Consider the following 61419-nt stretch of genomic DNA (forward strand, 5'->3'; position numbering starts at 1 on the left):
GATGAGGGCTCTGGTCACACACACTACACATGCATACACACACACACACACACATACGGTATTGGTTCTGCGTGTGAGGAGATAAACTCTCATGCTGTCCTTGTTCCTGATAGAAACTGACAGGAGCATCAGGAGAACAGCAGTTTATCTATAGAATAACTTCATAAAATGTCCTTTTATTGCCTTATAATAGAAACAGTACTGTAATATGATCCTGGACTGGGGATTGTGTTAAGGGAGCACAACATGGAGACTTTAGGAGAGTGTTTCTCTCTCAGATCAATCCCAATGGATCGTAATCACGTTAGTTTCCTGCTTCTCTGTCCCCAATGTTGTAAACAGGGCGACCATTTTGGAAATGACTGGCTCCACTCAGCCTGTGAGTGTGGTAATAATAATGTAATATGTCATCAGTGAAGAGTTGGGGAAGCTGGATTTAGAGCATGAAGTGTTTGAAGTTACAGATATGGCAAGAGGTTGTTGGGGTTAGGCACCTTCTTTCAACAGTATATTGCCCCAATGGCCCCTAAACTAAAGGGTTAATTGTGTCTATATACTGTACAATGTACAGTATATATAACTATACACTACGAAACAAAGGGTTCTGAAGGGTTCTACCTGAAACCAAAAAGGGTTCTCCTATGGGGACAGCTGAAGAACCCTTTTGGAACCCTTTTCTCTAAGAGTGTATAACACTAATCTGATATTTTATTTGTGTCCCTTCTTCTCTTTCTCTGTCCCTCTCTCTTGTTCTCCAGAAGGATCTGCCTATGCCCCGAAAAAGTAGCAGGTGAGTTTACGTTTTGGGTTCATTGGGTAGTGCCTTGGTGTGTACAGTACCTTGCGAAAGTATTCGGCCCCCTTGAACTTTGCGACCTTTTGCCACATTTCAGGCTTCAAACATAAAGATATAAAACTGTATTTTTTTGTGAAGAATCAACAACAAGTGGGACACAATCATGAAGTGGAACGACATTTATTGGATATTTCAAACTTTTTTAACAAATCAAAAACTGAAAAATTGGGCGTGCAAAATTATTCAGCCCCCTTAAATTCTTTTCCCATTCCTCCTTGCAAAACAGCTCGAGCTCAGTGACGTTGATTGGAGAGCATTTGTGAACAGCAGTTTTCAGTTCTTTCCACAGATTCTCGATTGGATTCAGGTCTGGACTTTGACTTGGCCATTCTAACACCTGGATATGTTTATTTTTGAACCATTCCATTGTAGATTTTGCTTTATGTTTTGGATCATTGTCTTGTTGGAAGACAAATCTCCGTCCCAGTCTCAGGTCTTTTGCAGACTCCATCAGGTTTTCTTCCAGAATGGTCCTGTATTTGGCTCCATCCATCTTCCCATCAATTTTAACCATCTTCCCTGTCCCTGCTGAAGAAAAGCAGGCCCAAACCATGATGCTGCCACCACCATGTTTGACAGTGGGGATGGTGTGTTCAGGGTGATGAGCTGTGTTGCTTTTACGCCAAACATAACGTTTTGCATTGTTGCCAAAAAGTTCAATTTTGGTTTCATCTGACCAGAGCACCTTCTTCCACATGTTTGGTGTGTCTCCCAGGTGGCTTGTGGCAAACTTTAAACAACACTTTTTATGGATATCTTTAAGAAATGGCTTTCTTCTTGCCACTCTTCCATAAAGGCCAGATTTGTGCAATATACGACTGATTGTTGTCCTATGGACAGAGTCTCCCACCTCAGCTGTAGACCTCTGCAGTTCATCCAGAGTGATCATGGGCCTCTTGGCTGCATCTCTGATCAGTCTTCTCCTTGTATGAGCTGAAAGTTTAGAGGGACGGCCAGGTCTTGGTAGATTTGCAGTGGTCTGATACTCCTTCCATTTCAATATTATCGCTTGCACAGTGCTCCTTGGGATGTTTAAAGCTTGGGAAATCTTTTTGTATCCAAATCCGGCTTTAAACTTCTTCACAACAGTATCTCGGACCTGCCTGGCGTGTTCCTTGTTCTTCATGATGCTCTCTGCGCTTTTAACGGACCTCTGAGACTATCACAGTGCAGGTGCATTTATACGGAGACTTGATTAAACACAGGTGGATTGTATTTATCATCATTAGTCATTTAGGTCAACATTGGATCATTCAGAGATCCTCACTGAACTTCTGGAGATAGTTTTCTGCACTGAAAGTAAAGGGGCTGAATAATTTTGCACGCCCAATTTTTCAGTTTTTGATTTGTTAAAAAAGTTTGAAATATCCAATAAATGTCGTTCCACTTCATGATTGTGTCCCACTTGTTCTTGAATCTTCACAAAAAAATACATTTTTATATCTTTATGTTTGAAGCCTGAAGTGTGGCAAAAGGTCGCAAAGTTCAAGGGGGCCGAATACTTTCGCAAGGCACTGTATGTGTACATGTGTTATGTTTGGGAGAAACATAGAAAAGCAGTACTCTGTAAATGGGAACATATTTTAGCCCCTGTGAACCTCTCTACCCGTGGATTATTTAAATTGTAAATCTAAACTGACGCTCAGGTGACTCCAAGCTTGGGGTTTATTTGATTTGCCTCCACATGAATGTGCCTGTATGCACAGTCTTCTAACCTCAGTTCACTGGACATAAATCAGTTTTGCCCCATGAAGATATATACCCCACACAACTTTTTGGGAGGGTTTTCTTGTAAACCCGACACACTGACAATCTCATGCACAGTTGAGCTCTGAAATAGCAGCACTATAGGAAGTCTCTTCACACTTCACATGTTTCTGGAGAGAGGGGTTAGGAGTTGTCAGCATGTGAGAAATGGGGGTTTGAAAGGATGCAGACTCACTTTCATACACATACACACACACTCGTGATCGTAGTGACGTGTAGCTTGAAATTCTGAGAGCTTGTGTGTGTTGCTGTCCATGGGGCTGAAGTGTTCCCTCACTCCGGGCTTTCCTCCTTTCTCTCAATCGCTCTCTCTCTATGGTGCTGAAGCGTTCCCTCACTTACATCGTTCTTCTGACTCATCTCTCTCACTCTCCCTGTCTGTGGCTTTCCCTTTCCTCAGTGTGTCTCTTTCACTAATTGAAGTGAGGAGAAAAAGGCTTGTATATCAGTAGTAGTACACCTGCACACAGTTACTAAACAGTCATTAAGTACTGTATTCAATAGAAAGTCCTCTATCTATTAGCTGAGTCAGAATGACTAAACTGTTTATTTTGCACCATACTACTGTATCTAAACTAGGCTAAGGTAGGTTTTAGAGAGGGCTGGGCGGTATACCGTATTTTACGATATACTGGTATTGATACATGGACCGGTTTGGGTTTTTACTTTACCTTCTAGAACGGTATTTGAATGTTTGGTTTGTCAAATGTGATATGCCGTGTTTAACGTCCATTTTTATAGTTTACTTCCCTACTTGAGTCATCTCTCTTCGCTCTCTCTCTCTCTCTCCATGCCGTTTTCCACACAGACCTAGCCCCGCCCCCTGTCACTCAAGGAGCGCATTTGCTTTTCCTCGACCATGAGACACTTGCGTTCAGTCTGCATGGTCAATGCAGCACATGCAACAATGTTGATGACAACAATGCTGTTTTCACTTTGCTTCTTCATATAAATCCAATAGCGTTCTATAATTACAACATTAGTTTGTGTTGCTTACATCTGCAAACAGCTAGTTTGTCTTTTCTTAGCAAGTTGGGCCGCAAGGCACTACAGACGGTAGTGCGAACGGCCCAGTACATCACTGGGGCCAAGCTTCCTGCCATCCAGGACCTCTATACCAGGCGGTGTCAGTGGAAGGCCCTAAAAATTGTCAAAGACTCCAGCCACCCTAGTCATAGACTGATCTCTCTGCTACCGCACGGCAAGCGGTACCGGAGCACCAAGTCTAGGTCCTAGAGGCTTCTAAACAGCTTCTACACCAAGCCATAAGACTCCTGAACATCTAGTCAAATGGCTACAATTTAAAGGCAATGCTACCAAATACTAATTGAGTGTATGTAAACTTCTGACCAACTGGGAATGTGATGAAAGAAATAAAAGCTGAAATAAATCATTCTCTCTACTATCATTCTGACATTTCACATTCTTAAAATAAAGTGGTGATCCTAACTGACCTAAGACAGGGAATTTTTTACTAGGATTAAATGTCAGGAATTGTGAAAAACTGAGTTTAAATGTATTTGGCTACGGTGTAAGTAAACTTCCAACTTCAACTGTATTCTATCTATAGAATTAGAATAATCATTCTATGAGTGAAGGAAAAGCAGAAATGTATGAAAATGCAAAAAAAATATTTTGTTGAATGTTGAATTGAACAGTATAAAACAATCAGAATGGAGAAAGACTCTTAGAATGTATATGTTGCCACCCTGAGGTCATGCACTACTTATAAAGAACATTTAGAAATGTAATCATTTAAAATCATAAATACTGTCAAATATTGTCATACCGTCAATTTAAAAAAAATACGGTGATATGATATTTTGGCCATATCGCCCAGCACAAGTTTTAAATATCCTCACCTTTTGTAGGAGTAGATAGTGAGTTCCCTCCTCTATACCTGTAGAGATGGATTTAAAGGATTTAAAATTCCTTTTCTCTGGATTTGAATCTGTGGCTACTGGCTATTATGCCACTGTGGCATGTAGGCCTAGCTAGCTGCTGTGCTGTGTGTATGTTAGCCACATAGATGTATCTCAATACATCACATTTACTGTAAAATCCCATTGTAGCACAGAAGGTACCTGTTATTGTATGGGTGAAATGAATATGATATGAATACGGAATGAATATAGAGCATTTGCAGAGGCGTTTTTCAAAAAGCATTTCATTTGCATTTTGTTTGATTTTGCGTGCTCTGCAGTCTGCAGTCTTTCCTGTTCTGCCTCTGGGCACGAATGCTGTCTGTAGGTGTTAGGGTTTCAAAAAGCTGAGGTATTTGTGTGTGACATCTTCCAGACTCATTGACATGTCTGGTATTTATCTGTGTGTGTGTGACATTTTCTAGTAATCACTTTGGACAAGGGTTAGAGTGGCCAGTGAGTGAGTTACTATCAGTGTGGTATTCACGCTATGTTTAAGGGATCTACATCAAATTTTATTGGTCTAATGATCGTTGTTAGCAGATGCTATTGCGGGTGTAGCGAAGTGCTTGTGTTTCTAGCTCCTACAGTGCAGTAATATCTAACAAGTAATATCTAACAAATTACACAACATTTTCCCAATACACACAAATCTAAGTAGGAATGAATTAAGACTATATATATATATATATATATATATATATATATATATACAGTGCCTTGCGAAAGTATTCGGCCCCCTTGAACTTTGCGACCTTTTGCCACATTTCAAGCTTCAAACATAAAGATATAAAACTGTATTTTTTTGTGAAGAATCAACAACAAGTGGGACACAATCATGAAGTGGAACGACTTTTATTGGATATTTCAAACTTTTTTAACAAATCAAAAACTGAAAAATTGGGCGTGCAAAATTATTCAGCCCCCTTAAGTTAATACTTTGTAGCGCCACCTTTTGCTGCGATTACAGCTGTAAGTCGCTTGGGGTATGTCTCTATCAGTTTTGCACATCGAGAGACTGACATTTTTTCCCATTCCTCCTTGCAAAACAGCTCGAGCTCAGTGAGGTTGGATGGAGAGCATTTGTGAACAGCAGTTTTCAGTTCTTTCCACAGATTCTCGATTGGATTCAGGTCTGGACTTTAACTTGGCCATTCTAACACCTGGATATGTTTATTTTTGAACCATTCCATTGTAGATTTTGCTTTATGTTTTGGATCATTGTCTTGTTGGAAGACAAAAATCCGTTTCCCAGTCTCAGGTCTTTTGCAGACTCCATCAGGTTTTCTTCCAGAATGGTCCTGTATTTGGCTCCATCCATCTTCCCATCAATTTTAACCATCTTCCCTGTCCCTGCTGAAGAAAAGCAGGCCCAAACCATGATGCTGCCACCACCATGTTTGACAGTGGGGATGGTGTGCTCAGCTGTGTTGCTTTTACGCCAAACATAACGTTTTGCATTGTTGCCAAAAAGTTCAATTTTGGTTTCATCTGACCAGAGCACCTTCTTCCACATGTTTGGTGTGTCTCCCAGGTGGCTTGTGGCAAACTTTAAACAACACTTTTTATGGATATCTAAGAAATGGCTTTCTTCTTGCCACTCTTCCATAAAGGCCAGATTTGTGCAATATACGACTGATTGTTGTCCTATGGACAGAGTCTCCCACCTCAGCTGTAGATCTCTGCAGTTCATCCAGAGTGATCATGGGCCTCTTGGCTGCATCTCTGATCAGTCTTCTCCTTGTATGAGCTGAAAGTTTAGAGGGACGGCCAGGTCTTGGTAGATTTGCAGTGGTCTGATACTCCTTCCATTTCAATATTATCGCTTGCACAGTGCTCCTTGGGATGTTTAAAGCTTGGGAAATCTTTTTGTATCAAAATCCGGCTTTAAACTTCTTCACAACAGTATCTCGGACCTGCCTGGTGTGTTCCTTGTTCTTCATGATGCTCTCTGCGCTTTTGACGGACCTCTGAGACTATCACAGTGCAGGTGCATTTATACGGAGACTTGATTACACACAGGTGGATTGTATTTATCATCATTAGTCATTTAGGTCAACATTGGATCATTCAGAGATCCTCACTGAACTTCTGGAGAGAGTTTGCTGCACTGAAAGTAAAGGGGCTGAATCATTTTGCACGCCCAATTTTTCAGTTTTTGATTTGTTAAAAAGTTTGAAATATCCAATAAATGTCGTTCCACTTCATGATTGTGTCCCACTTGTTGTTGATTCTTCACAAAAAAATACAGTTTTATATCTTTATGTTTGAAGCCTGAAATGTGGCAAAAGGTCGCAAAGTTCAAGGGGGCCGAATACTTTCGCAAGGCACTGTATATATATATATATATATATATATATATATATATATATATATATATATATATATATATATATATATATATATATATATATATATATATATATGGATGAGCGATGTCAGAGCGGAACAGACTAAGATACAGTAGAATAGTATAGAAGAACAGTATACATATGAGCTGAGTAATGCAATATGTAAACATTATTAAGTGACTAAGTTACCGTAGAATAGCATAGAATACAGTATATACATATGAAATGAGTAATGCAAGATATGTAAACATTATTGAGTGACTAAGATACCGTAGAATAGTATAGAATACAGTATATACAGTGGGGCAAAAAAGTATTTTGTCAGCCACCAATTGTGCAAGTTCTCCCACTTAAAAAGATGAGAGAGTTCTGTAATTTTCATCATAGGTACACTTCAACTATGACAGACAAAATTAGAAAAAAAATCCAGAAAATCACATTGTGGGATTTTTTATGAATTTATTTGCAAATTATGGTGGAAAATAAGTATTTGGTCAATAACAAAATTTTATCTCAATACTTTGTTATATACCCTTTGTTTGCAATGACAGAGGTCAAGCGTATTCTGTAAGTCCTCACAAGGTTTTCACACACTGTTGCTGGTATTTTGGCCCATTCCTCCATGCAGATCTCCTCTAGAGCAGTGATGTTTTGGGGCTGTTGCTGGGCAACACGGACTTTCAAAGATTTTCTATGGGGTTGAGATCTGGAGACTGGCTAGGCCACTCCAGGACCTTGAAATGCTTCTTACGAAGCCACTCCTTCGTTGCCCGGGCGGTGTGTTTGGTATCATTGTCATGCTGAAAGACCCAGCCACCTTTCATCTTCAATGCCCTTGCTGATGGAAGGAGGTTTTCACTCAAAATCTCACGATACATGGCCCCATTCATTCTTTCCTTTACACGGATCAGTCGTCCTGGTCCCTTTGCAGAAAAACAGCCCCAAAGCATGATGTTTCCACCCCCATGCTTCACAGTAGGTATGGTGTTCTTTGGATGCAACTCAGCATTCTTTGTCCTCCAAACACGACGAGTTGAGTTTTTACCAAAAAGTTATATTTTGGTTTCATCTGACCATATGACATTCTCCCAATCCTCTTGTGGATCATCCAAATGCTCTCTAACAAACTTCAGACGGGCCTGGACATGTACTGGCTTAAGCAGGGGGACACGTCTGGCACTGCAGGATTTGAGTCCCTGGCGGCGTAGTGTGTTACTGATGGTAGGCTTTGTTACTTTGGTCCCAGCTCTCTGCAGGTCATTCACTAGGTCCCCCCGTGTGGTTCTGGGATTTTTGCTCACCGTTCTTGTGATCATTTTGACCCCACGGGGTGAGATCTTGCGTGGAGCCCCAGATCGAGGGAGATTATCAGTGGTCTTGTATGTCTTCCATTTCCTAATAATTGCTCCCACAGTTGATTTCTTCAAACCAAGCTGCTTACCTATTGCAGATCAGTCTACAATTTTGTTTCTGGTGTCCTTTGACAGCTCTTTGGTCTTGGCCATAGTGGAGTTTGTAGTGTGACTGTTTGAGGTTGTGGACAGGTGTCTTTTATACTAATAACAAGTTCAAACAGGTGCCATTAATACAGGTAACGAGTGGAGGACAGAGGAGCCTCTTAAAAAATAAGTTACAGGTCTGTGAGAGCCAGAAATCTTGTGGCCAGTGATTCCTAGTCTATGCCTATAGGCAGCAGCCTCTAATGTGCTAGTGATGGCTGTTTAACAGTCTGATGGCCTTGACATAGAAGCTGTTTTTCAGTCTCTCGGTCCCAGCTTTGATGCACCTGTACTGACCTCACCTTCTGGATAGGGCTAGGCGATATGGCCTGAAAGTAAAACTTTTTTCAGAGGTTTGGACGATTCACAATATATATATCTCGATTTCTTGTTTTTCTCTAAACAAATTAAAAAAGGCCAAGACATAATTCTTAACTGAAATATACAAGGCCTCAAGGCCTATTTGTGCTAAACAAATGAACAACAGAAATGAACAACACACACCCACACGTCTATTCTATTGTTTAGGAATGTTTGACCACTAGCTGTTTGAATATGTAATTTATAAAATAATTTTGATTGAAAATGTATTCATTTAGTTAATTTGTTGTTATAATTAAAATAGCCTGTGGTTATTTGCTATTGGATTGGCAGAATGACACAACTACTAACACATTAGCCTACAGCTGGCCTGAACATAACTTTTTTGAATTCACTTATCCAATGTCACACTTACTGATGGCGAGTTGAAACCTGTGCCCAAAGCACAGCAGGCGGGTCCAGTTGTTCAAGCGCAATGCTTTTATCATGTTGCTCCTGCTGTCAGTTGTCATGCACACCTGTCGGTCTTCTCTATTCTTCCACGATGCCAGAGAGTCATTGAGATCCTGGGCTATTACTTCACCCGTATGATAATTGGGGAAGTAAGACATCTGGAGGCAGACATTTAGCAATTTCCAGTCTTCATTTATGTAGTGGACTGTCAAACTTAGGTATGGCTCTGTTGTTCTGCTCGACCATAGATCGGCTTTCGTGAAATACTTGCGGCTTGGCAGCTGATATTTGTGGTCAACTGTACCTAGCAGCTTTTTAAAGCCTGGCTTTTCTACTGTAAAGATTGCATCCGTTATCTCCTTTCACACACTTTTCTTGCATTTGTAAAACGTTACAACGTTATAACAGAACCTCAATTCTTGCGATACAGGCATTTTCCATATCGCGCTAAAACATAAACTCGAATATATCGGAAAAAAAACTTGATTTATCGCCCAGCCCTACTTCTGGATGATAGCTGGGTGAACAGGCAGTGGCTCGGGTGGTTGATGTCCTTGGTGATCTTTTTGGCCTTCCTGTGACATCGGTTGCTGTAGGTTTTCCAGGAGGGCGGGTAGTTTGCCCCCGGTAATGCATTGGGCAGACCACACTACCCTCTGGAGTCCACTGCAGTTGCTGGGGGTGCAGTTGCCGTACCAGGCGGTGATACAGCCCGACAGGATGCTTTTAATTGTGCATCTGTAAACATTTGTGAGGGTTTATGTGACAAGCCAAATTTCTTTAGCCCCCTGAGGTTGAAGAGGCTCTGTTGCGCCTTCTTCACCACATTGTCTGTGTGGGTGGTCCATTTCAGTTAGTCAGTAATGTGTATACCAAGGAACTTGAAGCTTTCCACCTTCTCCACTGCGGTCCTGTCGATGTAGATAGGGGGGGTGCACCCTCTGCTGTTTCCTGAAGTCCATGATCATCTCCTTTGTTTTGTTGACATTGAGTGAGAGGTTATTTTCCAGGCACCACACTCCCAGAGCCCTCACCTCCTCCCTGTAGGCTGTCTCGTCATTGTTGGTAATCAAGCCTACTACTTTTGTGTTGTCTGCAAACTTGATGATTGAGTTGGAGGTGTGCTTGACCACGCAGTCATGGGTGAACAGGGAGTACAGGAGGGTGCTTGGCACGCACCCTTGTGGGGCCCCAGTGTTGAGGATCAACGGAGTGGAGGTGATGTTTCCTACCTTCACCACCTGGGGGCGGCTTGTCAGGAAGTCCAGGACCCAGTTGCACAGGGCGAGGTTCAGACCCAGGGCCTCGAGCTTAATAATGAGCTTGGAGGGTACTATGGTGTTGAATGCTGAGCTATAGTCAATAAACAGCATTCTTACATAGGTATTCCTCTTGTCCAGATGGGATAGGGCAGTGTGCAGAGTGATGGCGATTGTATCGTCTGTGGATCTATTGGGGCGGTAAGCAAATTGAAGTTTGTCTAAGGACCGGTGACTCACAATATGTTTTTTATCATCATGGTGATCGGTGACCCTCCCCACCATGTCAGGTCACTTCCTGGTGGGTGTTGTCCATGACCTCTGACCTTTACCTCAGGGCAGCAGATGTCACAACAGGACACTGAACATGGGTGAAGCTAGGAACTCCTGTGTCGCTTTCCCAGTGTCTCTCTCTCTCTCTCTCTCTCTCTCTCTCTCTCTCTGTGAGATCAGACTCCTCCCTCTGTCTTTCTGTATCTCTGCTTACTGTGTTTCCCCAAACTACCATGTCAGCAAAGCAGTACAGATACACACATACTTGTACATTAATCATCATTAGTGTCCATAAATCCTGGTTTGAGGTTTCGGATTACCCTCTTATTCCTTCCTGATTCTGGGATATCTGGAAAACCTGGGGATTTTTGGAAAGTTACCTGAATTCTGCAACCGTATTAACCTCCCTTCACTGATATGCTTGAGTGCTATCTCCCCCTCTTGTATATTTCAGCCACAGCCTTTACCTCTCGGCTCAGACTCCCTACTAGGCTGCGTCCCAAATGGCACCCTATTCCCTATATAGTGTGCTACTTGACCAGGGCCCATAGTGTGCCGTTTGGGATGCAGCCCTAGTCTACATTAGAGGGACATCTATTATTGAATTAGTCCCATCAGCATTGCTGTGCAACTGTCAGTCCTGGTCAGCATTTAGTATCATCTCATTTGCTATGTGGATAAGATTTGTTGAATCATTTTGTGCTCTCTGTTCCTATCTCAGCGCTCCATGATGACGTTCTCCCTTGACTGTGTGTGTTTGTGTGTGTAGTATTGCAATTGGACTGACAGATTTGTTTAATTATTTTGTCGAGTGTGTGTGTGTGTGTGTGTGTGTGTGTGTGTGTGCATGTGCCTGTGCACTTGTGTGTGTCTCCTCATGATGACGTTCTTCCTTGGCAGTGTGTGTCCTCATAATGGCGTTCTTCCTTGGCAGTGTGTGTCCTCATGATGACGTTTTCCCTTGGCAGTGTGTGTCCTAATGATGATGTTTTCCCTTGGCATTGTGTGTGGTGTTGTTGCCCTCTAAATCTTCCTTTCTGCAATATCTAGTGCAAATGTATGATGTCACAGAACATCATACATTTGTTGGAGAAAAGGAAGGATTTTATGAAATGGCAGGTGGTTGTTTGTTGGAGAGAGGGAGGGAGGAAGGAGAGAGAGCAAGAGATGAGAGGAGAGGGAGGTAGGGGAATAAAAGAGAGGGGTAGGAGAGGAGAGGGGTGGGGTACAATATGACATATCCTATTGCTGTTGTCATCCGATTCCTACTGCAATTGCTGTTTCAAGCTCTCCAATAAGTACCAGTCTCTGTTTTGGTAGCTGCACCACCCGTGCTGCTGTCATCTCTCTCTCTCTCTCTCTCTCTCTCTCACACACACACACACACACACACACACACACACACACACACACACACACACACACACACACACACACACACACACACACACACACACACACACACACACACACCAAGCTGTCACCTGATCCCCCCCTCCCTCTCTCTTGCTCTCTCTCCCCCTCTCTCTCTTCCTCTGTCTTGTCATTTACATTAGTCCACAGTCCACTGCTCTCTGCTCTCCTCCCTCAGATAGCTTTCACACTCACACACATCCCTGCTGTTATTACTCTCTATACCCCCCCTCTCTCTCCATCGCTCTACACTTCCTGCCCTTGAGAGCAGCCCCGGAATCCTCCCTCTGTCCGAGAGGGAAGCGAGGCAGTCTGTTCCCTCCCTCTTTTTCTCTCCTCCTCTCTGCCTCGCTCTCCCTCTCTCGTTCTCTCCATCGCTCTCTCGCTCTCTCGCTCTCTTTCGCTGTCTGTAGCTCTGCTGACATTTCCTCTCCACCCTCTCTCTTTCCCTCTCTCTGACACACACACACTCCCCGTCAGGCTGCCATGCTGGTGCTGTGGAGTGTGTATTCAGCCTCTTGACTGCCTAGCTGCTTGTGTGTCTGTCTGTCTGTCTGTGTGGCTCAGCTAGTCTCCTGTGGGTTTGCCAAAGCAGAGCCTCACAGCGCATCCTGTAGCAACATGTTTCGACGCACGAAAAGGTAATGGCAGAGCTTCTCTGTTTTTTCCCTTCTACTGTAGACCTGGTGTCATCCCTCTTTCTCTCTCCTTTTATCTCATTGCTTATCGGTCTGTCTTCTCTCAGTTGTTTTCTAGTGTCACCCCCTGTCTCTCTGTGTAGTGATAACATTAACCGCAAAGCTCTCTGAATCTCTCTCTCTCTATTTCTCTCTCTCTCACCGTGGACCTGGTTTCATCTCCCCCTCTGTATGTCTTGTCATAGCATTAGGTGGAGGTTTAAGAAAGGTGTTGTTGTTTTGATGGTTGTCAACCTCCGGCCAGCTCTCATGCTGTGTCACAGTTGTCCCTCAGTCTCGTATTGGCACTGGTGTGTGTGTGTGTGTGTGTGTGTGTGTGTGTACACGTTTTACTATACTTGTGAGCACCAGAAGTCCTCACAAGAATAGTAAAGCAACTAAAATTCATAGAAGGGAGGACATTTTGCCAGTGCTCATTTTTAAAAAGGCTATTTTAGGCTTAGGGGTTAGGTTTAGGGTTACGGTTAGAATTATGATTAGGTGTTAGGTTTAAGGTTAGGCTTAGGGTTAGAGGTTAGGGAAGATAGGATTTTGAATGGGAATCAAATGTTGGTCCCCAAAAAGTCCTCACAAGTATAATGAGGCATAAGGCGGCAGGTAGCCTAGCGGTTTAGGGCGTTGGGCTAGTAACTGAAAGGTCGCCGGTTCGAATCCCGAGTCGACTAGGTGAGTAATCTGTTGATGTGCCCTTGAGCACTTAACCCTAAGTGTGCTCGCACATGTGCATGATTTTCTCTGTTCCATTTTATGTAATGAACCTCTGTTTGTGAGCATGTTGGTGATGCACATGTATTTGGGATGTTGTAGGTCAGTGTTTCCCAACCCTGGTCCTCCAGGTTAGTTATAGCCCTGGACAGACACGCCTCATTCAACTCATTGAGGGTTTGATGATTAGTTGACAAGTTAAATCAGGTGTGATTGTCCAGGCTTACAATACAAATGTGTACTGTTGGGGAACTGGAGGACCAGGGTTGGGAATCACTGTTGTAGATGATTGATAGACATGTTACACACACAAACAGGCGGTCATACACAGGACTCTGGAGGTTTGTGTTTGGTCAGCTGTGCTATAAATACCGTGGTGTCTGGGTTAGAGGCTTCTGTAGGGGAGGGTATATATACCGTGGTGTCTGGGTTAGAGGCTTCTGTAGGGGAGGGTATATATACCGTGGTGTCTGGGTTAGAGGCTTCTGTAGGGGAGGGTATATATACTGTGGTGTCTGGGTTAGAGGCTTCTGTAGGGGAGGGCATATATACCGTGGTGTCTGGGTTAGAGGCTTCTGTAGGGGAGGGTGTATATACCGTTGTGTCTGGGTTAGAGGCTTCTGTAGGGGAGGGTATATATACTGTGGTGTCTGGGTTAGAGGCTTCTGTAGGGGAGGGTATATATACCGTGGTGTCTGGGTTAGAGGCTTCTGTAGGGGAGGGTATATATACTGTGGTGTCTGGGTTAGAGGCTTCTGTAGGGGAGGGTCAATGCTGTGCTATATATACTGTGGTGTCTGGGCTAGAGGCTTCTGTAGGGGAGGGTATATATACTGTGGTGTCTGGGTTAGAGGCTTCTGTAGGGGAGGGTATATATACTGTGGTGTCTGGGTAAGATGCTTCTGTAGGGGAGGGTCAATGCTGTGCTATATATACTGTGGTGTCTGGGTTAGAGGCTTCTGTAGGGGAGGGTCAATGCTGTGCTATATATACTGTGGTGTCTGGGCTAGAGGCTTCTGTAGGGGAGGGTATATATACTGTGGTGTCTGGGTAAGATGCTTCTGTAGGGGAGGGTCAATGCTGTGCTATATATACTGTGGTGTCTGGGTTAGAGGCTTCTGTAGGGGAGGGTATATATACCGTGGTGTCTGGGTTAGAGGCTTCTGTAGGGGAGGGTATATATACTGTGGTGTCTGGGTTAGAGGCTTCTGTAGGGGAGGGCATATATACCGTGGTGTCTGGGTTAGAGGCTTCTATAGGGGAGGGTATATATACCGTGGTGTCTGGGTTAGAGGCTTCTGTAGGGGAGGGTATATATACCGTGGTGTCTGGGTTAGAGGCTTCTGTAGGGGAGGGTATATATACCGTGGTGTCTGGGTTAGAGGCTTCTGTAGGGGAGGGTATATATACCGTGGTGTCTGGGTTAGAGGCTTCTGTAGGGGAGGGTATATATACCGTGGTGTCTGGGCTAGAGGCTTCTGTAGGGGAGGGTATATATACCGTGGTGTCTGGGTTAGAGGCTTCTGTAGGGGAGGGTATATATACCGTGGTGTCTGGGTTAGAGGCTTCTGTAGGGGAGGGTATATATACTGTGGTGTCTGGGTTAGAGGCTTCTGTAGGGGAGGGTCAATGCTGTGCTATATATACTGTGGTGTCTGGGTTAGAGGCGTCTGTAGGGGAGGGTATATATACTGTGGTGTCTGGGTTAGAGGCTTCTGTAGGGGAGGGTATATATACTGTGGTGTCTGGGTTAGAGGCTTCTGTAGGGGAGGGTATATATACCGTGGTGTCTGGGTTAGAGGCTTCTGTAGGGGAGGGTATATATACTGTGGTGTCTGGGTTAGAGGCTTCTGTAGGGGAGGGTATATATACCGTGGTGTCTGGGTTAGAGGCTTCTGTAGGGGAGGGTATATATACCGTGGTGTCTGGGTTAGAGGCTTCTGTAGGGGAGGGTATATATACCGTGGTGTCTGGGTTAGAGGCTTCTGTAGGGGAGGGTATATATACTGTGGTGTCTGGGTTAGAGGCTTCTGTAGGGGAGGGTATATATACTGTGGTGTCTGGGTTAGAGGCTTCTGTAGGGGAGGGTATATATACTGTGGTGTCTGGGTTAGAGGCTTCTGTAGGGGAGGGTATATATACCGTGGTGTCTGGGTTAGAGGCTTCTGTAGGGGAGGGTATATATACTGTGGTGTCTGGGTTAGAGGCTTCTGTAGGGGAGGGTATATATACTGTGGTGTCTGGGTTAGAGGCTTCTGTAGGGGAGGGTATATATACTGTGGTGTCTGGGTTAGAGGCTTCTGTAGGGGAGGGTATATATACCGTGGTGTCTGGGTTAGAGGCTTCTGTAGGGGAGGGTATAAATACTGTGGTGTCTGGGTTAGAGGCTTCTGTAGGGGAGGGTATAAATACTGTGGTGTCTGGGTTAGAGGCTTCTGTAGGGGAGGGTATATATACCGTGGTGTCTGGGTTAGAGGCTTCTGTAGGGGAGGGTATATATACTGTGGTGTCTGGGTTAGAGGCTTCTGTAGGGGAGGGTATATATACCGTGGTGTCTGGGTTAGAGGCTTCTGTAGGGGAGGGTATATATACTGTGGTGTCTGGGTTAGAGGCTTCTGTAGGGGAGGGTCAATGCTGTGCTATATATACTGTGGTGTCTGGGTTAGAGGCGTCTGTAGGGGAGGGTATATATACTGTGGTGTCTGGGTTAGAGGCTTCTGTAGGGGAGGGTCAATGCTGTGCTATATATACTGTGGTGTCTGGGTTAGAGGCTTCTGTAGGGGAGGGTATATATACTGTGGTGTCTGGGTTAGATGCTTCTGTAGGGGAGGGTCAATGCTGTGCTATATATACTGTGGTGTCTGGGTTAGAGGCTTCTGTAGGGGAGGGTATATATACTGTGGTGTCTGGGTTAGAGGCTTCTGTAGGGGAGGGTATATATACTGTGGTGTCTGGGTTAGAGGCTTCTTTAGGGGAGGGTATATATACCGTGGTGTCTGGGTTAGAGGCTTCTGTAGGGGAGGGTATATATACTGTGGTGTCTGGGTTAGATGCTTCTGTAGGGGAGGGTATATATACTGTGGTGTCTGGGTTAGAGGCTTCTGTAGGGGAGGGTATATATACCGTGGTGTCTGGGCTAGAGGCTTCTGTAGGGGAGGGTATATATACTGTGGTGTCTGGGCTAGAGGCTTCTGTAGGGGAGGGTATATATACTGTGGTGTCTGGGTTAGAGGCTTCTGTATGGGGAGGGTATATATACTGTGGTGTCTGGGTTAGATGCTTCTGTAGGGGAGGGTCAATGCTGTGCTATATATACTGTGGTGTCTGGGTTAGAGGCTTCTGTAGGGGAGGGTATATATACTGTGGTGTCTGGGTAAGATGCTTCTGTAGGGGAGGGTCAATGCTGTGCTATATATACTGTGGTGTCTGGGTTAGAGCGCCTTCCCCATCTCTACCACTATTTTGTATTCCCTCCCTCCCATCATTCCCTCTCTCTCTATCTGCCACAATCCCAGTTGTCCTGTAGCGTTTTATTTCCGACTTCATCTCATCTGCTCATAGGAGGATTAGTATAAATCCCTTTGTCCGATGGCAGCAGTGTGTGTGTGTGTGTGTCTCCATCTCTGTGTGTGCATCTCTGTGTTTGTGTACATCTCTCTCTCTCTCTCTCTCTCTCTCTCTCTGTGTGTGTACATCTCTCTCTCTTTCTGTGTGTGTGTGTGGGTGTGCATCTCTGTGTGTATGTGCATCTCTTTGTGTGTGCATCTCTCTGTGTGTGTGTGTGTGTGTGTGTGTGTGTGTGTGTGTGTGTGTGTGTGTGTGTGTGTGTGTGTGTGTGTGTGTGTGTGTGTGTGTGTGTGTGTGTGTGTGCGCATCTCTGTGTGTGTGTGTGTGTTTGTATGTGTGTGATAATACCTCCAGCACCCCGCCTCAAGGTTTCTTCTACAGCTCTATCTCTGTAATCTCTTTGTATGAATCTATCTCCAGGAGGAAACATGGTTCTCTGATCTTATGATGATGGCTTGATCTTCATTAAATTACACTCCATGTAGTAGGTCAGAGATTTGTTGTACTTACTTGTCATGCAATGCATGTTTGTGTGTGTAGCTAGTAGCATAACGTGGGTGGTAGTGTGTCTTATGTTCTTATCAGGGTATATCAGTGTTTATGTACAGTATGTGTGTGCGTGCTTGTGTGTGAGTGTGTGTCACTGTCTGCCTGCATGTGTGTGTGTGTGTGTGTTTGCAAGCCGCTCGTTCTTGGCCGACTCTCTCAGGCAGTCTCAATTAGAGAAGGAAGATGCTTTGTGCCCGTAAGGATAGATAGAAGGAAGCGGAGGAGGAGTGTAGAACAGGAGAGGGGAAGACGGAGTGGGGTGTAAAATGAAAGGCAGAGCCTGAGGTACAGTCTGGGCCTACATTTAACAGCAGCCCACTGGGGTTAACTCAGCACTCTAAAGAGACTCTCTCTTTTCTTTCATCTTTACTTTTTCTTCCACTCTTTTTTCTTTTCTTGTTAGCTGTACTCAAAATTAATTCTCTCTCTCGGTCTCTCCTTCTCGCTCTCTCTCTTTTCTGTCTTCCTCATAGAATGTCATCTGAAAGCTAGTATAGAGGAATGAGGGAACAAGAGAAAGAGTGTGTCTGAATGTAACCCCTCATCAGGTGTGTGTTCTATAGATTTACATTGCAACGTGGTTGAAGTCCAGATTTACATTGTAGTCATATCAGTTGTGTGCCACCATGTTGTTAACCCTACGCCCCCAGTCAATCAATGCTATTGATGTTGTGGCTATGCACTGAGCCTTCTCTCCTCTGTGTTAAACTATGCAGACTAGCTAACGTGAAAGCAGATTGGTGTAGTTCTCTCTGTGCGCTATTGGAATCTGACTGCTACAGATGTAGGATCTTAATTTGATCACCCTGTTGCTGGAGAACTTTCCTGCAATGCAGGAAATGTTTAACTTGTTTAACAGACTTGATTCCCCCTCACGAAAAATGTATCAACCATTAATTATAATCCACGTAATAATTCACCTTTCTTGTTGCTGCAGGATTATTTTCCTGCTGTAGCAACCGGCTCAAATTAATATCCTACTTCTGTACTAGCAGGTGGGCAGTAGTCAAAACAGAGCACAGGGAGTACATCACTTTGGATGTTTTTGGATAGCAGGTGCACACACTAGCTCCCCCCAAAACCGTTAGTGACTCAGTGTACTGGTAATTACTTGGTCTCTCATCATGATAGCTGAGTAATAATCTTCTTATCCATCTGTATTTCACAACATTGACATGGTAAACAACTGACTGTAAAGATCAACAACGTGCTCCACTCCACCTTATATAAACTTAGATCAGGTGCTGAATACTTGTCGAATTGTGGTGATATTGATTGCTGTTGCCTCGTATGCACGCGGCAATAAAAATATGTTCATTTAAGTATATTCTCCGTAGTGCTGTCCTATTTTTGTTCCTTAAACAACTGACTGTAGCGTATGTGGCTTGTTGATGGAAAGGAGTCCATGTTCCAAGGCTAAACATTATAATTCAATCATTGTCATAATAAGAAAAGTATTAGTGTTAATATCCAGCAGTACAGAATTTTACATAAATGTATTATTCAAAGAACATAGTTTTCCGTAGTGGAGGATTTGACAACCACTTAACCATACGCATCATCAATAATGATATTAAATGTCCTTCAGACTCGGTGTGTATGACACTGTCTGCCTCTGTGTCCCAAACAGCACCCTATTCCCTATGGGCCCTGGCCAAAAATAGTGCAATACATAGGGAATAGGGTGACATTTGGAACGTAGACAATTATATTTTAACGAGGTAATAGTTCCAGGTCATTTGCCCTGTGTCCCTGTGTGGGTCTCAAATGCCACCCTATTCCCGAATGGGCCCTAGTCAAAAGTGGTGCACTATAGGGAATAGGGTGCCATTTGGGATGCAACCCCCTGCCTGCATAAGGGTCTGTTAACAAAAGCTATAGCTGATTCAATGCACCACCTCCCAGTCTCAGCCCAATGTAGCTTTCAGTCAATACACAGTACACAAGACAGCACTGTCCCTCCAAGCTTCTGATGATTGCTGTGTCACTCTACCTCGAAGACACATTTAATTTTTTACCCCTAAAAAAGTCTAACCTTGTCATCAATAATAATAGGACGGAAAAGGGGGGAAAAGGGGGAAAACATTTACCTCAGTTCAGTCAATAGATATTTCAGTGCCTCAATTCGCTTCTGATTCTGCTGTGTCACTCTGGCTGCCTTGAAGGCATGCTTTGACACCTCAAGAATAGCCTACATAACTTTGTCATAAATCATGATAGGAGAGTTCAAACGGGGTAACCGACTGCCTCAGGCCTACAGTATGACCACAAGGCATAACAGAGCCTTTTCATTATTCTGTTTGTTTTGCACCTACGCGCCTGTGACTGACATCATTTTGAATTAAAGAGGATAATCGAGTGCAGTTGCCCACCCATTGTTTCAAAAGCATAACAATAACACAACAAAAATAGTGTCTTAAAGAGGCATATCACCTTTATAAAGGGTCATGATAGTCCTTTCCTCTTTGAGAAAAAATCTATAGGCCTTTCTACATCTGTGGAGGAACATTTGCATTAACATTTTGTTAGCATTGTCGCTAGCTCATTGTATGAGCTTAAAGACCTGTGACATATGGACCTAATAGCCCTGTTGTGGACTATCCTATTGCTGTTAAAGTGTGCTAGCGGTAGCATTTTGCTAGCTGCTGTCGTGGCTAGCTCAGTCAGTATATTTTGGTTTAACAGCCTGGGCTCCAGATGTGTTGTAGTCAGACTCACTGTTTCCTAACTAGAACTCCCCTGGAAGGCTACTCTCTCTCTCTGACAGCTCCAGGCCCCGTCATCTTAAATAGACAGACAGACAGACCTACAGGCCAGAGTTGTCATGTCTTGTCGCCATGCTAGCTACTGTAGCTAGACAGACAAACAGACAGAGAAATAGCTAGATAGACAGACATCATCCTAGATGATGTAGCTACCAGACCTGGGTTCAAATACTATTTTAAATAATCTGTGCTTGATTGAATAGTCCCAATACTTTAAACCCTGTCCATCTGGCACTCCAGGCAGGCAAACAGTCAAAGTATTTTACCTGATTTTAAATAGTATTTGAACCCAGGTCTGACTGTAGCTATCTAGCAGGGCCAAACGTTTCTCTTTCTCTGTCGGCATCCTCGTTTTATAGTGTAAAGGGGACAACATGTGTTCATCCCAAAAGGCATCCTATTATCTACATAGTGCACTACTTTTGACCAGATCCTATGGGTCGTGGTCAAAAGTAGTGCACTGTATAGGGAATAGGTTGCCATTTGGGACACAGTCATTGTCTTCCTTCCCTTTTATCAGTGGATGTGAAAGAACACCCTGCTGTGAGCAGGCGTAGGCCCTCAAAGAACTATACAATGTTTCTCACTAAATTGGTCTAGATGGGAAGGTTTTTTGACATTTCTTCTTATCTTTCTTCTCCCTCCCGCCTGGCCTCGCTTTTCCTTCACTCAGCTTCCCTCCCTCCCTTTCTCTGACTCAGTTTGTCTACACCCTCCTTCCTCCCTCCCTTTCCCTGACTCAGTTTCTTGACTCCAGACAGCTGTAAATGTTGCAGTCCCCCTTTAAGAAATACAGAGGAAGTGTCAGAGAAAGTCAATAGACAATAGTGATTGACTGACACACACACTTCATATTGTGGCTTGACTGTGACCTCTGATTTCACTGCTTCGCATCAGACAGCGGTAAACATTAAGAAACCCGGAGTGTCATGGAAAGGTCACCTGACAGGAAATTGCCTCGGGTCGATCAATATTCTAACGATCAGAAAGGTCTGCATGGTGTCCTGTCTGCCCTGTGACTCAGCATGCAGAAGACGACACTAACGTTTACGTTACATCAGCACACACTCATGCTTACTGTATAGACACGTACGCACACAAACATACAGAGGCACACGCACAAACACACACACACACACACACACACACACTGTCCACCATGATGATATACCCGTATAGATGGGTTGGGAATTACTGCACATAGTCTTTAGAACAGTCTACTATGATATACTGGACTAGCAGTCCCTTTACTAATAATAATTCTCATTATAGTAATGATAATAATCATCAATATAATAATTATTATAATAATTTGGTGGGTGCTTATATTTGTCCTATTTCACATGTGTTTTTTCATATCCCACCCTCCCTGAGACACACAGTATGTGGTTACATAAGATGTAGGACTACTGAAACTACTGATCACCATGCTGCCCATACAGTACAGTATATATGGAAATCACACACACACACACACACACACACACACACACACACACACACACACACACACACACACACACACACACACTGTTTGTCTTGACGTAATGGTAGCTGTCCTCTGTGTGTTGTCTCTGTGGACATGGCCTTGTTATAGGAACTAAAGTCATATAGTCATGTTGAGCAGTTATTTAGAAAGCAATTAACCAGACCATAAAACATAGTGAACCTAAACACAAGCTGGTTTGTCATCCAAGGATTGTGTGGGTGGGTGGGTCGGTGTGTGTGTGTTTACATCAGAAGTGTCAATGTCAGTATCTTCCTATGATTGGGGAGTAAATAAAATACTGTCTGCTCTGCAATTGACAGAAATGAAATGATGTGAGAAGAGGAGAAGTGGTGCACTCTCACCTTTCACTTTCTCTTTTACTCCATGTCTTGTTCTCTCTACTTTATTCACCGTTCCCCACACAAAGAGCACAATACGCTCAGTTGGTATCCTGTGTGTGTGTGTGTGTCCGTTTGTGCGTGTGTGTGCATCCGTTTGTGCGTGTGTGTGCGTGTCTGTGTGTGGACTCGTATGTGAGACTAATGGCAGTGTGCCAGTGAGGGGCCTGCACGGGGGATAATCGCTCTTCACACGAGTCATTACCACTGATTTGACCTTTGACCTGTTGACAGCCGCCAGATTGGGTACAGTAGGAAAGAACAACTAGCTATCATTCCCTCTACATGTCATCCTCCCCCTTACTCTCTTTATGGTTCTTTCCTCCCCTTTTATGTCTCTTGCTTACTCTTCTTCTTGTTCTGTCAGTCCCCCTCTCTGTTTCTCGCAATGTTTTTGAAATGTAATTTGTCAACGTATTGTGATTTGGAATCTACGAGGAAAATACATTGGATTTGAAAAAAGTAATCAACTACGTTGTTTTGTGGGTACATTTTCCCTCAACTGTTTCCCACAAAATTTCAAAAATTACAGACAATCTATGTTGAATTTGTACACTACATAACCAAAAGCATGTGGACACCTACTCGTCAAACATCTCATTCCAAAATCATGGGCATTAATATGGAGTTTGTCCCCCTTTGCTGCTATAACAGCCTCCACTACTCTGGGAAGGCTTTCCACTAGATGTTGGAACATTGCTGTGGGGACTTGCTTCCATTCAGTCAAAAGAGCATTAGTGAGGTCAGGCGATTAGGCCTGGCTCGCAGTCGGCCTTTCAATTCATCATAAAGGTATTTGATGGGTTGAGGTCAGGGCTCTGTAGAGGCCAGTCAAGTTCTTCCACACCAATCTCAACAAACCATTTCTGTATGGACCTCGCTTTGTGCACGGGGGCATTGTCTTGCTGAAACAGGAAAGGGCCTTCCCCAAACTGTTGGCACATAGTTGGAAGCACAGAATCGTCTAGAATGTCATTGTATGCTGTAGCGTTAAAAAACAAGAATGCAATAGGCTGGACAGCAACTCTTACTGGAGAGTTGATTGATCTGCAGCTATCCCTTTGGTCTCACATCCAGGGTTTTAACGAAGCCCAGCTTATTTTTGATATTTGTCACTGACTACGACCAATCTGATATCGTGAGAGTTATTGTTGTGAAATCTCCACCTAACTTCTACAAGATTGGTGGGTCCCCCCCGGGACGGTTGAGCTAACGTATGCTAATGCGATTAGCATGAGGTTGTAAGTAACAAGAACATTTCCCAGGATGTAGACATATCTGATATTGGCAGAAAGCTTCAATTATTGTTAATCTAACTGCACCGTCCAATTTACAGTAGCTATTACAGTGAAATAATTCCATGCTATTGTTTGAAGAGAGTGCACAGTTATGAACTTGAAAAGTTATTAATAAACCAATTAGGCACATTTGGGCAGTCTTGATACAACAGTTTGAACAGAAATACAATGGTTCATTGGATCAATCTAAAAGTTTGCACATACACTGCTGCCATCTAGTGACCAAAATCTTAATTGTGTCTGGGCTGGAATAATACATTATGGCCTTTCTCTTGCATTTCAAAGATGACGGTACAAAAAAGTACATTGCATTATCTTTTACCAGATCTAATGTGTTATATTCTCCAACATTAATTTCACATTTCCACAAACTTCAAAGTGTTTCCTTTCAAATGGCATCAGGAATATGCATATCCTTGCTTCAGGTTCTGAGCTAAAGGCAGTTAGATTTGGGCATGTCATTTTAGGCGAAAATTGAAAAAAAGGGTCCGATCCTTAATCGGTTTTAAAAGATTCACTTGCTGTCAAAGTGATTCCAAAGGGTAGGTTCAACAGAGCAAATGTAATGTAACCGTACTTATCATACGTATCAATCATATAGCATCAATGATGCTATTTAGGCCTATATAACATTTGGGAAGTCATCAACAGCTATTCTATAAATTCAGCCCAGGATTCAACTAAAAATAGGCAATACATAAAGGCCTAGGGCACATATGTCAGAGTCAAGGCCCGCGGGCCACATCCGGCCCGCAAGAAGGTTTTTTACGGCCCCTGGGATGATCTTGATTTATTATTAGAACCGGCCCGCAGCAAGCCGGCAGCCCGCAGATCTTTTACACGCACCAATACTACATTTCCCACAATGCAAAGGTGACGCACCGAGCAGTAGGCTGCTTCATTTCAATATTTATTGGCACAGCAGTCGTCAGCATCACAGTAAAATTAACTTTCAGATACCCATCAAAAATGGCAAAACGGAAGGTGGATACTGAGAACCGGGGGTTTCAAACAAGGTGGGAGTCGGAGTATATGTTCACGAAGGTAGCTGGAAAACCTGTGTGTCTTCTGTGTGGAGAAAGTGTGGCGGTACTGAAAGAGTATAATCTGAGACGACATTATGAAACGAAACACGCGGACACACACGCGGACGCAACTGTCAAGGCCAGTTTTATTTTGGCAGAAGAGATCGCTAAATCAGCCCGGCCATTTACGGAGGGGGATTTCATCAAAAACTGCATGATTAAAGTTTGTGACGAAGTTTGCCCAGAAAAAAGGCAACTCTTTTTAAATGTGAGTCTGAGCAGAAACACCATTGCCGAGAGAGTAGACCAGTTGTCCATCAATCTAAAAGAGCAGCTTGTGAAAAAGGGAAAAGATTTTATTGCATATTCCTTGGCTGTGGATGAGAGCACCGACATTTCTGACATTGCCCAGTTGTCAATTTTCATCCGCGGAGTGGACTCCAACCTAAGCGTGACAGAGGAGTTTTTGGCTTTACGTCCTATGCATGGCACAACTACGGGGCATGATTTGTATGAAGAGGTGTCAAGATGTGTAAATGAGATGGAGCTGCCTTGGGAAAAACTCGTGGGTTTGACAACCGACGGAGCACCTGCGATGTGTGGACACAGGAGCGGACTGGTGGCGAAGATACGGGAAAAGATGCAAGAGGAAAACGCGACAGGTGAGCTGACAGCTTATCATTGTATCATACACCAGGAAGCGTTGTGCGGTAAAGCCTTGAAAATGGAGCATGTAATGAGCATCATCACGCGCACAGTTAACTTTATCAGAGCCAAAGGTTTGAATCACCGCCAGTTCAAGGCATTTCTGACGGAGTTAGAAACGGAGCATGGTGATTTGCCTTATCACACAGAGGTGCGATGGCTAAGCCAGGGAAAGGTGCTTCAAAGATGTTTCGAGCTTCGTGAGGAGATTTGTCTGTTCTTGGACAGCAAAGGGAAAGACACAACACAACTCCGAGACGAAATGTTTCTGTGTGAAATGGCTTTTCTGTGTGACATTACGAGTCATCTGAATGCAATAAACTTGCAGCTGCAGGGTCGGGATCGTGTCATCTCTGATATGTACAGTATAGTGAAGGCATTTAAAACCAAACTGACTCTGTGGGAGACGCAGATGCGGAAAGAAAATTTGAGCCACTTTCCCAGCTGCCAGACCATGAAAGAGAAGCTCTCTACCAGTGCGTTCCCGAGCACACAGTTGGCTGATAAAATAGGTATGCTTGCCGCTGACTTTCGACGCCGATTTGCTGACTTTGAAGCACAAAAAAGCAGGTTGGAACTGCTCGGTAACCCATTTGCTGTTGACGTGGAAAGCTCACCACCAAACCTCCAAATGGAGTTGATTGACCTCCAATGCAATGATGCACTGAGGGCAAAATATGCGGCAGTGGGTGCTGCGGAGTTCGCCCGTTTCCTCCCCGGCACAATGCCCCAGCTGCGCATCCAGGCTGCTCAAACGTTGTCTATGTTTGGCAGCACATACCTGTGTGAACAACTGTTTTCTTTGATGAACCTGAACAAAACATCACACAGAAGTCGACTTACTGCTGAACACCTCCACTCAATTCTGAGGATTTCTTCAGCTCAGAGCCTTACCCCGAACATTGATGAACTTGTGGAAAAGATGGGACACCACCAAGTATCACCCTCAACCTCAAACAAGTGAACATTACTGTGCAATCACATATTTAGAGTTTTTACTCAGTTCAAGTTTAAAAGTTAAAATTTAATATTTGTTTTCACTGCATGTTACTTCTCCTTAAACAAAGTGTTGTTTTTGATTAATAGATTTTTGCACTTTATTTTTTTGTATTTCAATCCAATTATATTTTAAAAATATTTCAGTTGAGTGGATGATAGAAAATTGCTATTATTGTTTTTTCTTTGAAGTAAATTTAGCCCACTTTTGCTAAAATAGAAAATATAGTCTACTGATGGTGCCTTGAATACCGGTTTCTTTCATTTAATGTTCATGTTATGGGGATATTTATATAAAGGAAATTTGTCTTTTGTGTCTGTTGAAAATTAAAGATTACTGACAGAGCCATAAGAAAATATTGCTTTATTTATCTGATCATATTGTAATATATTTGTTAGGTTTTCAGTAGGTTCAATTAGGTTCACTAGACTATATGCGTCATTTAAAAAATTTTCAATGAACATTCGAACAGTCCGGCCCTCGTCTTGTAGCTGATTTTTTTATTTGGCCCTCCGTCCATTTGACTTTGACACCCCTGGCCTAGGGTTTCAAGCTCTGGTTAATTTCAAATAGAATCTACAAGTTAATCATAAATATGTTGGATTCACATCTCCATCTCAACCAAAAATTCAAGTTAAAGAATAGGATCAAATCAAACTGTATTTAAAGTGCATTTAACATTTGATTTGATTTATCGTTATTCCTTAACATACATTTTGGGTTGAAATGGAGACGTGACACCAACAGATCAATTGTTCATTTGTAGACAAACTGGAATTAAAACCAGACTCAGTGGCACAGATGGAGCTAACCAAGCAGAAGATCTCCTTCAACAGTTGATATTTGTTTGCGTTGACAATCAAACACAATTCAATATCACTTTTGCAATATGGTAAATAGCCTATTACCTTGTCGACAAGTTAACAAATTATATGTTGGATTCACATCTCCATCTCAAGCCAGTGGCTCAGATGGAACTATCCAAGCAGCACTTCTCTATTAAATGTTGATATTTGGTTGCGTTGTCAACCAAACAGAATTCTCTATTACTTTTGTAAGACAGTCAATAGCCTGATGTAAGGCTTTACTTCATTGATCACTTGCACCATGTACTTTAATGCAATCTCAACTAACTGCAATCCAGGTCATTAATACTATTAGATCAAGCACAGTGATAACACATCAAATAAAAACAGATTCAGTTGTTGTATAAATAAACAAAATATCTGACATTGTATTTCCCATTTGAACTTTAGTGTGCTTTTAAATGGTTGAAAGCGCAGCGATAACACATTTAGGTGACAACTAAACCAAAAAATCCGACATTGATTTTCCATTAGAATTTGGTTGTGCTTTTAGATGGTTGAAAGCATAGTGATAACACATTGGGAATTCAACAAACGTTTGGCTGTCGTTTTGAGTGGGCGAAAATAGGTTGGAATCTTATTGATACGTATTTACCAAATATGACCCAATTCTCCACATTGAAATGATGTGGTATGCCCAGTGGGTTATCTTCTTTTTCACAGAATAGAGAATAGATTTCAATCTTGTCCTCTTTCAAAGGCAGGTTTAACAGAGAGAGGCTGTGAGAGCATCACAGTGAGTTCCAGGCTAAGACAGATGGAACTGAACCGTGATATTTTAGCTTCGTGTTCCATTGACTTTCCATTACATTTATGTTTTTACATTTTAGTAATTTAGCAGACGCTCTTATCCAGAGCGACTTAAATCTTAAAATAGCTAGGTGGGACAACCGCATATCTCAGTTATAGTAAAGGGGGGGGGGGACCTGGGTCTTGACTGCTATCTGGGTCCAGTGTTGCTGCAGCGTGGCCAGGGAGTGGTTCACCTCCTCAGCCTCCCTGCGCCAGCTCAACACCTCAAAATGGCAGCGGAACAGCACCAAGGGAAAGTCCACCACATGGGTTTCCTGGGATTCCTCTCCACATCCAGGACTTGATCCACTATCTCTGGAGCCTCCAGCTTCTGACTTATCAGCAGCAGCACAGTCATCATGCACCGTACCTGGTGGGAGAGAAAGGCCAGTACTTTGATCTCAAATATGATAGGTCTTATGGGTCTGTGGCAGTGGGCATGGTAGGGTGAGCTTGATGGACAGACTGGACCGTGGCAGACAGGATGGTCTTCTGGAACTGCAGCACTCTTTGCACAGGTTGCGGAAGTCGTGGGTGCCCTCATAGCGTTTGGCAGCCGCTGCCATCAACACTACATCCAGAGCATGGGAAGTAGTACCGGTAGGTTCTGGACTGACAGTCTCAGCACTGGGAAAAGTGCCTGGGAAAAGTCACTCACTCCTTTGTCAGTTCAGCCACAAAATTGATAGTTAGAACTCTGGCGATCCTAGATCAGTTGAGTCTTCAGAAGAGCCGGGCTTCCACAGTGTTGTCTGTGTTCTCCTGGACAGCAAGCACAGTGCAACATGGCGCCGAGGATGGGTCGAGATATCAAACAGTCGGTCCCTCTTCTTCCTGCCACCAGCATCATGCTTCTGTCAACCTTCCAAAGATACTTGTTGAAGAGGTAGGGTTTCAGATGGCTTCTGAAGATGGGCGGGGACTCCTAGCTTCAAGGGGAAGCTGGTTCCACCATTGGGGTGCCAGGACAGAGAAGAGCTTTACTGGGCTGAGCGGGAGCTGCCCTCTTGTAGGGTTGGGAGGGCCAAGAGACCAGAGGTGGCAGAACAGAGTACTCGGGTTGGGGTGTAGGGTTTGCGCATAGCCTGAAGGTAGGGAGGGGCAGTTCCTCTTACAGCTATGTAGGAAAGTACTATGGTCTTGTAGTGGATGCGAGCTTCGACTGGAAGCCAGTGTGGAGTGTGCGGAGGAGCGGGGTGACATGGGAGAACTTTTGATTTAGTCATACACACACACACACTGCCATTTGGCCTTTTTTCTCATCAGTTGTTATCACAGCTTTCTCCTCTGTTACTCTGACTGATCACCAGAACCCACAGACAGACAGAGACTGCATGGGCCATTGATTCTCTATAAATCACACAACCACACACTGACTGGCAACTCTACTGTCAAATACTGTCGGAGTGACTGACTGGCTGCCACCGGAAGAGTTTGTAGCCTGGTGATGTGATGCAGTAGATTATCATGGATTATGAACTGCTGCCCACACAGCAGATTTGCTGCTTCATCATCATGTTTTACCAAATGTGATTTTTATTACAGTGTGACCTCATGAGGTATAAAGAGTCAGAAGACACAGCAAGGGTTATTGATGTCTAGAATTCACAGATCACACAAGACAGGCAACACTACTGACTGACTGTTAACACTACTGTCAACTACTGACTGACTCATTGTTAACACTACTGTCAACTACTGACTGACTCATTGTTAACACTACTGTCAGCTACTGATTGACTGACTGACTGTCTGACTGATAACACTACTGTCAACTACTGACTGATTAACTGCCATCGGCTGACTGACTAAACTGGCTGACTGCCTGCCTGCTACTGGCTGAGCCTGATGTCTGGATTAAATGGATTATGATACAGTAGATTAAAACGCTTTATATGACAGATTATGACGTTTTATGAAACTGCCCACACACCAGATTATTTGATGTTTCATCTGCATGTTTTCGTATAATGTGAGTTCAAGGGTCATGTATAGAGATGGGATGTAGGTCAAATGTCATAAAGTCAGAGTGCAAAGTGTAAAGTAGATTCTAGACCTGGTGTTCCCTTAGATTGTAAACGATCATGGTCAAAACATCTAGATTCAATGGTAGTAAAGATGGGGAGGTCTGTCCGTAATAAAGAGACACTGCTTCTTTGACACCACACTGCAAGTCCTGCAGTCTCTAGTTTTATCTTATCTTGATTGTTGTCCAGTCATGGTCAAGTGCTGCAAAGAAAGACCTAGTTAAATTGCAGCTGGCCCAGAACAGAGAGGCACGTCTTGCTCTTCATTGTAATCAGAGGGCTAATATTAATACTATGCTGCCAGTCTCTCTTGGCAAAGAGTTGAGGAGAGACTGACTACGTCACTTCTTCTTTTTATAAGAAACATTCATGTTTAGAAAATTCCAAATAGTTTGCATAGTCAATCTACACACAGCTCTGACACACACTTACCCCACCAGACATGCCACCAGGGGTCTTTTCACAGTCCCCAAATTCAAGAAACAAATTCAAGAAAGTGTACAGTAATATATAGAGCCATTATTGCAAAGAACTCATATTGCTTAAATGAACAGCCAACCTGGTTAAAAAACCAGATAAAGCAACACCTCACAGCACAACTCCCCCATTTGACCTAGATATTGTCTGTATGCATTGATATGTAGACTATGAGTGCTGTTTTTAAATGTATGTATGTTCTGTCCTTGAACTGTTCTGGTCTATTAATGTTCTGTGTTATGTCATGTTCTGTGTGGACCCCAGGAAGAGTAGCTGCTATTTTCGTTACACCTAATGGGGATCCTAATAAAGAAAGGAATAATAAAGACTTGTTATTGTAACTACAGCACGGGGTTGGACGTTCACATGAGTAGTATGTTGTGTGACTCTTTAGTGTTGCTATAGTAACCGTGTACACCCAGCCTCCCCTCACCCCCCTCTCTCTTACTGCTTCGTGGTCGGGTCATTACAGAACGAAGCAAGGCAGAATTTACTCCTCATTTATTTACCTGGTTAAATGAATGATTCAATTCAATTCTGAAAGATGTAGCTAACGCTGTCTAGAGATGTGTCTAGTCTGGAGACTGGTCATTAAGGATAAACCAAACTGAACACAATCATGCTGAAAATGTTTGTCCACCTCAGAAATGCCATATGATATGCTATCAAAAACCTTTATGTTGTGTGATATAGTAAGGGCACTGCTCTTGATTTATGGTGGTCTTGGGATAAAGCCAGCAGCACACACACACACACACACATAAACATACACACACACACACTATCTAAACCAGATGGAGAGCGGCTGAGCCCACACTACATGACCATAACCGTGACTGAGAGATTTACCCTGTCACTCAGCAACACCAGAGAGGAGAGAGAAAACACACACACTTGTCTTCTTTTCCTTTCCATTTCTCTCTTTCACCCCTCCCTCTCTATATTCACCCCTCCCTCTCTATATTCACCCCTCCCTCTCTATATTCACCCCTCCCTCTCTATATTCACCCCTCCCTCTCTATATTCACCCCTCCCTCTCTATATTCACCCCTCCCTCTCTATATTCACCCCTCCCTCTCTCTTTCACCCCTCCCTCTCTATATTCACCCCTCCCTCTCTATATTCACCCCTCCCTTTCTATATTCACCCCTCCCTCTCTATATTCACCCCTCCCTCTCTATATTCACCCCTCCCTCTCTATATTCACCCCTCCCTCTCTATATTCACCCCTCCCTCTCTATATTCACCCCTCCCTCTCTATATTCACCCCCCCTCTTTCCCATGTTTCCTTCAATTTTTCATTTGTCAGCTCTATCTCAGATCTTTTTCCATCAGACTAAAGTCATGAGAAACGTTATGAAAGACACAGCATGTCATCCACTGAGCATAGTTCCAGTTAGGTCTATGGATGACTCATCACTTGAAATCATTCTCATGCTAAACGTCTAATGTAGAGGAACTGAACTCTGAAGAAATAAAACGAGGTATCTTTCTATTCTTCCCCTTCACTCAATATTCTCAACCCTGGTAGTCTCTCTTTCTCCTTTCTCTCTCACTTGTTCTCACGCACTCAATTTCTTTGTCACACATACTCCCCCTCTCTACCCCCCTCCTCTCCTCCCCATCCCGCTCCTTCTCTCTATCTCTATATGTGGGTTAGAGAGTTCATTTAATCAAGCCACAGGAGAGGACAGTGACATTCAGCGTTACTTAGAATCCCACTTAGAAGGACCAGTCTGACCATAAAGTCCCAGACAGTCCTCTAGTCTCCACTGGGCCCTCCTTCATAAAGAAACTAGATTCATCATTAAGATGATGACACATTTAAAGGTAATGCTTACATTGGCCAATTTAAGTACTGTGTATTCTACACTGTATTATTGATTGTGTGATAAATTGTGAAGGTTAATATACTATTAACCAACCAAATTTAAATAAACATGTAAGACGAAAAAAATATAAAGTTAACGGAGAGTAAGGACTGGGATGACTCTCTCAGTATGTCTGTCTGGTTCTCCTCCAGTCCTCAGAGAGTTGTAGTGTAATGGTGTTAAGCCACTTCCAAAACCAAGCCTAATGCATTTCCCTTAAATATTTCACCACCCCTTCTCTCCAAATGTGTGTGTGAGTTCGTTGACAAGCCTCTCCTGGTGCCTGAGTGACACAGAGAGAGATCACTAGGTGGTTTTTGGCTGTTTCCTTGATGTTAGCTGTTCTGACGAGGAACAAACACATGATAATTAAAAAAAAAGAAGGGATATGGCGGTGGAGGGGGGAGGGGGGAGGGAGTGCTTTATTTGAAATGCATCAATGCATTATGGAAATTGTCCTGCTGTTTCAGACATGTGCGTATACCGCTCGTGCATGTGCGTACGTGTGTGTCGCGTACTTACCTGCTCATGCGTGTGTGTGTAATTTACATCCCAGCTGTATAGAGCAGAATGCTATCTGATGCAATGTGGAACAAGCCTAGCCCAGGTCTTTGTCATGCTGTGTTAGCGCTGTGCAGCTTCTTACCTCTTCTCATCTGGCTGACAGCTACCCTTCAAAACCAGCACACTGGAGAGATCTGGCAGAGCAACCAAAACAGACTTGACACGTACACACACACACACACAGAGGAGAAAAGTGACATCATTTTTACTAGGGGTCATTTTTCGAGGCTACAGTATGCCATATTCCTGTTACTATTGTGCTATGCTGACAGTGTTGAAAGTCGTTATTCGGGAGTCATTATTAGTGGTGAATACAGTGTAGTGAGTCGTCATTGGTCGACCATAGATTGAGGAAGGAGGAGAAGGAGGAGAAAGGGAACAGTCTACTGTGGGTGATTTTTCAAGGCTATACCATATTTCTCTCCTATGCTGACAGTGGTGTATAATATGGAGAATATATATTAGTGAGGGATTTCAGCCAACTACAACATAACACCGTTACGTACGGTTCCCTGACTACAGGAAGTATGGTTGTCATGGTAGAATCACACCTTTTAAAGCCCTCCTCCCGCATAACACCACCTGTGTCACACTCAGTGTGTGTGTCCATGTTTTTTTCTCTTGCTTCAGGAGGGTTAATCCTCATTTATATGATAATCTCAACACATCATTACCTGCCCCTCTCCTTCTCTCTCGCTCTCTCTCCATCTCTCCCTCGCTCCCATCATTATCTCGCATGAGAGGTGTCTCGTCCAAGTTGACACTGAAGGAAATTGGAAGTTCTTGTTGCCGTGGCTCGTGGTGTGTGTGTGTGTGTGTGTGTGTGTTTGTGTGTGTGTGTGTGATCCACAAGGCTTTGTTGCTTTGGCTCTCTCCCCACGTGGTGGGCTGACTTCAATACACCATGTTCTCTGGCCCAATTTGTATGAGCATGCATACACACATTTACACACAGAAGCGCACACACACACACACACACACTCACACTTACACGCACACATGCGTTCAAGCTCAGAAGCCCACAGCCACACAAACACGCACTCACACACACACGCACACACACACACATGAAAGTACACACGATCACACCCGACTTTCTCATAGATATTACGTTAAGAGTGGTGGATGCTGTTAGATGGTAATGTTATCACCTCTTTGACTGTGTTTCAGATAATGATGGCCTGTGTGTTTGTGGCTGTGTGTGTTCTAGTTGCCGGACCAGTAACCGGAAGAGCCTCATTCTAACCAGTACATCACCCACTCTCCCTCGACCACACTCACCTCTCCCTGGACACATAGGTAAGGCAATTGGTTATAATTAAGCGTTAAGACGCGAGGGGGTGTGGTATATGGCCAATATACCACGGCTAATGGCGGTTCTTACGCACGACACAACGCGCGCCTGGACACAGCCCTTAGCCACGGTATATTGGCCATATATCACAAACCTCTGAGGTGCCTTATTGCTATTATAAACTGGTTAACAACATAATTAGAGCAGTAAAAATACATGTTTTGTCATACCCATGGTATATGGCCTGATATACCACGGCTATCAGCTAATCAGCATTCAGGGCTCAAACCACCCAGTTTATATTAACAGTTAATACTGTATTTACAGTGATGTATAATGGGCCAGTTTGGTTCTTTGTAGATCATTTGGTAGAGCATGGTGCTTGTAACGCCAGGGTAGTGGGTTCAATGCCCAGGACCGCCCATACTTAAAATGTATGCATGCATGACTGTAAGCTGCTCTGGATAAAAATGTCTGCTAAATATATTAAATATTATAATGGCACTTCATGTTTGTTCCCTGTCTCTCCACAGGAAGTAGTCCATTGGACAGCCCAAGGAACTTCTCCCCCAGTGGCCCTGCCCACTTCTCATTTGCCTCCTCTAGAAGGTAAATAGCGTTTGGAATACTCAATACATCTGCTGTTTACATATAAAGAGATTATATCCAGTTATATAAAGGGATTCAAAACCAGGTAACGCTCTTGGCAGGTCCCTTTTTATGATCCTATAATCTAATCTAGCAGCCATATCTCTAAATCAGGTAATCCTACAACAACCAAAAAGCCTTTGGCTACACTGCATAAACAAACACATTGTCACACCAATACCGCCGTAATAGCAATCAACTGGCCATTCCTTTTTGAAGGAATATGTGTAGTTTTGTGGGCAGGCCGGATAGTAGAGAGGAAAGACAGAGAGAGTTGCTGAAATAGCAGTAGGCTGGATGTGAACCCCTGCTGCAGCTGTAAATGTGCTCCAGAGGCAGTGGCTTAGACCACTAGACCACCCCAGGCCTCAACTGACCATTTAGTTAAGCAGGGACAATATTCCAGTGGCACACACACAGTGAAAGGGAATGCATTTACACCCTTATACAGAGACACTTTCCCCTCTTTGCATTCCCCTGTCACACGGCATGACAAAGTGTTTGTGTGTGTGTGTGTTTATGTGCGCGCACAGACGGATGGGCCTCTCTGAGTGCCAGGATGTAGCCAAAACCAACATCCATCATGACTCCAGCAGTGTCAGACAGATAGAAGGTCCCACAGAGAGAGGGAGAGAGATATGTGTAGCAGGACCCCAGGGAAGCAGAGGAAAGGAAGGGATTATTGGCACAAAAGGCAATCCAGGAGGTGTGAAAGAAATGTGGAACATTAAGCTCTCTGACTTTTTGGACAGAAGGAACTACCTTTCTGCTCTGGAACTAGTATGACGCAATTCTTCCTGCTCTCTTCCTAACCCCCCCCCCCTCTCTCTCTCTCTCTCCCATCCTACCCCTCTCTCTCTCTCTCTCTCTCTCTCTCTCTCTCTCTCTCTCTCTCTCTCTCTCTCTCTCTCTCTCTCTCTCTCTCCCACCCTAACCCTCTCTCTCTCTCTCTCTCCCACCCTACCCCTCTCTCTCTCTCTCTCACCCTACCCCTCTCTCTCTGTCTCTCTCCCACCCTACCCCTCTCTCTCTCTGTCTCTCTCCCACCCTACCCCCCTCTCTCTCTCTCTCCCACCCTACCCCTCTCTCTCTGTCTCTCTCCCACCATACCCCTCTCTCTCTCTCTCTCCCTACCACCCTACCCCTCTCTCTCTCTCTCTCCCACCCTACCTCTCTCTCTCTCCCACCCTAACCCTATCTCTCTCTCTCCCTCCCACCCTACCCCTCAATCCCTCTCTCTTCTGCAGGGCGGACGGTCGAAGATGGTCCCTGGCCTCTCTCCCCTCCTCTGGATATGGCACCAACACACCCAGCTCAACGGTAACTACAACTGACCCATTTTTACACAGATGGTAAAATGTGTAAGAACGTGTAAGAACAACAATCTCTAATGACAAGTTTTCCTTATTATCATTTATTGTCTTAACTATTTATGGTGTTTTATCTGTGTCTGAAACGGACAAAAGGAAACTCAAATAAAAAGACTAAAATCATTGTAATAACTCCTCCATTTGAACACCACACTCTAGAGGTCCTTTCATATTACCAACATGACATGATCTAGCAGCATGGAGCTGTTTGGCCTTGTTATCAGAGTTACTGTTCGTTTCCTCAAGGCAGTTCCATTGCTTCATGCCTTGGTCCCTGATTGGAGTAGACTTGACAGTTGAAAGCAGGACAGAGGAAAAACGATCCAGTCTTCATAATAACCACCATATAACTGTTAAAGGGGCAATCTGCAGTTCAAACCATAATCAGTGGAAGTAGTAATTGCAGATTGCTCCTTTAAGTCATGAGACATCTGATAGGGCGAAACTTGTTTTTTTATTCTTGCTCTCATTCATGCAAATTACATTAGTGAAACTTGACATTCCATGCATGAATATGTATTTATACGCTAGAATGTATTTCCAAATATTAAATGTTTCCCTGCTTGGTATGCAAGATGCCATTAGGAAACTCATGTTCTGTGGAGTTGATGTTCTACTTGTTTTGTTCTGCTTTTAAAATGATTACACGGCACACTAGCAGCCTTCTGGTGCCATGTGCAGGTACACACACACACACACACTGGCAGACACCCACAGACAGACACACAATCACTGACAGACACACACACTGACAGAGACACACTGACAGACACACACACAGACAGACACACACACTGACAGACACACACTGACAGACACACACATTGACAGACACACACACTACCCCCCCACCCCTCCCACACATAAAGCCTTTCCCTCTATAATTTGTGCTGTAAATCTCAGCTGGATAGTTAAAAGGCACCTTCCCGCTGGTGAACATGGATCTATCCCATAATACTACCCATGGAGAACAGAACTAAAAATAAACCAGCGGCTCAGATCAGATCGCTTGCTAAGATGTACATTCAGTACCTGATTTATCACTGTGGCTGATGACTTGGCTCAAAGAGAACGTGTGTGTGTGTGTGTGTGTGTGTGTGTGTGTGTGTGTGTGTGTGTGTGTGTGTGTGTGTGTGTGTGTGTGTGTGTGTGTGTGTGTGTGTGTGTGTGTGTGTGTGTGTGTGTGTGTGTGTGTGTGTGTGTGTGTGTGAGATAATAAAGTAGAAACAGAAAGTCAACCGGTCTTAAAAACATGTTATCTCATCCTCTATCCATTGCTATGATTCAGTTTGCTAAACTGAGTGATAGAGTGAGGGATGGGGGGGATACAGACAGAGATGGAAAGAGTCAATGAAGAGTGAAATGTGTGTAAGAGATAGAGAGGAGGGGAAGACAGACAAAAAAGAGGAAAAGAACGAGAACACACCCACAAACACCCCCCCCCCCCCCCCCCACACACACACACATCCACACACACCCACAAACACCCCCCCCCCACACACACATCCACACACACCCACAAACATCCCCCCACACACACACATCCACAAACACCCCCCCCCCACACACACCCACATAAACACACCCCCACACACATCCACACATACCCACACAAACACACCCCCACACATGCGCCCACCCACCCACACACACACACGCACACACACCCCCCACACACGCACACACAAACACACCCCCACACACCTACTCACCCACCCACCCACACACACACACACACACACACACACACATACACTACCATTAATTGCAGTTTTGCAGTGCTGTTGACAGGAGGTTCTCTCCTCCCCTGTCCCCCTCACCTGTCTCTTCTTCACCCCTCTCTCCCCTCTCCTCTCTCCACCTCCTTCCCTCTCCTCTCTCTACCTCCTTCCTTCTCCCCCTCTCCTCTCCTCTCTCCCCCTCTCCTCTCTTCTCTTCCTCTCTCCCCTCTCCTCTCCTGTCTCCACCTTCCTCTCTTCTCTCCCCCGTCCTCTCTTCCTCCTGTACAGACGTCAGTTTTCAGACCTCCCCAGGCTCTTACATGGACCATTACTTGCTTGATTAGCTACTGCAGGGTCCGCATACACAGAGGAGATGAAAGGAGGGGATGAGGACAGAGGAGATGAAAGGAGAGGATGAGGACAGAGGAGATGAAATGAGGGGATGAGGACAGAGGAGATGAAAGGAGGGGATGAGGACAGAGGAGATGAAAGGAGGGGATGAGGGGAGAGGAGATGAAAGGAGGGGATGAGAACAGAGGAGATGAAAGGAGGGCAGAGGAGATGAAAGGAGGGCAGGGGAGATGAAAGGAGGGGATGAGGACAGAGCAGATGAAAGGAGGGGATGAGAAGAGAGAAGATGAATGGAGGGCAGAGGAGATGAAAGGAGGGGATGAGAAGAGAGAAGATGAAAGGAGGGCCGATGAGATGAAAGGAGGGGAGAGGAGATGAAAGGAGGGGATGAGGGGAGAGGAGATGAACGGAGGAGAGGAGGACAGAGGAGATGAAAGGAGGGGATGAGAACAGAGGAGATGAAAGGGCAGAGGAGATGAAAGGAGGGGATGAGGACAGAGCAGATGAAAGGAAGGGATGAGAACAGAGAAGATGAAAGGAGGGGAGAGGAGATGAAAGGAGGGGATGAGGGGAGAGGAGGGGAGAGGAGATGAAATGAGGGGAGAGGAGATGAAAGGAGGAGAGGAGGAGATGAAAGGAGGGCAGGAGGACAGAGAGAGACACATTAAGACCCAACCAAATCATGAGAAAACAACATGATAATTACGTGACACATTGGAAAGAATTTACAAAAAAACAGAGCAAACTAGAATGCCATCACAGCAGCAAGATTTGTGACCTGTTGCCACAAGAAAAGGGCAACCAGTGAAGATCAAACACCATTGTAAATACAACCCATATTTATGTTTATTTATTTTCCCTTTTGTACTTTAACTATTTGCACATCATTACAACACTATATATAAACATAAAATGACATTTGAAATGTATTTTGGAACTTTTGTGAGTGTTTACTGTACGTTTTTTATTGTTTATTTCACTTGCTTTGGCAATGTTAACATGTGTTTCCCATGACAACAAAGACCCTTAAAATAAATTGAATTGAGAGAGAGGGGGGGGGGGGGGGGGGTGGAGAGAGAGGAAGTAAGACAGAGTTAATGGAGAAAGAGAGAGAACCACAACAGGAGAGGACATAAAATACTTTCCCTCTATCCCGCTATCTTTCCTTCCTTGTATCCCTCTATCCTCCTTCAATCCACCTCATCCCATCATCTCCCTATGTGTTCAATTGATAATGTTGATATGCATTTAGCAATTTGAAGTGGTTTGGATTGGAACCAGAAGTAGGCCAGGTTCTAATGGATTTCATGGCAGAAATCATTGTTTAACCTCCCAACACACACTCACACACTCACTCACTCACTCACTTACTCACTCACTCACTCCCTTACTCACTCACTCACAAACGCACGAACACACACCACTATCTCCCCATCCCTATGGGAGGCGTGTTCATTAAAGCCCTTGATTGATCCAGCCTGGTTTTTCCTGTAGCTCTAGAACAGAAAAGCACGTTTGTTTAAGAGTAGGGTCTGCTAGTGCTAAGACCCCTGAGGCCCCACTTTAGCTTGTTGTCCAGTTTTAGTTTTCAGTCTCTTAGACTTGGTCTATTTTCTCTCTCTCTTCATCACACTCTTTCTCCCTCCCACTCTCTTTTCATCACATTTTTTGTTTTGTGATATTGACGTTTGTCCAGCAGCCTAGAAGCTCTGCATCGAACACATTAGTTGTACAATAAAGGCTTATTAACGCTTGAGGGCTCACTCTCTCTACCCCTCTCACTTCCACACTTTCTCTCTCTCTCTACCCCTCTCACGTCCACACTTTTTCTCTCTCTCTCTGTCTCTCTCTACCCCTCTCACTTCCACACTTTCTCTCTCTCTCTACCCCTCTCACTTCCACACTTTCTCTCTCTCTCGCTCTCTGTCTGTCTCTCTCTCTGTCTCTTTCTTTTATGAAACACATCATGAGGTATGATTGTTTCTTGCTTTTGACCTTTCTAATTACTCTCTCCCTTCCTCCTCCTCCCGCTCCCTCTCTCCCCCTCCCACCCCCTCGCTCCTGCTCTCTCCTCATGTCTTTCCTCTCTCCCCCAGTCCTCCTCCTCGTCACAGGAGCGGCTGCACCAGCTGCCCTTCCAGCCCACCATGGATGAGCTGCACTTCCTGTCCAAGCACTTCGGCAGCACCGAGAGCATCACCGACGACGACGGGGGCCGCCGCTCGCCACACGTGCGCCCCCGCTCCCGCAGCCTCAGGTTAGAGGGGTCAAGGGTCAGGGAAAGGGGTGGGGATACTAGTTTCGCCCTGTGTATCTCCTCGAAGCTTTATACACAAGCTTTATACACAAAGATATGAATACAAACCCAATCTCCTAACAAACTCCTCTGCTTTACAGTTGCTCTCTCTCTGTCTCTCTCTCTGTCTCTCTCTCTCTCTGTCTGTCTCTGTCTCTCTCTCTGTCTCTCTCAGTCTCTCTCTCTGTCTCTCTCTCTGTCTCTCTCTCTGTCTCTGTCTCTCTCTCTCTCTCTGTCTCTCTCTCTCTGTCTCTGTCTGTCTGTCTGTCTGTCTCTGTCTGTCTGTCTGTCTGTCTCTGTCTGTCTGTCTGTGTCTGTCTGTCTGTCTGTCTGTCTGTCTCTCTCTCTCTATCTCTATCTCTATGTCTCTCTCTTTCTCTTTCTCTCTTTCTCTTTCTCTTTCTCTCTCTCAGCATGCCCCTCTCTAGAGTTCACTGTGGTCTTTATTCACGTCAGTATCATCCAGGCGGTCTCCAGAGTGCATGTGTTTCTCCTCTCTTCTGTCTCCCAAGTGATGAGTCCATGGAGACTTCTAGACCAGACTCAAATATCTGCTCCACACACAGCAGACCTGGGTTCAAAATAATGTACATTTTCTTTCAAGAACTTTATCTGCGATTGATTAAACTTGTCTGACGCAATGGAACCAATGGAGTAGTCCCAAAAGTGTATGCCCCAGCCATCTGGCACTCCATGAAGCTCCAAGTATTAAACATATCTTAAATACTATTTGAACCCAGGTCTTGTATTAGTGCTTGGCATGGTTGCATGTGGCTTGTTCCAATGGGGTCTTGCGGTCTCCTCTCTTGATACACTGTAGAATGGCGGAGTAACTTCCTGTGTCTTTAACAATGCTCCTCCTTGATTGAGGAGTGGGGTCCTAATTAGTGCATCCATTAGAGGGAGACGGAGTGTTCAGAATTCCTGATTGGTTGATTTTAGAGAGAGACTAAAAGTGATGCTATCTCTGATTGGCTGATTTACATAATGTACAGACAGGGGTCCACACGTACGCACACACACACACACACACACACACCACACACACACACACACACACACACACACACACACACACACACACACTGGGTCCTGGCTGCTGCAAATTAAGCCTGCATTCAAGTGAAACATAAAAAAATTGATTGTCTATCACTCTTTCTTGTCAATCTGCCTCTCTGTTTCTGTCTCGTTCTCTCTCTTCAGCCCGGGGCGCTCACCGTCTTGCTATGACAACGAGATAGTAATGATGAACCATGTCTACAAGGAGCGCTTCCCCAAGGTCAGTACACACACACACATACACACACACACACGCACAACTCGTACACAGAAATGCACACACGTATGCAGGTACGCATACACATGCGCGCAGATGCGCACACACACACACACACACACACACACACACACACACACACACAGTGGCCCTATCCCATAACATGAATGGGACTTGAAGCAGTGCTAACTGCAGTGTCACTGACTACCTGCACAGTTTTACTTGCTTCTGCATAAAAACACAACAAGATGGTTGCAACCGTCGCACCCCCAAAATGGAGACTGACATGTCATGCAGTAGCTGATCCAAAATGGCTCCAGAGAGCCATTTAGACAGAGCCCAGCGCAGTGCAGTTTCTCTCTCTAATACAGCATATCTCCCCGTCCACTGTTGCAACCACTTCTGGCTTTGTGTTGACCGATATCAATGACTTACAGGCTGTATGACAGGCAGGCAGCCGCTGTGGTAAAGCTGCAAACCAAACAGAAGCAGACAAACAGAGAAAAGGCATTACTCACATCACATACTATAGTAGTTCCAACACTAAGGTACGGAGAGATTTATTTGGATTCAGCAGTTTGCTGATGGTGTCTGTTTGTTTGACTATATTGCTAGTCTCACACTAGAATACTGATCACATGGACTTCACATGGTGCTCAATGGGTGGGTGAACCACGCTCGCGCGTTAAGTAACCTTACCTGAGTCCTGAAGACTTGTGTTGGCTCCTAGGCGTTAGCTGAACACACCAACACAATCCTGTAGCTGGTAAAAGGCCTGTGTTCGAACCCCATCGGTCCTGTATTGATAATATGTAGTCTATGCTGTATATCTGTCAACTGCCCAGATGAAAGAACGTTGATAGCTTCTCCCCTGAAAGGCTTTATCTCAGTTGGTTAACACTGTCTTGTGGCCTGGGTTCGGACCCCAGTCACTCACCTGTAGTGTATTTTACCATGTTGTCCTCTCCTCCCAGGCTACAGCCCAGATGGAGGAGCGTCTGTCAGAGTTCATCCAGAACTTCTCCCCGGAGAGCGTGCTGCCGCTGGCTGACGGGGTCCTCAGCTTCATCCACCACCAGATAGCAGAGCTGTCCAGAGACTGCCTGACCAAATCACAGGATGGACTCATCACAACGGTGTATTTCTTTGAGCTGCAGGAGAATCTGGAGAAGATGCTCAATGACGTGAGTTATCATGCACATACACAACACAACACATATACATGCTCACATACACAACACATGTACATGCTCACATACACAACACATGTACATGCTCACATACACAACACATGTACATGCTCACATACACAACACATATACATGCTCACATACACAACACATATACATGCTCACATACACAACACATATACATGCTCACATACACAACACATGTACATGCTCACATACACAACACATGTACATGCTCACATACACAACACATGTACATGCTCACATACACAACACATGTACATGCACACACACGCACCCCTGGTCCTCTTCTGGTCTTCCAAAGTAACTGACATTACATTTTATTGGTGAAGAACCTATTAATTGCTAAGAATTTGTTTATCGCTGTCCCTGGTGCTGAAGCCCTCCCTCTCTCTCTCTCTCTCTCTCTCTCTCTCTCTCTCTCTCTCTCTCTCTCTCTCTCTCTCTCTCTCTCTCTCTCTCTCTCTCTCTCTCTCTCCCTCTCAGGCCTATGAGCGTTCTGAGAGCTCTGAGTTGACCTTCGTCACTGAGCTGGTCAAAAAGCTCTTCATCATCATATCTCGTCCCGCCCGGCTTCTGGAATGTCTGGTGAGCTCTATTACAGGTCTATTACAGGGACGTTGAATGTTCAGGCTGCGGCTCAGACACTCTGGAGACTCTATTCTAGAGCACCTGGTTCAAATGGGTTTCAGAGCAGTTCACTCTCTAAATAGATAATTGAGTTAGAAATATGTGGAATTGTTGCAATAGCTTGTGAGTGGGCAATATATGCTGTACTATCATCACTTAATTGATATGTTGAATTATTTTGTCATATAAAATGATTTAATATTGCGCTAATTCCCCTAATTTGGAAAGTGTGTTAACTACCTTGTACAAGCTTGAATTTTCAACACATTAATTGAGTAGAATTACACATCTTTTCACCTCAGATTGGTGATGTTAATATCAAGATTATACTACATTGATTTTGCTTTAAAAAAAGTTGCTGGCCACAAACAAATCCACGTATTTGACAGTCAAGCTGGCACTGAAATGAAACCCCTGTCAGTTTGTAGGTCTACCTGTGAGGTGATGATTCGTTGAAATGTTCCAGTCAAAAAGGTGTTGTTTCCTTTTCGTATTGGCCATCTACTGTAAACATGACACAACGAGATGAGTTGAGAAATGGCTACTACAGGTTCTCATCTATCGACAGGTATAAGTAGTTTACCCAAGTTAGCTGTGGTTTTATCTTTTAGATGAGGGCAAACGGTACACGTCACCCCGGTTATTGTCCCAGTTCCATTGATCTTTATAGACAATAGTGATGTGATTCATTTGCGCTAGCTTTTGATTACAGTAGAACAAGCCAATCAAAGTGTAGAGTGGCTGCTTGGTAAATGTTGGTGTGTGTGCAGTTTATAAGCAACTTATTTAGCTAAATAGAACTAATCTGAACACAAGTGTGACATATGTATGTGTAGGGAGTAATGTTTATTTTTGGCCTTCAAAATATCACAACATATTTCAGCATATTGATTATGAATTTGGACATTTAAAAACAAATTCATAATCAACAATAGGTAGCAGGAACAGTAACATTTTCAACTTATGTTTTAGGAATGTAAATGATACTTTCCGCATCATTTTTCAACAGGATTCTACTTAATCACCTAAAAACTAATGAATGAACCCCAAAACGTGCTTTGGTTTATTGATTTTGATAATATAGCTATAATCGTGAAACATATGTTTGTTTTGCCTACTATTCCAAATGGCACCCTATTCCCTATATAGTGCACTACTTTTGGACCTGGCCCCCATAGGGCTCTGATCAAAGGTAGTGCACCATGTAGGGAATAGGATGCCATTTGGGACACATACTGTTCATCCCCTTTAATCTGTCTCCCTCTCTCATTTGTCCCTGTAGCTAAATCAACGATACTAGAGGCTAACTTTATGACAGATTGTGCGGTGTATTTAACCAAAACACATCCCTTGTTTTCATAGATATAGGTCAAAGATGTCTTTATAAGAGTCATTACATACACAGCATTATGTTAAATGCCTAAGGATATTTTCCTAACTGTAAAACGTCCACCCACATACACTGCTGCCATGGGCCAACACCTCATTCAATGACAGTTGAAATGAACTCCTCCAACTGTCCAGTTGACATTCAAAGCTATATGTACATAAGTCACTGGAGTGTCCCTGGATTTACACACTCTGATTGATGGCTTCCCCTGCCTGTCAAACGCTTGGTCCCACCTCCTTCTGCTGTTGCGTCTCATCTTCCCGTTGCCAGGGTCACCAGCGGAAGAGGTCGATAGGGTCAGGCTGGATGCTTCTGCTTGTGTCAGTTATATGAGAGAGAGAGTGAGAGGGAAGAGGTAGACAAGGATGGAGGGAGAGAGAAAGTGAAATGGAGGGGGGAGAGAGAAAGCGAGAGAAGTAAAGATGGAGGGAAGGATGGAGGGAGAGACAAAGGAAAATGCAGAGGAGAGAGATGGAGAGAGAGAGGAGAATGAAAGAGGTAGGGAAAGGTGGAGGGAGAGAGGAGAGAGAACGTGAATTGGAGGGGAGAGAGAGGGGGGGGGTTCAGTTCATTTGGCATTCTAGTCACAGTCTCCTCTGATTTGGTGAAATGTCAGAGCCATGGTGGAAGAACATTATCCCACATAGAGGTACATAGAGCAGAGCAGAACGCTCTGCAGAGAGTTTCACTCCCACAGAATCAAGTACAAGACTTATATTAGTCTTATATTGTGTCTCTAATCTATGATCACTCCACTCATCATAGTTGGCAATCCAGGGAACTTTGTAAATTTACTCAAAGAAATATAATCTATTCTATTCCTTCTATTTCTATGGGTTCACTCCTCTCATCTGTATCTTAGTTGGCAAGGCCAGGGAACAGTTGATCATCGGAACACAAACCAGGAAATGACCTTCCCCTCCCAGCCCCAGGTGCTCTGGTTTCTAATAACAGTGTTATATCCCTCCACAAAGGGTGAATGAAAGAGATGCCCAGAGGACAGAATAAAAGGCTATGTTAATCAGCTGTAGGGCTTATTGGAGCAGCAATTCAAAGTTATGACCATGTTAGTACCCAGCAGTTTATTAGCTCCTTATTTCAGCCTGTAGGATTCCCCAGTTAAACTCAAAACAGCACACACAACACCATACACAATGGCAGTCGATGTGGCAGATTTAGTCTGTTATACTCTATATTGTCCCCCCTCTTCTCAATACCACAGACAGTACTGTCTATATTGTCCCCCCTCCTCTCAATAACACAGACAGTACTGTCAATATTGTCCCCCCTCTTCTCAATACCACAGACAGTACTGTCTATATTGTCCCCCCTCCTCTCAATACCACAGACAGTACTGTCAATATTGTCCCCCCTCCTCTCAATACCACAGACAGTACTGTCAATATTGTCCCCCCTCCTCTCAATACCACAGACAGTACTGTCAATATTGCCCCCCCTCCTCTCAATACCACAGACAGTACTGTCAATATTGTCCCTCCCTCTTCTCAATACTGGCGGCAGGGTAGCCTAGTGGTTTGAGCGTTGGACAAGTAAACGAAAGGTTGCTGGATCGAATCTCTGAGCTGACAAGGTAAAAATCTGTCGTTTTGCCCCTGAACAAGGCAGTTAACCCACTGTTCCTAGGCCGTCATTGAAAATAAGAATTTGTTCTTAACTGACTTGCCTAGTTAAATAAAGGTAAAAAAAATATATATATATATTGTCCCCCCTCCCCTTCATGTACAGGAGTTCAATCCAGAAAAGTCAATACTACATCAAGTTTATGTGGCAGACTGGCAGCTTTTGTGTAACTTTGTATTTGGTTCCTCTCTGTAGGAGTTCAACCCAGAGGAGTTCTATCACCTGCTGGAGGCAGCGGAGGACCACGCCAAGGAGGGACACCTGATGAAGACGGACATCCCTCGCTACATCATCAGCCAGCTGGGTCTGACCCGGGACCCTCTGGAGGGTGAGACACACACACATTTAATGAAGATGGATACTCCTTGTTACGTCAGGACACTCTAGAGCCCTCAACTCTGGAACCACTTGGCTTTATTCCTTTCTTCTCCTCCAATCAGGGACTGATTTAGACCTGGGACACCAGGTGGGTGGAATTAATTATCAGGGAGAATGGAAAACCAGCAGGCTCCGGACCTCGTTGGGTAAGAGTTTAATACCCCTAGACTAGAGGGTGAGTAAGGGAGGGGGAGGATGAGAGGGAAGAGAGGAACGGAAAGAGAAATTGAGGGTTGGAACAGACCAGGGACCCTCTGGAGGGTGAGAGAGAAGGATGAGAGGGAGGAGGAGAGAGAGAGGAAGAGATGAATGGAAAGAGACAGATTGAAGGCTGGGACAGACCAGGGACCCTCTGGAGGGTGAGAGAGAAGGATGAGAGGGAGGAGGAGAGAGAAGAGAGGAACAGAAATAGACAGATTCAGATGGCTGGGACAGACCAAGCACCCTCTGGAGGGTGAGAGAGATGTAGGAGAGAGGAGTAGAGGGGAGATTTAATGAAGAAGAGAGTAAGGAAAAGAGAGGAATAAAAAGAGACATGCAGGCAGCTGGGACTGACCTGCGACCGTGTGGAGGTTGGGATGGGGGGGAGACAGTAGACGGAAACAGAAAGAGACAGATTTAGGGCATCATGTACCTGTAGAAGCCAAACAAGAGAAAATGAAAGATTGATGGTTGAGATTTCTCTACCCACATTTTGACAGCCACACTCCCCTCGGGTGTTTATTATAGGTAATTAACTATAAAGCTAGCAGAAATAACCTTAGAAAAAACAATACATTTTGGCATGAGAAAAACAACAGCATCTTGGCATTGTAGCATGTGGGCAGGGATCCACCTGTCAGCTAGCCTGGTCCCAGCTCTTGGCATTGTCACACTGAACCTTGGCAAGACAGCACAAACAGACCTGGGACCAGGCTACATGTAGACATTATTGAGACGCAGAGAAAACTCCCTTTACTGATTATGAAGCCGGTCGCAGCACTGCACTCACTGTCATTAATCTACAGCAGCCCCCAAACTCCTTCTCTGACTCCTTCAATTCCGTCCAGCTCCACTTCTCACAGTGGCAAATCCATCACAAGCTGTTCATTAAACTACTCAATGTAAATGGGTTAGAAAGACTATTCAGAATCCGACTGGCTCCTCTTTGTCAGCTACCTTCAGTCTGGTTGAAGAAATATGAGTTTGGGTTTTAGTGGGTTGTCACAATGTGACACTTTTTACAAACCACCTCTTGGTTTAGCACCTTTCTGTTTTTCACCCACACAAATATTCACAGCTTCATCTCTCTTTCTCTCTCTCACACACTCTCGTCTTCCCTCCCTCTCTTGGTTCTCCAAACACAACCATTTCGTTTTTAGAAATGTTGTTACCAAGGTGACAAGAAGATATATTATTTTCACATCACTTTATGTGACATCTAATTCAAATTAACGAGATGCTTACTTAAAGGTGCAATGCAGCCGTTTTTATCTCAATATCAAATAATTTCTGGTGACAGAAAGTACCTTACTGTGATTGTTTTCAATTAAAATTATTTAAAAAATAATTCTTCTTCGCAAAGAGCACCGTCTGGAAGTGGTCTGAGTGGGGAGGGGAAAACTGAAAATGAGCTGTTATTGGTCTATTAACTCATTTACCGGCTCCATCCTACCAAAACAGTCAGTTATTTCAGGCGGTCGTTTCAAACAGCTCTAACACTAACTTTTTCTCCAACGTCATAGTGTGGAAATATATATAGTGCTTTGGAAAGTATTCAGACCCCTTGACTTTTTCCACATTTTGTTATGTTACAGTCTTATTCTAAAATTGATTAAATAGTTTTTTCCCCTTTTGCAATTATTTTAGCACAGCTGAAAACTGTTGTGCTGATTAAGGAAGCAATAAAACTGGCCTTCTTTAGACTAGTTGAGTAGCTGGAGCATCAGCATTTGCTCAAAATGACCAGAAACAAAGTCTATCTTCTGAAACTCGTCAGTCTATTCTTGTTCTGAGAAATGAAGGCTATTCCATGCGAGAAATTGCCAAGAAACTGAAGATCTATGTAGATATTCCATTTAAAAATCTGCAATTTCCAGCTACAACAGTCAATTACATAATTAAAAATGTCTACACTGTATTTCTGATCAATTTGATGTTATTTTAATGGACAAAAAAATTGCTTTTCTTTCAAAAACAAGGACATATCTAAGTGACCCCAAACTTTTGAACGGTAGTGTACATACTGTAAGTATTCAGACCCTTTACTCAGTGCTTTGTTGAAGCACCTTTGGCAGTGATTACAGCCTCGAGTCTTCTTAGGTATAACGCTACAAGCTTGGCAAACCTCTATTTGAGGAGCTTATCCCATTCTTCTCTGCAGATCCTCTCAAGCTCTGTCAGGTTGGATGGGGAGCATTGCTGCACAGCTATTTTCAGGTCTCTCCAGAGATTTTCTGGCTGGGCCACTCATCAAGGACATTCAGAGACCTTCGCCCCAGTCTGAGGTCCTGAGCACTCTGGAGCAGGTTTTCATCAAGGATCTCTCTGTACTTTGCTCTGTTCATCTTTGCCTCGATCCTGACTAGTCTCCCAGTCCCTGCCGCTAAAAAAAAATCCCCACAGCATGATGCTGCCACCACCATGCTTCACTGTAGGGATGGTGCCAGGTTTCCCTGCCAAGTTTCCCTACAGTTCAATCTTGGTTTCATCACACCAGAGAATCTTGTTTCTCATGGTTTGAGTCCTTTAGGTGCCTTTTGGCAAATTCCAAGCGGGCTGTTATGTGCCATTTACTGAGTAGTGGCTTCCATCTGGCCACTCTACAATAAAGGCCTGATTGGTGGAGTGCTGCAGAGATGCAGAGATGGTTGTCCTTCTGGAAGGTTCTCTCATCTCCACAGAGGAATTCTGGAGCTCTTTCAGAGTGACCATTGGGTTCTTGGTCACCTCTCTGACCAAGGCCCTTCTCCCCTGATTGCTCAGTTTGGTCAGGCGGACAGTTTCAGGAAGAGTCTTGGTGCTTCCAAACCTTTTCCATTTAAGAATGATGGAGGCCACTGGGTTTTTGGGGACACTCAATGCTGCAGACATTTTTTGGTACCCTTTCCCAGATCTGTGCCTTAACACAATCCTGTCTCGGAGCTCTATGAACAATTCCTTTGACCTCATGGCTTGTTTTTTGCTCTGACATGCTGTGAGACCTTATATAGACAGGTGTGTGCTTTTCCAAATCATGTCCAATCAATTGAATTTACCACAGGTGGACTCCAATCAAGTTGTAAAAATATCTCAAGGATGATGAACAGAATGCACCTGAGCTCAATTTTGAGTCTCATAGCAAAGGGTCTGAATACTTATGTAAAGAAGGTATTTCTGTTTTTTGTTTTTATTACATTTGCAAAAATGTCTAAAAACCTGTTTTCGCTTTGTCATTATGGGGTATTGTGTGTATATCGATGAAGGAAAACATTTATTTAATCCATTTTAGAATAAGGCTGTAACGTAACAAAATGTGGAAAAAGTCAAAGGGTCTGAATACTTTCCAAAGGCAATGTATATATAAAACATGGAAATCCCGTATTTGACTGCACTGGGCCTTTAACACATTTTCATTTATTTGTTCAGCACTCTCCCCCTTATCCAGAGTGACTCACATGTCAAAGTGATTTTGTTATTGTAGCGAAAAACCCAAACAACCCTCTTTAAAGTGAATTGCCATTGCATTGCTCAGGCTGTAACACAACGAAATGTGGAATAAGTCACATTCTGAAGGCACTGTATGTATACACAATGCTATTGATCTGCAACAGTACACACCAGATACTGTATTGAGTGTTAAATCATGTGTTTTTGTCCAGACATTGTGAGCATGGACAACTACTATGACAGTGAAGGTCCCCACACCCCAGAGCCAGACGATTCTGCAGAGGTGAGGACCCTCCATATCTAATGATAAATACACTCACAGACAACCAGATCAGAGGTGAGGACCCTCCATCTCTAATGAGAAATACACTCACAGACACACCAGATCAGAGGTGAGGACCCTCCATCTCTAATGATAAATACACTCACAGACACACCAGATCAGAGGTGAGGAGCCTCCATTTCTAATGAGAAATACACTCACAGACACACCAGATCTCTCTTCAAATAGTATCTAGCTTCAGTTGGACTGAGCTTGCCTGCTTGTTTATGTAGGGGAAGATGAAAGCCATGAAGCCGCCAAGTGAAGAAGACTTTCAAACCATCAAGCTGATCAGCAACGGAGCATATGGGTGAGTAGAGTCTGGTCAAAGCAATATGAATGACTATACATTTCATGTACATCACAAAGTCCTCACATTCATTCAAAGACATGAGGCTCCAGGTAGATTTCTCTGACCATCTAATTTTACCACAACCATACCCTTGGCTTCTTGCACCTCTACCCTTTACCCATCTCCCTCCTCCCCCTCTCTCCCCTCCTCCCTCCTTGTCCACTCCCCTCTCTCCCCTCCCTCCTTCTTCCCTCCTCCTTCCCTCCCCCGTCAGTGCGGTGTACCTGGTACGTCACAGGGAGACCCGTCAGCGTTTTGCCATGAAGAAGATCAACAAGCAGAACCTGATCCTGAGGAACCAGATCCAGCAGGCCTTCGTAGAGAGAGACATCCTGACCTTCGCTGAGAACCCCTTCGTGGTCTCCATGTTCTGCTCCTTCGAGACTCGCAGGCACCTCTGCATGGTCATGGAGTATGTTGAAGGTCAGTGGGTTTCTGAGGAAACTGTACTACTTTAATGGAATTACAATAAAGGCTTCATAGGGTGTCCCAAGAAACTTCGCATATCTTACACCTTGCTCTTTCAAAGTTCTCTCCGTTCTGATCTTGTTCACTTCCTTTGAGGTGAGAGAGTTTCTCAGAAAACCCGGTTGGATTTCATCCTCATTCTGGAAAGTAGTACTCTCCTTTCTGCCCTTGTTCATTTGCCATTCGTGGTATCTGATAGGACTGGCCAGGTGAAAGCACTGTGGTGGAAACCAGCGGGGAGGGTGGCTCATAATAATGGATGGAGTGATGTAAATGGAATGGTATCAAACACATGGAAAACCACATGTTTGATGTGTGTGATACCATTCCATTCCAAACATTACTATGAGCCCGTCCTCCTCATTTAAAGTGCCACCAGACAAATCAAATCAACTCTTATTTGTCACGTGCGCCGAATACAACAGATGTAGACCTTACAGTGAAATTCTAACTTACAGGCTCTAACCAACAGTGCGATTTTTAAGTAAAAAATTGCTATTAAGTGAACAATAGAAAAGTAAAGAAATAAAAACAACAGTGAAAAGACAGTGAAAAATAACAGTAGCGAGGCTATATACAGTAGTGAGGCTACATACAGGCACCAGTTAGTCGGGCTGATTGAGGTAGTATGTACATGTAGGTATAGTTAAAGTGACTATCAATATATGATAAACAGAGAGTAGCAGTAGCGTAAAAGAAGGGTTGGCGGGTGGTGGGTGGCGGGACACAATGCAGATAGTCTGGGTAGCCAATGTGCGCAGAAACCGGTTAGCCAGGCTAATTGAGGTAGTGTGTACATGAATGTATAGTTAAAGGGACTATGCATATATGAATAACAGAGCAGCAGCGTAAAAGAAGGGTTGGGGTGGGGGCGGGACAATGCAAATAGTCCGGGTAGCCATTTGATTACCTGTTCAGGAGTCTTATGGCTTGGGGGTAAAAGCTGTTGAGAAGCCTTTTGGTCCTAGACTTGGCGCTCCGGTACCGCTTGCCATGCGGTAGTAGAGAGAACATTCTATGACTGGGGTGGCTGTGGTCTATGACCATTTTTTTGGCCTTCCTCTGACACCGCCTGGTGTAGAGGTCCTGGATGGCAGGCAGCTTAGCCCCAGTGATGTACTGGGCCGTACGCACTACCCTTTGTAGTGCCTTGCGGTCGGAGGCCGAGCAGTTGCCATACCAGGCAGTGATGCAACCAGTCAGGATGCTCTCGATGTTGCAGCTGTAGAACCTTTTGAGGATCTGAGGACCCATGCCAAATCTTTTTAGTTTCCTGAGGGAGAATAGGCTTTGTCGTGCCCTCTTCACGACTGTATTGGTGTGTTTGGACTATTCTAGTTTGTTGGTGATGTGTACACCAAGGAACTTGAAGCTCTCAACCTGCTCGACTGCAGCCCCGTCGATGAGAATGGGGGGCGTGTTCGGTACTCCTTTTCCTGTAGTCCACAATCATCTCCTTTGTCTTGATTATGTTGAGGGATAGGTTGTTCTTTTGGCACCATCCGGCCAGGTCTCTGACCTCCTCCTTATAGGATGTCTCGTTGTTGTCGGTGATCAGGCCTACCACTGTTGTGTTGTCTGCAAACTTAATGATGGTGTTGGAGTCGTGCCTTGCCACACAGTCGTGGGTGAACAGGGAGCACAGGAGGCGACTGAGCACGCACCCCTGAGGGGCTCCAGTGTTGAGGATCAGCGTGGTGGATGTGTTGCTACCTACCCACACCACCTGGGGGCGGCCTGTCAGGAAGTCCAGGATCTAGTTGCAGAGGGAGGTGTTTAGTCCCAGGATCCTTAGCTTAGTGATTAGCTTTGAGGGTGCTATGTTGTTGAACGCTGAGCTGAAGTCAATGAATAGCATTCTCACATAGGTGTTCCTTTTGTCCAGGTGGGAATGGGCAGTGTGGAGTGCAATAGAGACTGCATCATCTGTGGATCTGTTTGGGCGGTATGCAAATTGGAGTGGGTCTAGGGTTTCTGGGATAATGGTGTTAATGTGAGCCATGACCAGCCTTTCAAAGCACTTCATGGTTACAGACGTGAGTGCTACGGGTCTGTAGTCATTTAGGCAGGTTGCCTTTGTGTTCTTGGTCTGCTTGAAACATGTTGGTATTTGTTGGAGGAAATTATAGTTGAAATGATTAATTATGTATACATTTAAATTAGAACCATTTATTTTAATACTATTATGTTATGGTATGAAATGTATGGGTTCTTGGTTAAACTAGGACTGAAAATGTAAGTAAAACGAATTAATTGTCTGTACCTTGCGGGTTTAAGGGAGAGGGATGGCATATCTCTTTAGACAGATAAAAACGTTTGTTTTATGATCCATTAGTGAAGAAGAGTATATATTTTTAGACAGATTGGAATGTTTGTTTTATGAGGGGAGTAGAAGACAATCTCCAGACCTGAAGACACTGCGCTATTGTGTGGATCGGAGAGAGTGTGAGAAACTGATGACGTCACTTTTATCTTCTCTCTTTAAAATGTAATGTTCTTTGTATTTTGGATGAGTACTCTCTTGAATTAAACACTGTTACCTGACTTTTAAGACTGGTCTCGATCTATTTAATGCATAAATGATAAACTTATAACTTATTAAAAATAGAGAGAGTGTGAATTTGGTTTTGGCTACAAAACATATAGGAATTTAGAATTCCTCTAACAGTATTACAGACTCAATCAGGGACATGTCAGTGAAGACACCTGCCAGTTGGTCAGCACATGCCAGGAGAACACGTCCTGGTAATCCATCTGGCCCGCGGCCTTGTGAATGTTGACCTGTTTAAATGTCTTACTCACGTCGTTTACGGAGAGCGTGATCACACAGTCGTCTGGAACAGCTTATGCTCTCATGCATGCCTCAGTGTTGCTTGCCTCAAAGCGAGCATAGAAGTGATTTAGCTCGACTGGCAGGCTCGTGTCACTGGGCAGCTCGCGGCTGTGCTTCCCTTTGTAGTCTGTAATAGTTTGCAAGCCCTGCCACATAAGACGAGCGTCAGAGCCGGTAAAGTACGATTCAATCTTAGCCCTATATCAGCACTTTGCCTGTTTGAGGGTTTGTCGGAGGGCATAGCAGGATTTCTTAAAAGCTTCCGAGGTAGAGTCCAGCACCTTGAATGCGGCAGCTCTACCCTTTAGCTCAGTTCGAATGTTGCCTGTAATCCATGGCTTCTGGTTGGGACTGTGTCTAACTAACACCACTGGTGGAAACTTAAAAACATCTATCCTATCTATATAGGGGATTGACCGAGGGCCAGAGATTCAAATAACTGTCAAGTTGTTATTTTACCATAGTCAATTCAGTTGTAGAAAGTAAAACGGGGTCACTTCCCACAGCAGCCCTAGCCAAACCATCTTCCTTAATGCGTGTTAGGTGCTCGAGGGCAACTCAACATACTCAACCCAACTATATAGCAGAAAGCAGATTGCTTTTCTCCTGATTGTTAGTGTTCAGAGTCAGCCTACAGACACAGCCAGGCATGAAGAGTAGTGTGTGAGTCAGATGGGACTCTGCCAAACATAGGTTTACCAGGCCAAGGAGAAGGGGAGAAACAACCCGAGAGAAACGACGACAGATAGGGCCGACCAACACTGTGAAATCCTTTAACCCCTTCAGACTGGCTCTCAGGCTGTGCCCCATTCTCTTCCCAAAGGGTACAGAAGTGCGCACTTGCACATTGCCCGTCGTAAATTGAACAGCGTTGTTGTGGTATAAGCTCTGTCTGTAGGTCAATGAAGTCCCCACCATTGTTTGAATCCATGACAGAAAGTGTGTACAAGTCCATTCTTTAGGAGCAGGGTAGAGAACCGAGGCATAATCCATGTCTAACCAACCATGTTGTGTTCCTATAGGGGGAGACTGTGTCTAACCAACCATGTTGTGTTCCTATAGGGGGAGACCGTGTCTAACCAACCATGTTGTGTTCCTATAGGGGGAGACTGTGTCTAACCAACCATGTTGTGTTCCTAAAGGGGGAGACTGTGCATAACCAACCATGTTGTGTTCCTATAGGGGGAGACTGTGTCTAACCAACCATGTTGTGTTCCTATAGGGGGAGACCGTGTCTAACCAACCATGTTGTGTTCCTATAGGGGGAGACTGTGTCTAACCAACCATGTTGTGTTCCTAAAGGGGGAGACTGTGCATAACCAACCATGTTGTGTTCCTATAGGGGGAGACTGTGCCACTCTGCTAAAGAACATCGGGGCGCTGCCCGTGGAACTCACCAAAATGTACTTTGCAGAGACCGTGCTGGCACTGGAGTACCTACACAACTATGGCATCGTGCACCGAGACCTCAAGCCTGACAAGTGAGTGGGTTGCACTGCCACCCTGACAATCCCCTGGTGGATTGGAGGTTTTAAGTTGCTTTCACACTATACAATATTCACCATAAATGTAATTTCTTAGGACCATTTGGGACATCCTCTAACAATATTAAGCCAAATTGTGTGTATGGGGAAAGGTTCTAGGAATACAGGCTCCTATAACTCCTACAGGCTCCTATTGGTCATACATACCAGTGGAGGCTGGTGGGAGGAGCTATAGGAGGACGGGCTCATTGTAATGGAATAATGGCTGTTCCTGGGGTTTGCTTTGCAGTTGATATCTAACAACCCATGTGTTGTTCCTGTTTCCACCAGTCTTCTGATCACCTCTATGGGCCACATCAAGCTGACCGACTTTGGCCTGTCTAAGATGGGTCTGATGAGCCTCACCACCAACCTGTACGAGGGACACATCGAGAAGGACGCACGCGAGTTCCTGGACAAACAGGTAGATCGATTGATTGGTCAGTAAATCAATCAGTCAGTTAGTCAGTCGGCCAGTCATGATCAGTCAGTCACTCAGCTAATCAAACAAACAATTAATCATATTGTGAGAGGTAGTATACAGCCAACTTCTCAATGAAGAGCCAATCACATACAGTATGTTAGAAACTCTGTAGATAGCCTACAGTCATGACAGTTGCGTGAGTGAGTTGAATTCAGGATCCCTTGACTTGCCTCGTGCGTCAAAGGATTGAGAATCTCAAAATAACCTTGCAAAAACGCATAATTTGCCAAGCAAGAGGAATACACAGTCACTAATAATGTTTACCATACAGACTGAATCATCATCATTTCTCTAAATAAATCTAATTCTGGTCCCTATTTATTTTGCAATTACAGTTTATTGTTTACGCAGGTTTTGAATTTAACTCCCCATATTAATAAATTATGCTGTTAGGCCAGCAGCAATACAGTGTCTTCTCCAGCGGTAGGGCATCTAGCCTGGTTAAACCAGACTGAATGCTGTGTTGTTTCACATAGAGGTAGAAAGAGGACTCTAGATGGATATAACCTGCTTTAGCATGGACATTGCATGGACACTTGATGTATTTGATACCATTCCACCTATTCTGTTCCAGTCATTACCACAAGCCTGTCCTCCCCAATTAAGGTGCCACCAACCTCCTGTGCTCTACAGCGTATCAGCGTGCACCCAAGATATTTCCGTTGTTGATGATGCTTGTTGTGCATTACTGTTGAACCAAAAGATGACATGTAACAAAGATGAAATTAAATGGAAACAATTAAATATGTGTATTAAATAAAATAATAATGTATGTTGATGCTATTACTATGCACAATATCTAATTATGTTGCAATATGATAACAATAGCCTAATATATTAAACTATTGTCTTTTAACAGTAAAAAATGTTTTCATTCTTATCACCCTAGTAATTATGACACACCCACTCACTATTGTCATTGGTTGCACTAATTGCAGTGTTTGTTTACATAACCTGGTTCAAGCATTCATGACATGACCATGAAGAAGGCACAGTGATGCTGAAACGTTGGTGGTTTACCCAATAAATTACTGGGAGCTTGTATGTAGTGTGTGCAAATCTCTTTATTACATTTGTTCAGCCTACAGTTGCTCTCCGTTAGTCAGTGGCTCTACCAACTTGTTTGGGGTGTACACCAGCTCATGCTTTTTAATGGGTTCTAATGAACACACATCATCTGCACATGAAATAGATGAAGATCCTTTCCCGTTGTGGTCTGTGTAGACTCTTGATTAGAGGGCATTGGTTATTCACTTAGCTATAATGAACTAGGCCCCTGCTGTCTCAACAGTGTACAGCAACAGTACCAATTAGAATTAGAATTCTGATTATCAGCATTATACAATCTGGGTCCTTGATTAGTGATTACTGTACAGTACTTCTGTCAGAGACAGATGGAAGAATATTCAAGCTCTTGGGCTTGCAGTTTGCTAAGCAGGCCAGACCTGGGTCCAAATAGTATTTGTTGTTGTCTTTCATTTTTATTGAGCCTGTCTGGAGTGCCAAATGGGCAGGTGTTGCACTTTTGGGACTACTCCATTGCATCTGGTACATGTAGTTGAGAGGAAAATAGAGGCAAGGAGCGTGATCGAGACTTCTGATTGGTGGATCTCTCTCCCTGTCCCAGGTGTGTGGCACCCCAGAGTACATAGCCCCTGAGGTGATCCTAAGACAGGGCTACGGGAAGCCGGTGGACTGGTGGGCCATGGGCATCATCCTCTATGAGTTCTTAGTGGGCTGTGTGCCCTTCTTTGGAGACACGCCTGAGGAGCTCTTTGGACAGGTCATCACAGGTGAGTCTGCCATCAATCAATCAGTCAAAAGCTCTTTGGACAGGTCATTACAGGTGATTGAGACATGAGGGCTGGCCTTTCCTCTGTGTTTGCACCTGTTGTCTTTTTGAATCCCCCCCAGTGCCTCTTGTTCTGTATGTCAAGGGTTTTCAAAGCTCTCCTCGGGGACCCCCAGACAATTCACAAGTTGAATCAGGTGTGCTAGCTCTGGAATTGATCAAATGAACGGCTGGGGGTCCCCGAGGAGAGGTTTAAAAACCACTGCTGTAGGTGACTGTTGACTCCAAGGCCTCTGTCTGTGTACTAACTTGTACCTGACTCAATGTTGGTCCGGTTCCAAATCCTTGCTGTTCATTCTCTCTGTAACTGGCTCTGTTGTCTCTCTCAGATGACATAGTGTGGCCTGATGGAGATGAGGTCCTGCCTGCTGATGCCCAGGGACTGATATCAACCCTGCTACAGACCAATCCACTGATGAGGTTGGGTACAGGTACTACAACAGGGCTTCTCAAACTTGTTCTGCACACGACGAAAGGCCCTTAGTTGACACTAAAAGTTTAGCTTGTATTCTATACCCATTTAAAGATTTTCTCAGGGGACCTAATTTCAACTTGGTCCATCCCGACACCTAGTTTCTGAACCAATGTGCTAGAATTTAAGAATGTTCCTCCTGTTTCTGCTGTAGTCTACTGTCATAATCTTACCAAACACAACCTTGTTTGTCAAGGCAATGCATTGTTGAACACAGATTTTACTAGGATGTGCCACCGCTGGCTGTAGCCGGGAGTCCCATAGGACTGCACACAATTGGCCCAGCGTCGTCCAGGTTAGGGGAGGGTTTGGCTAGGGGTGCTTTACTTGGCTCATCGTGCTGTAGCACCTCCTTGTGGCAGGCCGGATGCCTGCAGGCTGACCCTGGTCGCCAGTTGAACGGTGTTTCCTCCGACACATTGGTGCGGCTGGCTTCCGGGTTAAGCTGGCTGGTGTTAAGGAGCGCGGTTAGGCAGGTCATGTTTCGGAGGACACATGACTCCACCTTCAACTCTTCCGAGTCCATTGGGGAGTTGCAGCGATGAGACAAGATTGAAAAGGGGGATACATTTTTTGGGGAAATTATAATAACAACAGTCTGGCACACAGCAGGCTACTCTCCCTAGGTCTCTGATATGAGTCAGAAAATATTCCTGCTTACTGTGTGTAATGAATCATGCCATAATTATTCACATTTTAACCTTTGTTTATGTTTTACTCCAACTACCATGGCCCAGAGCCATATGCTCTTCCGAGGCCTACATTCTTAGAGCTGATCTTGTTGTTGGTATTATTCCTCTGTGCCCCCAGGGGGAGCGTTTGAGGTGAAGCAGCACTCGTTCTTCTCTGACCTGGACTGGAACAGTCTACTGAGACAGAAGGCAGAGTTCATACCTCACCTGGAGTCAGAAGAGGACACCAGCTACTTCGACAGTGAGTGCCGTTACCTGTGTATTTAATGCCAATACAGCACACTGGCTGCATTTACACAGGCAGCCCAATTCTGATACTTTGCCCAATTGGCCAAAAACTTATCTGATTGATCAAAATACATATAATTGGAAAAAGATCAGAATTGGGCTCCATGTGTAAAGCAAATGAGTCCTTGATCTTTGATACGGGTTATCTCATGGTAAAACTCAGCCAAGCCAGAGAGTGGTTCTCCCAAAGCGTTGCAGCGACTTTGAAAAGTATAAGCAGAGGAGAGAGAACAACAAGGCTAGGGACGTTCAATTATTTATGAAAACTAAGACTCTCTCTCGCGCTCTCTCTTTCTCGCTCTTTCTCGCCATCTCTCTCTCTCTCTCTGTCTCTCTCTGTTTCCCTCTCTCTTCTTCTGTCCTCCCTCAGCCCGTTCAGATCGTTATCACCACATCAATGCGTACGATGAGGATGACACCAACGATGATGATGAGCCTGTTGAGATCAGACAGTTCTCCTCCTGCTCCCCTCGCTTCAGCAAGGTACACAGACACACACACACACACACACTCACACACACACTTATGGTTGGGGAGTAACTGATTACATTACAAAACACTAACAGATTAAAGATACTTTTGACAAACCAGTACTATTACTTCTTGGATTACTTTTAAAGTAGTTCGGCTTCCCTTGAGCAAGTTAGAGTTAAGTTCAAGGGCCAGCAACCAATTTCTCACCTTGTCGGCTCTTCGAACCAGTGATCTTTCAGTTACCGGCCAAACACTCTAACCGTTAGGCTACCTCCCACTCTAGGTAACTAGTAACTGTAGCGGCTTACATTTAAAAAGGAACCTACCCAACCCTGCACACACACACGTGCCACACACACTCCTCTGGCTGCCCTCGCTTCAGCAAGGTCATTTTCTCTCTTCATCTCCCCTTACTTAACAGTGTCTTCTAGCTATCCCATCTCATTTTTCATCCTGGCTCTCTCTCTCTCTCCCTCACTCTCTCTTTATCCCTCCTCTTTTTGTCCACCTCATAGTTTGAATCCCTATTATCCTGTCATTCTGTCATTACACCATCTTTCCTTCTATATTATCTCTCTCTCTGCTGCCCTCCTTTTGTCCTTCACCTGTCCCTTCCTCCTCCTCTCTGTTCTCCTGTATGGGTGGGGACTAATGAAGGGTCTCTTGTGGGAATGAGTAGGGCTGTGTGTGTATGTGTGTGTGTGAAGGGTCTCTTGTATAAATGGAGAGGGCTAAGGGCTCTATTACAGTAGCAGTACATTGGTGGAGAGACCTGATTAGAGTCTAGAACACTGCCTGCTGGTCTCAAAGCATACACACGGACCCATGTACACAAACACACACACACACACACACACACACACACACACACACACACACACACACACAGAGAGAGCACTTGGTACGGCAACTGCAAGGC

The 61419-nt window shown here is 44.3% G+C and overlaps 1 protein-coding gene and 1 pseudogene across 1 annotated transcript; one reads left to right on the plus strand and one right to left on the minus strand.

Annotated features, from left to right (window-relative positions):
- Window positions 1-12541: 12541 nt before the first annotated feature.
- Window positions 12542-60566, plus strand: LOC139395882 (microtubule-associated serine/threonine-protein kinase 1-like). Its single transcript, XM_071143197.1, has 18 exons — window positions 12542-12755; window positions 34118-34206; window positions 34735-34810; window positions 36097-36169; window positions 40388-40548; window positions 41791-41866; window positions 42838-43047; window positions 43561-43662; window positions 46931-47063; window positions 50953-51023; window positions 51296-51372; window positions 51629-51837; window positions 56058-56196; window positions 56530-56662; window positions 58350-58515; window positions 58904-59005; window positions 59857-59979; window positions 60397-60566. The coding sequence occupies exons 1-18, from the start codon at window positions 12736-12738 to the stop codon at window positions 60564-60566; spliced, it is 2130 nt and encodes a 709-aa protein (XP_070999298.1). The 5' UTR covers window positions 12542-12735.
- On the minus strand, window positions 28076-29437 carry LOC139395885 (tRNA pseudouridine(38/39) synthase-like; annotated as a pseudogene).
- Window positions 60567-61419: the final 853 nt, after the last annotated feature.

Source organism: Oncorhynchus clarkii, unplaced genomic scaffold (genome assembly GCF_045791955.1).
Source record: "Oncorhynchus clarkii lewisi isolate Uvic-CL-2024 unplaced genomic scaffold, UVic_Ocla_1.0 unplaced_contig_5719_pilon_pilon, whole genome shotgun sequence".
Taxonomy (NCBI): Eukaryota; Metazoa; Chordata; class Actinopteri; order Salmoniformes; family Salmonidae; genus Oncorhynchus; species Oncorhynchus clarkii.

Excerpts from the sequence above, each read along its gene's own strand:
- LOC139395882 (XM_071143197.1), top strand. The coding sequence starts at position 12,736 with ATGTTTCGACGCACGAAAAG. Across the intron at positions 12,756-34,117 it reads ATGTTTCGACGCACGAAAAG|TTGCCGGACCAGTAACCGGA; the intron begins GTAATGGCAGAG and ends TGTGTGTTCTAG. Across the intron at positions 51,373-51,628 it reads ATCAGCAACGGAGCATATGG|TGCGGTGTACCTGGTACGTC; the intron begins GTGAGTAGAGTC and ends CTCCCCCGTCAG.